The following is a 72,089-nucleotide window of genomic DNA, read 5'->3' as shown; positions in this document are numbered from 1 at the left end:
ACTAAATTTTTCTGCATTTCGTTTCTACGTAAGTAAAACAGGAGTTTATTACTGCTACTTCACAATCTATTATAAGGATGAAAATGACACATGTAAAATACCTATCATAACATCACCTTATAAATAGTGCTCAAAATTGTCACTTAATGGATTATTTTTACATTCTATAATGCTCACAAACTATTAAAAAAATCTAAGAAAACAAGTTAATTTTTAAAATTAGATATTTGACACAAGATAGCCCATACTAAGGTCTTCATAAGTATATCCCACTTTTAGAACATTAGAATGCTAAAATTTGGAGTAAAAAAACATAAGTAAGGATAATCATGCACATCATCAAAAGATGTTTTTATTTGTAGCAAGTGTAATTTTAGGATTAGTTTAAGTAGCATCCCTTCCCTCCATCAAAGTTTATTTAAAATACTATAAGTCCCACTAATGTTTGATTTAAACAAAAGTTTTAAAAGCATATCTCTTCAAATAAAAAGAGGTGGATCTTAAATTTAATGGGCATAGAGTTGCAAAACAGGAGCAGGATCATAGAAAGGAAAAGAGAAAGTTTTTGATGGAAACAGACCAAATTTTGAAAGTGGATTCTGATGCTTACTACCCCGTCATCATAGACAAGTTAACCACTCCCAACCTCAGTAAACTCATCTGTAAAGTGAAAATAATAATAGTCCCTATGACAGATGGTTGTTGCATGGATTCAAATTTGAGAGAAATAAAACATGAAATGTAGACACAGTGCTGGATACATATTACCGGTTCAATAAAAGATTAAATAACGGTTCATTCTTTGTTTATATTTTCTCCTCTGAATCCTAGAAGAGATTGAACCTAAAGGTATATCTGCTCGTAATTAGTGTTTTTTTTTTTTTTAAAGATGTTGCTGTTAGTGATTTTTCAGATGTCAGGTGCACAATAGTTTTATAATACTCTTCCATTTTTGGCTCTTTGTGGTTCTCAGTCCTTATTTGATTATTTCTTTTGCTTTTTGGGGGCAAGATGACTCCCTGTTTAAATTGCTTGGGGGTTGTTGGGGGGGCAAGCTAAAAGAGGCAATGCCCTGATGATATCTATCGTATCAGACTGTAAGTACTGCTTTTCTATACCAGAGAAAGAGACCAAAAACAAGGAGCATAGATTTCTCTGTGGTAGGTACACTTTACATCAGCTTTTGATAGGACTCTCAGTTCCATCAACATACCTAGCTAGGCTGCAGCATTAACAGAGTTGGATTTCTAGTAAAGAAGCCAAAACAGAAAAATTTTCACAATCTTATGGAGAATTGGTCATAATGGCTTGTTGAATAAATAGTCATTTGGATGCACAAATGGGTGACAGACAAATGGATGGATGTGACAGACTCTCTCTTTTGACCAAACTTGAGTCAGGCTCCTCTGAATCCCCTGCTCTACAGGCCTGACGTTGGCCTTCCCTCTCTGTTGAATCCAGTTTGAGCAAGAACCTTGCTAAGCCAGTTTAGTAAGAATCTCCAACCCTTGGTACCTGTTCTCATTCTCCACCCTCAGTATCTTATCACCTTGGGTTGCCTTCAGCAAGAATTCTGTTGAGTCAGTCTAGCAATAATCTCCCTCATATCTGACGTTTCCTCTTAAAAATTGTCTATCCATTGACCCCATCCTGCTGCTTGGCTACAAATCCAGCACACCAGGGAGACTATTATTATGGCTATCAGGAAGATATGACCAAGAGTTTGGAGTATGCTCCTTACCCAGGGTCCCCATAAACCAAACCATGTAAAATTAAATAGATTAAAGAATGAGCTAGATGAAGAGTCTACTTGCTTGACTAAGTGGTCTTTTCATGAATCCACTACAACTGAATTTTTATAATCTACATTTGATGCATTTCTCTATAGGCCACAAGTGTCAGCAGCTGCACAAGTACTTTCCTGTTTGGTCGATTATACTATTTAGCATAACTTTCACAAGAGAATTTCAAGTTTGTTGTGTAAGGATAGCCTTTAAAGTAGAATTTGCTGTAGAGCCTATTATGAGGGAGACATTTCTCATCATTGCCTGTTTTACTCTAAACTATTGAAAAAGGACCTAACAAATGATGTCCTTCTAGAAGAGTGAAGGCCTCCTGGCAATGTTCTCTTTAATCCATCATGTGGAATAAGAGAAATTTTCACTGACTATGGGGCAACGTATGTACCACTAAAATTTATTACCTATATTGGGCCTTCATCTTTTATCTATTAAAGTATAAGGTTATTCATGTATAAGGCTGGCTGCAAAATCCTTCACAAATAAAAGTATACCTTATAAATTGCTCACAGAGGCATAAACAAAGAAAAAAATATTCAAAGATAAGAGTCTCATGATAGTAGATGTTTTGATCTGTGATCTTGGGAAAAGCTGTTCACATCAAGGATGCTATCTTCTTCTGGTAAGAAACTTTCCTGGTTAGTTTTCCTTAAGTTCCAGGAATGTGGAGGGACCTTTCTCAGTTGTGAGATTATGAACCCAAGGTTCGAGTCTCCAAAGTTTTGCTGTAGTGTGGATGGCAAGAACAGTCTTTCTCTGATGTTCTCAGAAGACCCAATCTTTGAGTTTTAGATTGTGAAGCAATTGTCCTCAGTGAGACATAAAAAGATTTCTCTTTTTTGAGATGGAGTCTCACTCTGTCAAGTGGAGTGGCATGATCTTGGCTCACTGCAAGCTCCGCCTCCCAGGGTCACGCCATTCTCCTGCCTCAGCCTCCCGAGTAGCTGGGACTCCAGGCGCCGGCCACCACACCTGGCTAATTGTTTGTATTTTTAGTAGAGATGAGGTTTCACCATGTTAGCCAGGATGGTCTCAATCTCCTGACCTCATGATACGCCCGCCTTGGCTTCCCAAAGTGCTGGGATTACAGGTGTGAGCCACTGCAACTGGCCAAAAAGATTTCTTTAGCCTGGTGAAAACACACTGTAGCATAATAATCTACTGTTACAACATCAGCCCTCTTGCATGGGAAAGCTTTTATACAACTAGAAAACAAACCTGACAAAAACAAGAAATGGGGAAAGGATTCCCTATTTAATAAATGGTGCTGGGAAAATTGGCTAGCCATAAGTAGAAAGCTGAAACTGGACCCTTTCCTTACTCCTTATATGAAAATTAATTCAAGATGGATTAGAGACTTAAATGTTAGACCTAAAACCATAAAAACCCTAGAAGAAAATCTAGGTAAAACCATTCAGGACATAGGCATGAGGAAGGACCACATGTCTAAAACACCAAAAGCAATGGCAGCAAAAGCCAAAATTGACAAATGGGATCTAATTAAACTAAAGAGCTTCTGCACAGCAAAAGAAACTACCATCAGAGTGAACAGGCAACCTACAGAATGGGAGAAAATTTTTGCAATCTACTCATCTGACAAAGGGCTAATATCCAGAACCTACAAAGAACTCAATCAAATTTACAAGAAAAAAACAAACAACCCCATCAAAAAGTGGGCAAAGGATATGAACAGACACTTCTCAAAAGAAGACATTCATACAGCCAACAGACACATGAAAAAATGCTCATCATCACTCACCATCAGAGAAATGCAAATCAAAACCACAATGAGATACCATCTCACACCAATTAGAATGACAATCATTGAAAAATCAGGAAACAACAGGTGCTGGAGAGGATGTGGAGAAATAGGAACACTTTTACACTGTTGGTGGGACTGTAAACTAGTTCAACCATTGTGGAAAACAGTGTGGCGATTCCTGAAGGATCTAGAACTAGAAATACCATTTGACCCAGCCATCCCATTACTGGGTATATACCCACAGGATTATAAATCATGCTACTATAAAGACACATGCACACGTATGTTTACTGCGGCACTATTCACAATAGCAAAGACTTGGAATCAACCCAAATGTCCATCAGTGACAGACCGGATTAAGAAAATGTGGCACATATACACCATGGAATACTACGCAGCCATAAAAAAGGATGAGTTCATGTCCTTTGTAGGGACATGGATGCAGCTGGAAACCATCATTCTCAGCAAACTATCACAAGAACAGAAAACCAAACACCACATGTTCTCACTCATAGGTGGGAATTGAACAATGAGATCACTTGGACACAGGAAGGGGAACATCACACGCCGGGGCCTATTGTGGGGAGTGGGGAAGGGTGAGGGATAGCATTAGGAGATATACCTAATGTAAATGATGAGTTAATGGGAGCTGCACACCAACATGGCACACATATACATATGTAACAAGCCCGTATGTTGTGCACATGTACCCTAGAACTTAAAGTATAATAATTAAAAAAAAGAAGAAGAAAATGAAAATTGAATGAAATCCCTTTATAAATATTTAAATGGCCCATCAGGTAGCAAAATGTACCTGAAGCTTTGATTGTCTTTCCAGGAACATGGAACCAAATATTGGTTTCAAACTATTTCCACAATTTATAAGTCACCACATCAATATATTCATCTTAGATTATTTTATCTGTCCTATGATGAGTCATGGAATGCAGAACCTTTAGTAACAAAAGCTTTAAGGACTCAGGAAGGACAAGGCAGCTGCCCTCGTTCATGAGTCCATGCTTAACACTGGACTTATGTCCTCTTGAATACCCGTTGTTTCTCCAAGGTAGGTGCATAACACTAATAACTAATGGGTTATCATAGGTAATTTGAATCAGACCATGGAATGCATTCAAATTGTTCATTTAAACAATGTTAGTGTTGGCTAATTTAGCATAATAATCTAGAGCTTGATTTTGAAAGCTTTGTTAAATACCAAAGGTTTAAAACATTGTATATTACAGAATAGAATCTTAGGTTACCATAAGGCATTCATTTAGCCAAAATGATAACTTGAAAATTTTTAAAAGGAAAAAACATTATTTTGATAGAGGAGACTTAACTTTCCAAACAAGACCCAATGAAGATAGCATGAGGACAACTGACTCTGTCTCCTTTCTTTCTTTTCTTCCTCTTTTGCTTTTGTAGTTTGCTTAAAAGGTAAACAAAAATCTTTCATTATATTTTAATATTACATAAAAATCCTTTTTAAAAGGGAAAAACAAATTTTATGTTTCCATTAGTGTATTTTAACGTTAAAGCTAGTTTTAACATTTTATAAATCTATTCAGTTTTAATTAGTTTGACCATAAGGTAAGATTTTTATAAACCTTTTATTGCCCTTTACAATTTTTTTCTCAGAGCAAAACTCTGTTCTAAGAAAACTCTCTTGTGCTTTTATTCCAATGTCCAATTTATGGGGGAAAAAAGCTGAACAATGCCATTTTAACTTTTGCCAATATGTTCTCACACAGAATCTCTTACAGTTAATTTTTGTAAACCTCTCACAACTTGTTCAAATCTTTAGCTTTAGTTAATTTAAAACAATCCTTTAATCCTCTAACCTAGGCAAAATTTACTTTCCCTTACCTTCTTATCTTATAATCAAAACGCATTTTATTCTCCTTACATACCTTGTATGTAAACTTATTTTTTCAGTCGTCTCAATTACATATGACAATATTAACTCTTAGCAACTTTTCCTTTTGGTAAAAACCTTGGTAAGTAAGGGATTTTAATTGTATACTAGGTGTGGAGTCTAGCCTAGGACATACCAGGCAGAAGTGCAGATAAGAGCTGACTCTCCAGCATAGCTAGGGGGTATGGCTAACTCCACCTGTCCCCAGGCCTTACCTAGAATCTAATGTCTCCAACGTAGGTAAATGGAACAATTTTCAAAAGCCTAAGAAGCAGTTTATGACCTTAAAGCATTTAGTAAACATAATATCTGACCAGCATAATTTAGACCAAATGTCCTTATTTTGCCAATAATTTTTAAAACTATCTTGGTTTCCCAAAGATTACTTAAGTCACATGAACTGAAAGGCATTACACTCTTTATCTTGCTTTCAAAATATTTGATGTAAGTGCTTATTTTTGTTTAAGCCAATTAATTAGAGCTCTTTTATATCAACATCACAATACATACATAATTATATAGACAAGACAGAAGAAGATTACTTCAGTAGTTGTAAGATTTTTCATTTGTCAGTTTTTAAATTTCTTAATTGGTTATTTGCTTTACAGAGTCCTTGGAAGAACAGGGCCAAGAAAGGTGCCTCCTGTTTTTACCAAGGAGTCCAGGCTGTTAGAGCTTGAATATCTGCTTTTAATTAAGCTGACTCTTAACAATAGCACTCTTTAATGAAGTCCTTTTAAAATTTCTTATTACCTGATTTTAGCCAGGCCAAATGGCTGATATTTCTGGCTTTTAAACTTTACCAAAAGTAACCTCCCAGGTGCTCACAGAAAGGAAAATTTAAGATAGTCCATGGAAGAGAACAAACTAAAGAATGTCACGCTGATATAAAACCAGAAAGGACTTACTTCCTAAGCAGGGAATCAAACCCAAACCACCATTGTAAAAGGGCAAAACTTAGCTACTGACCCACAGTACATGGCAACCTCCAGTGTACATCTCAGAAGAAGTCTAGAGTAGCTAATTTTGAGCTTGTAAAGGCTTTTAACTACTCAAGGTAATTTTTAGTGCTAGCTATGACATAAACCCTAAAATTCCTGTTCCCCAGAAGGCGGAGACCAAAAGTACTGCCACACAAGGTCAAACTCCCAAGGACATAAGACAAGATGGAGATCTCATCCAGTTTTTTTTTTTGTTTCAGGGACCTGCAGGAAAATTTGTTATTGACCAGCTTGCAGGGCTGCCTTGAGCAGCGAGCTTATGGGGTCCTAAGCCCATGTTTTACCTTAAGGTACCCCTTGACACAGAAAAACTAATTCATAGCACAAATACATCAGTTTAAGACTAGCCTCAGAATTCTTTTTTGCATTAATCAAAACTTTACAGAAGAGATAAACAATGATTTTTACCATTCGACCATTTGCACAGAGAGACAGAAGCCAGAAATCTGACTGGTAAGAAATTCTTACCATTTTGCAGGCATGCCAGGTTTCTGGGTTCTCTTTCCCTGGGCCCTAGTGACTCAGCTTGCCACACCATCGCGCTGGGGGCCAATCCGTATCATAAAGGAAAATTATCTTTCTTTTCATTCTGGCCAGAGTAAAATACATGTGATAAAACATAGACATTAGCCACTCTGCTTAGCACCCAATATCAAACGGGCAAGGCTTAAATTTGCCCTCACATGGGCCCCATCATCTTTATTCCAACCTCCAACTAGAAGTTTCAACATGTGGTCTCTGGGCAAGATGGTTGCCCTAGGTAATAGAAAAGATGAGAAAGGGAAAGGAGAGAGAGAGAAAGCATTGCCTATGGCCGGGTGGGGAAGGCGAAATGACCAGGGAGGCCACAGAAAGACCCACCCATTGCAGCGACACTGAAAAGTTCAAGTGGCTGCTTCTCGGTAGCAAAGGGATCTTTTCCAGCAGTCTCATCAGCTCTCATTTACCTTTTAGGGAGGAAAAAGCTCCCCATGTCCCGTGATCCTATACATGCCTAATCCTGTCACCCATAGCCCTTAGCAAAGGGTGCAAGGCACATTATTCCAAAGAGCATAAGCAGTTGACATCCTGTAGTGCCAAACCTGTTCTTAGCTGAAAGGGACTTTACAGAGAGCCCTCATTTTTAAATGTACTTCAGTGCATTGTTGTTCATTCAGAACATTCCACTGTAAGTTATCTTTAGTAAGATTTTATAAGATTCTATAAGACTTCCCTGTCTCCCAGGTCTATAGGCCAGAAGAAACTCAGTTTCACAGAAATTAAGGATCCCATTTTTTACCTAAAATATTGGCTTTACTCTCAGGTTCTCTTGATTAACTTAGCCAGTGATTTTTTTCCTACTTAATAGGGCAAGAAAAATGAAACAAAAGAGTAGAACACAAAAATTCCTGTGCATTTTATAACCCCTGCCATATTGCTGCTTACTACCAGTTCCTTTCTGGCCCAGTCAGATGTAAGAGGCCTCTAACTGGATCCAAGCCAGCTAATTCCTGGATCAAATCCCTTCCTGGACCCAGTGCAGTTTCTGCTGTGACTCCAAACTCAGTTTGGGTCAGAAATTTGCTCAAAGAAACTCGGAGAGCTCAAAACACAAATCCATGGAGCTCCAAAACCCGAGGAGGAGCTTACCCACGAGTCCCAGCTGCTCTGAGAGATCAAAGGACACAAGTGAGTCCTGCAGGTACCTTGCAAGTTCACTCAGCACTCCTGGGGACGCTAGAAGCTCCACTTCGGATCCTGCTTCTGACACCATCTGGTAAAAGAAAAACTTCAGCTGAATTAAATTTAAAGGAGTTTAATTGAGTAATGAATGATTCGTGATTCGGGCAGCCCCCAGAATCAGAGCAGATTCATAGCGACTCCAGGGGTGCCTCGTGGTCAGAACATATTTATAGACAAAAAGGAGGTAAAGTGACATACAAGAATCAGAAGTGAGGTAGAGAAACAGCAAAATTGGTTGCAGCTCATCATTTGCCTTATTTGAATGTACTTTGAGTGGTTGAAGTATGGCTGCTGGGATTGGCCAACGCTCAGCTATTGTTACAGGTGCATACTACTGAGTTAGGTTTTCAATTTTATCTGACTATTAAGCTAGGTTACAGTTCATCCACAAGGCCTCAAATATAGAAGCATGGAGTCCTTCTTGGGCCATAGTTAGTTTGCTTTAACAACTTACACCAGTGATTTGTCAGGGGCTCTCGGGTCTTTGGCCACAGACTAAAGGCTGCACTATCGGCTTCTCTACTTTTGAGGTTTTGAGGTCTGGGGACTCGGATTGGCTTCTTTGCTCCTCAGCTTGCAGACAGTCTATTGTGAGACTTCACCTTGTGATCGTGTGAGTCAATACTCCTTAATAAACTCCACTTCATATATACATCTATCCTGTTAGTCCTGTCCCTCTGGAGAACCCTAATACAATACTCAAAAATACATGAAATTTATCTTCTAAATACTTTAACGTTCATGGAAAGAACTGAGAGTAAGCTGATAGTTAAAAAAAAAAATGCAAAATTTAGGAAAGTTTAAACATTTAGTAGCTACTTGGCAAAATAGACATATAATAAGAATAGGTACTGAAAAACCAATGTTGATATCTTATCGTAATATTTGACTTGTTCTTCATAAATATTTAACTTGTTTAGTCACATTTAATAACCATAAAATGTAATTACACAGTAGTTACTAATGTCATTTTGAGTTTATTTCAAACCACCCAGATTTACTCTACTCTACATAGATCCTAAATCACAACAGAGTTCTTAGAATAATCAATATTTAATTACGCTATAATTACTCATAGTAACTGCCTTTTAAATGTAAATTAAATGCCACTGTGTGACATTTTAAGAGGTTATCACTTTTCTTATTAGGTCACTATATAATAGATTTATTGCCATAATTTATTCTTATTTCTGGTGAGAGTATTTGTATTCTCAGAAGATGTATAAATTTGTAGAACATTAGGAAAAACAAGACACTAACAACTGTGTTGTATCATCTTCTAAACCCATAATTTAGAAGACAGATAATTTTTTTTAAACTTAGCAATTCTGATCTTGCTCACAGGGATATGTGACTGGTTACTTGCTGCTCAAACTTCCCACAGGCTCAAAGGAATCCCCCCTCCACCCCATTTACAACAAACACCCTGGGATGCTGCAACCAACAGAATAGTCCAAGTGTGAATAGACTACACTGATCCAGTTCAGATGCTGCTCTCCACTTGCAGCTTCCACCCCTTTCAGAGCTGTAGAAACTTTTTCAGGCCTCAAGGTGCCATTGGGGAGATAGTTGCTTCAGTAAACTAGATGGTACTCTGCTGATTAGAAAGCATTTATCAAGAGTGTAGAGGTGCAAGACTGACAAGTAAGAGGTAGCTTCAGCTAGTAGATTGGAAATGCCTTCTAATTAGATTGTGAATTTCTGTGAGGGATGGTGATATAGTTTGGATATTTGTCCCCTCCAAATCTCATGTTGAAATGTGATCCTCAGTGTTGGAGATGGGGCCTACTGGGAGGTGTTTGGGTGATAGGGGTAGATCCCTCATGAATGGTTTGTTGACCTCCCTGCAGTAATGAGTGAGTTCTGGTTCTATTACATTATAGGAGATGTGGTTGTTAAAAAGAGCCTGGGACCTCCCTCCCACCTCTTCTCTCTCTTGCTCGCTGTCTCGCTATGTGACATGCTGGCTCCCCCTTCGCCTTCCACTATGATTGAAAACTTCCAGATGCTGGCACCATGCCTCTTGTACAGCCTACTGAACTGTGAGCTAAATAAACCTCTTTTTAAAATAAAGTATCCAATCTCAGGTACTCCTTTATGGCAGGGCAAACAGGACTAATACAGATGGTAGTTTGTCTCATATCTCTGGTATCCCCCATGGTGCCTAGATCTGCAGATGGCCTGCTATAAGCACCCATCTATTGCTTAATTTGCTACACAATGGGAAATGCAATACTTTTTTGCAAGAAGGTCCCTTACATCCAACACCAAACCACTTCAACATCAGATTTAAGCCATACTTAAGGAAGCAAAACTCACAGATACATTGAAAATCAAGAGATCCCAAAGAAATGCTATAGCTTTCAGTAGTGAGAACCATCATCCCCAATTCATTAGAAAGTGAATTTTCCAGTAAGGACAGCAACTGATTATAGGTTCAGGAGAGACTCCATTTGTGGAGATGCCCTCTGGTGACATAAATGTGCAATGGTATATGACTACTGACACTTTGCTCCAGTGTTACAGACACAAGAAGGAGAGCTGAGGACTGTAGTAACCAGGAAAATGCACACTACATCTATAGGGAACAACTGTTACTAACGCCAGCAAACTGTTTGCATGCCATCTTCTAATTTTGCAAAAAATTATGGAAATCCAGAATTTTATGAAAAATCTGATCATATGGCAACAATTTGAATTTTTAAAAACATATGAGCTAACACCGTACAAGCAATGCAAAATGCAACTCTGGATACTATCTGGCTTAGCAACCTCTGTTCTGTCTTGTCTGACACATTCCCTTTACTACATCTCAAGAGTTTCTCAACAGATCTCCAAACCCCTTACTGCTCCACATCCATTATTTCTTTCTACCACTTCTGGGTCTAATCACATCATTAATTGGTTTAAATTCTTTCAGTATTTCCCTGCTGTTCAAAATAAAGTCACGTTATTTGATGAACCCCATTAGTTTCCATCTACAGCCTTAACTCTTACAAACCCAAGGACCCTGACCTCCAAACGATTCACAGCTATTCTGTCAGTGAAATATCCCCAGCTTTTGTTTTCTTCACCTGGCAAAATTCTACTCAGTTTCTTGCTCCCACCATGAAGATTTCCCTACTTCTTCCCATGGTTTATCCTTTTTCTGTGTTCTATAGCTTCTTTATCATTTACTACAACAAATTGTAAATACGTATTGCATTTATATGTCTCTCCCTATGACACTGAATTCTTTGAGATTAAACAATTTTCATCATCTTTGTATTCTCAGTGTCCAACAGAGTATTGTTTACTACTTTATGAATAAACAGAGAAATCTAACATTGACACCTTGATATTTCATTGGCAAAGCACAGATCTTGTAAAATATGAATTGTATTTTGGGGTTATGCATTAGAGATGTATGTGTTCATAGGGAAATATTTTACCCATGTTCTCAGCATGGATATGCTGTTCACATGCCAATCTCATCAATAAGTCACTCTGTGTGTGTGTGTGTGTGTGTGTCTGCACTCTCCTGAGAATCAAGGTCAATCTTCCCTTCTGTACTAACTTTTGGCAAAAGTACTTTGCCATATTTTGAAAGGAATTATGTAGTGGGTGGTTATTTGTGTTACACAACTACAACATGAGTTGAGTATAGCCACGTGTCACTTGAGTTCCATTCTGTCCTAGGTCCATCGCCAAGAGTCTAAGACTAACCCAGGCATTCTAGCTTCCATTTCTAGAGCCAATAATAGTCCAATAGATGATAGCACATTTTCCACTAGCAAGGAGGGTCTGAACAATTCTTATTCAGAGTTTTCAAACTGTGCTCTTCACAGCCTTTGAATTCTGTGAAGTTTTACAGAGGGATGAGTGAGCAGGGTTTTGGGTATCCCCATCTCCTGTATCAAGTGGAGAAGAACCATGTTTGTTTATTTCACATGTTGAATTTCCCATGAAAGTTTGAATTTTAAGAAAGAGCTGTTTTTAAAATGTTTGAAAACCAAAAGTCTAGGTTCCACTTAAAATGCCCAAGTGCCTACAAGTGAATAATAGTAATAGCCAACACTAATAGATAGTTACTATGTGCTAGGCTCTGTTTTAAGAACTTTACATTCATTTCATTCTCATAATAACCCCATGACATAGGTACAACTATTATTCTCACTTTTCTGATGTGAAAATTGGGGCATAAAGAGGTTAGAAAACTTATTTAAATGTACACACAGTTAGTAATGGGCAAAACTGAGATTCAAAGTTGGGCATACTAGTTCCAGAATTCATGCTTTAAACCACTCTACTGCACTACCTAGAGAGCATCAAAGGTAACCCCCTGCCAGCTTCAGAATAGGTTTGGCTTCTGGAAATCTCTCCAGTAATGTGGCATTACTCTCCTTGATGGACAAGACTTTCAACTAAAAATAAAAACCATATCTTCCCAGAAATTTTAAAAATGCATCATGAGCCATTTCCCTCAGATCAAATATCTTGGAATTAACAAGTATGCATAGAACTTGAATTTATCCCCACATCATTTAGACTTAAAGGTTTACCCTAAGATGGGGATAGCATGGCACCTCTGCTATACAACAAACTGGCTCTGGCCCTTTAAAGGAACCCAAATACTCAAGTACCACACACTAATCAATGAATAGTGACAAGCTGGAGATACCCTAAGTCACTCATGGCAAGCCCCCTAGATCTTCCTTGCTTGTATCTCACCTGCTGCCTCTCAAACCCTATCTCTACTCTACTGCGAACTCTTGGCTCTAAAATCTCTATTACATTTTGCAACAGGACCTGTGGTTTGGTATTGCTTATTGGCTTGCCAGAAGCTGATGGGCTCAGATTTGGCTTGCTTCTCTGGCTCTTTTCAGCAAAGGACTGTCTCATGTTGGAATCCAGCTTTAGTCTCTGTCCTTTGGAATACAATTATTAACATCAGCCAGCATGCTGATCTAGGATGCCCAGGCCCCTCTCCTCTAGGGCTGCATTCAGATGTTGTTCTCCTTATCTTAGGTCAAATGGTAGCTTACTCCAGCTCACATGCTGGAGCTCTCAGCATTTGCCATAGTCAGAGCTGGGCCATGCATAACAGGATGGAGCATCTGAGTAAGGACAAAGGGAAACTGAACGAGTCTTTTAGAAATTCCAAACAAATGAATAAGAATGTTACAAAGAAAACTGAGGAAAGGTTATTGGTTTGCCCCATGCCCAACCTAAAACCACCATACAAAGGTTTTGAACAGGGGTTTCAAAACCAAAGAACAGAGAGAATTAAAAACCCAAGATATGTGGTATGTGGTGGGAAAGCCCCTTAATGTTGCAGAGTGAAGCACTGGAGAGACTCATCCCTCAGATATTAATACAGTTAGATCATACCTCATTGGTATTATGCTATCTCGGGAATTATGTGCACTCAACTGAGAAAACATTACTCCTAAGTTGCCAAGCTTTTAACATTTTTAGTATAGTAGTAACTGGTATCCTTGATGAATGTATATAAAGAATAATATGAGTCTTATTTGTATATCATTTTTCCCACTAGTCAATGAGTTAGAACATGCTGTCTACAAGGCCGGGCGTGGTGGCTCACGCTTGTAATCCCAGCACTTTGGGAGGCTGAGGCAGGCAGATCACCTGAGGTTGGGAGTTCAAGATCATCCTGACCAACATGGAGAAACTTTGTCTCTACTAAAAATACAAAATTAGCTGGGTGTGGTGGTGCATGTCTGTAATCCCAGTCACTCAGGAGGTTGAGGCAGGAGAATAGCTTGAACCCAGAAGGTGGAGGTTGCAGTGAGCCGAGATCATACCATTGAACTCCAGCCCGGGCAACAATAGTGAAAGTCCATCTCAAAAAAAAAAAAAAATGCTGTCTACAATGTTCTTTTCAATAATAGTAATTCATATTTTTCTCCTTCCTTTAGTACTTTAGGTAACTTCAGAAATTTTATTTGAATTACATTTTTAAAAATTCAAATATCTGTGATTCACCTGGCTACTACTAATCCTCAACTCTCCAGCCAGAGGAAAGGAAGAATGAGAGAAAATGGTCTGGCTGGATCTTGTTGAGTATGCAGTTCCAAGAATTTGTAACTCTATTTCCTAGCCCTAAAAGTTACTGGACTTGATGAACCACTATTTACTCCAGAGTCATTGAAAGATAAATTGGGGTTAAGGTGTGTAAAAATTACACTCCATTACAATAAGAGAGAGCTGGAGTGGCTTATGCTTTGAGCTAACCTATGCTGATTTTAGTCCAAGTGTAATATTGACAAAATCAGTATGCTTGGCAGTTATGCATTAAAGGCAACACCTGAGTGGCATTTGCAATAAATGATGAGCTGAATAGCTTGCTCCTTGCTGGGCTAGTAGAGTTTATTTTGCTTTATTGGTCTGTAATATTTAGAACATGTGACTGCTGAAAGAGACCCAGGTTGCACTCGTAATTAGAACAAAGAATAGAAGGAGTGTACAAGGTTTTTGAGGATGTTTATTTTGCTTTCAAAAGAATAGGTTAGGTGGAAATGACATTAGCCTTTATCAAAGCCCTACTAACTCTAGACACTGCCCTAGGCATTTGTCATGGTCATGAAAATGTGTCTATCAGATCTCTGACTGTGAGGAGCATGATTGATAGAGGCCTCAACTGCTGTGCTCTAAAATCCATCATTGCCTTCTCACAGAGGCCAAACTTCCCACAGGCTGCTTCTAACCAATCACTGAGCGTGATATTAAGGTGTGTCCATTCTTCGAAGATAGGGGATTCCTCATGCAGATGACTTTGGTTCAGAGTCTCTCTTAGAATTGTGCCTCAGTTTAAGGCTCTTCTCCACAACCTCCTTTCCTTCCCTTTCTCCTTCACAAGTATTAATAGTATTGTGCATGTCTTCACTGCAGTACAGGTCTGATAGCTCTCCCATCTTCCCTTGACTTCATATGCATTTTCCAAAACAGTCATTTCCTTTGGTAAATCTCTTGCACATCTAATTCTAGCTTATTGTCTGTTTCTCAAATGGCCCAGATTGATAGTATTTTTGTATACAATGATTCATCTTACTACTTAGAAAAATCTCGTGAGATAGTTTACTAATAAGGTCTCATTTTAAATAATAGAAAACTGACATTTAAAATAAGAAAACTTGTTCTAGAGGAGGAAGAGGTATAATTTTTTTCTTATCTATAAAGTCCAGGGGGAGACATTCAGGCATGGCTAGGTCTAAGGATTCAATCAATGTCATTAGGACTTGGTTTTTATCCATCTTTGACTCTAAAGTTTTCTGTCTGACTCCCTTCTGAGAACCTCTGTTCTTATGTTAACTCTAAGTTTATGTACTCCTATTAGCAATTTCAATGGTGAAGAGCTTTCAGCTTCTCAACAATACCAGTGAAATTCCTGGACTTGGCTTTCATTGACCTAAATCTGATCAAAGGTCCATGCTTGAAGTAATTGTTGTGGTCTGATGGATGGGATACACTAATTGGCTTAGCCCTGAAACCCACTCCAAAGCTGGGAGTAGATAGGATAGGCCCCACCCAACAACATGGACTGAGAATAGGGAAGAGGTGATTTCCATAATGGAAAATTAAGGTGCTCTCTCCAAAAAAAGAGGAGCAGATTCTGAGCCTCATATGTTGATCACAGCAATGTACTACATGTTGGAAAAAATGAGAACCCAGAAATATTAAACCATTTACATAAGACTGTTTCTTAAACTTTAGAGGATTAGAATTACTTGGAGGACTCGTTAAAATACAGCTTGCTGGGCTCTACCCCGACAGTTTCTTGATTTAGTAGATCTGGATTGAGTCACCAGAATTTGCGCTTCTAACAAGTTCCTAGGTGGTGTTGATGCTAGTCTAGTGACCATACTTTGAGAATCACTGCTCTTAATAAAATGTGTTAACTCTTTTGAACAATTACTAGATTCCAGGTACTGTTATAAGATTTATATGCATTATCTCATTTAATCTTCACAATAATGCTAGGAAGTAATTATGGTTATTATCTCCATGTTAAAGTTTTAAGAAACTAAGTTTCAAAAAGACTAAGTGACTTTACCAAAGACACATTAGAAAGTGTCAAAGCTGAAATTGAAACTCAAATGGCTCCTAAAATAAACTTTCCTAAGGAAAACAGCCAGAAAGATGACATCTGCCTAGGAAAAAATAGAAATCAACTAGTTCCTCACTATTAGGTTATACATGGCCTATATGACTTAAAGTTTAAAAAAAATCAATTAACTATCTTTTCCCCAAAATCATCCATGTTAATTATATTCTAAGCACATATAGGCATATAAAGTGGTTATAAAAATGATAATGGTTTCACATCAATTTATAGCCCAGACCAGAATCCAGAACATAGAAATATCTAGAAAGGATATGTTTCTCTCAGATACTTCTTCTCCTTGAGCTCCTGCTGCAGTATGAAATTTTAATATCTTATTAAGTATACAGCCATCATAAACTGCTGTCCTTTTTTATCAAGTTTCTAATGCAAGAAGAAGCACATTCTAAATAATGACCTAAATCTATCTCATGAAATAAAGCTCAAGAACGATGAACTCTAAATTATGAGTGATTATTTTTAAATTCATGGGAACTTTTCTGAACATTTTTTCTTATCTGCTTAATTTTTCCAGAAAACCACTGTCATTGTTACCTGTAATATAAGCAATTTATTTAGAGAAGGAATTCCTAATTTATTTAAAGATTTATTGTATTCTAAAGAAGAAATTATCATATCAGATCATGGCATATCCTTGCTGCCAAAACAACCTTATGATAACAACACCTGAATCGTAAAACATTAATTCTAGCCTCTAGACAGCCTGTAGTTGAAGAAGGGAAACTACAAAAGCCAGATAGGAAAGGGAAAGAAAAGAATATGTAACAACTGAGACTTCAAACTCCAAATATTATGAACTGTGATTTACTTCTATTAACTATATTTATTCAATAAAGAATTGTTACAAGTTTGCCACAAAGAAAGCATAGTCTGATAAGGAAATTGCATGTACACAATATATATGGTTTTTTTTAACATCTATAACTAGCTGGATCTCATACTAAACACCTATTTAGGGTAAAGGTTATAGTCCTTTAACAAGGATATTCAAAAACACAATAGCTCAAACAAGGCCTGGCTCAGTGGCTCATGCCTTTAATCCCAGCAATTTGGGAGGCCAAGGCAAATGCATCACTTGAGGTCAAGAGTTTGAGACCAATCTGGCCAGAATGGTGAAACCCCCGTCTCTACTAAAAATACAAAAATTAGCTGGGTGTGGTGGCACATGCCTGTAATCCTAGCTACTTGGGAGGCTGAGGCAGGAGAATGACTTGAACCTGGGAGGTGGAGGTTTCTGTGAGTGGAGATGGCATCACTGCACTCTAGCCTGGGTGACAGAGTGAGTAAGACTGTCTCAAAAAACAAAAACAAAAACAAAAAAACCTCAAAGTGAAGTTTATGTCAAATGTAAATGTTCAAGGTGGGCTCTGCTTCAAGAAATCAACAAGGGACCCAAGGGTAAAGAGCCACATCTGCCACCTTCCTGGCCTCTAGAGTCTAAAACATTGCCATCTGCATGTTCAAAACACAAAGGTCCACTAGATCCTGGTTCCACCTGGAAGGAAGAAGATGGAACATGGAGGCAGCAGGGGTACTGCTTTAAGACTTAGGCCCTGGCAGGGCGCGGTGGCTCAAGCCTGTAATCCCAGCACTTTGGGAGGCCGAGACGGGCGGATCATGAGGTCAGGAGATCGAGACCCTCCTGGCTAACACGGTGAAACCCCGTCTCTACTAAAAATACAAAAACTAGCCGGGCGAGGTGGCGGGCGCCTGTAGTCCCAGCTACTCGGGAGGCTGAGGCAGGAGAATGGCGTAAACCCGGGAGGCGGAGCTTGCAGTGAGCTGAGATCCGGCCACTGCACTCCAGCCTGGGCGACAGAGCGAGACTCCGCCTCAAAAAAAAAAAAAAAAAAAAAAAAGACTTAGGCCCTGAAGTGGCACCCATTACTTCTGTTCACATACCTTTGGAGATAATCTATTCACTTGGTCCCACCTAGCCACAAGGGAAGATAGAAAATGAGGTCTGGCATTGTCCAGTGGAACAGAAAAGAGACCTCAGAAATAACACCACATGTCTACAACCATCTGATCTTTGACAAACACAAGCAATGGGGAAAGGATTCCCTATTCAATAAATGGTGCTGGGAAAACTGGCCGGCCATATGCAGAAAACTGGAACTGGATCCCTTCCTTACACCTTATTCAAAAATTAACTCAAGTTGGATTAAAGATTTACATGTAAAACCTCAAACTATAAAAACCCTAGAAGAAAATCTAGGTGATACCATTCAGGACATAGGGGTGAGCAAAGACTTCATGACTAAAACACCAAAACAATAGCAACAAAAGCCAAAATTGCCAAGTGGGATCTAATTAAACTAAAGAGCTTCTGCACAACAAAAGAAACTAGCATGAGAGTGAACAGGCAACCTAGAGAATGGGAGACAATTTTTGCAATCTACACATCTGACAAAGGTCTAATATCCAGAATTTACAAGGAACTTAAACAAATTTACAAGAAAAAACCCCATCAAAAAGTATATATAATATAATATAAATTAGTTCAACCATTGTGGAAGACAATATGGCGATTCCTCAAGGATCTAGAACCAGAAATATGCACTCAAAGAAATGTAAATCATTCTACTATAAAGACACATTCACATGTATGTTTATTGCAGCACTTATTTACAATAGCAAAGTCATGGAACCAACCGAAATGCCCATCAATAATAGACTGGATAAAAAAAAGGTGGCACATATACACCAGGGAATACTATGCAGCCATAAAAAGGCATGAGATTATGTCCTTTGCAGGGACATTGATGAAGCTGGAAGCCATCATCCTCAGCAAACTAACACAGGAACAGAAAACCAAACATTGCATGTTCTCACTCATGAGTAGGAGTTGAACAATGAGAACACATGGACACAGGGAGGGGAACAACACACACCAGGGCCTGTTTGGGGTGTGGAGCGAGGGGAGAGAACTTACAAGACAAGTTAATAGGTGCAGCAAACCACCATGGCACACATCTACCTATGAAACAAACCTGCACGTTCTGCACATGTATCCTGGAACTTAAAGTAAAATTTAAAAAAAGAAAAATCTTTAAAAAACCACATCGACATGTGTTTTAATATGCACATTAATGGAATGTAAATGTGAAAGAGTCCTTACCTATTGAACATTTTTAGCAGAGTATACCTATTCTCTATAGGACTCTCACAGGGAAAAAAATCTATAATCTATAGATTTATATGTTGTTTTTGGAAAATGTAATTAATGCAAATATCAGTGTATAAAATACTAGAAATTTTTTTAATTAAATATTTCTCTTTTCTTCTAGATTTGTTGAGGTATAATTAACAAATAAAAATTATATTTATTAAAAAATTGAGGTCTAGTGTTGAACCAAAGAGAAAGGGGAGAATGGATTTTGGTGAACAACTAGCAGTCTCTTATCTAGTACTGTACATTATTTATTTCACTTAATCTTCACAACTACCCAGTGATATAGATATATTTATTTCTATTTTGTATATGATGTAACTGAGGCTTAGAGAGCTTAAGCAATGGATCCAAGGTCATATGAAGCTGTTGAATAGCAAAGCTGGAATTCAAACCACAACAGACCTAACTTCAGACGTGTGCATGTAGCCACCATGACAGGGAACTGTAAGGACACACTGCTTTCTCAACACTCTAAACACAAGAATGATTATAATATTAGGTAGAGTATGAAAAGAAGTTGTTTTTTAATCTCAGAGTAGTTAATAGTAATGACGTATATATAAGCCCCTAAAAGTGAATGTTGCAGGAGGACAAAAAAAGCATAGTTCGTGATCATCCCCCAGGGACAGAAAGCCATTTGTTTCACTACAGCTTGTCTCCTGTGTATCTTCTCATTTGCTTTTATATTTTATGGGGGCTGATGTGGGTAATTTTATTATAACTAAGTAGTTTCTAAATAGAAAGTGTTATTTGGCCAGTGCCAAGAGGAATGGCAATCAAGGCAGAACTGGCTGTGAACACTAAGTTGAAAACTATAGCTGAGCTGCATGACATTTAAAAGATTAGGGAGTTGTTTTTATTGTTGTTTTGTTTCACAAGTGCAGTTTGATTTCTACAGCCTTTTTTATTCACCATATTTCAAATGTCTGCCACCATGTACCAAAGCAGACAGATATGTACTGACTGCAAAGGGAAGCTTGGGCTCCCTGCCACTTGGAATGTGAAGACAAAGTGGCTCTTTATTCCAAAAGGGTATCAGCCACTTTCTGAAGGTAACTCATGAACATCTGTAGGATTGGGTATACAAGGAGGAAAAGAAAAGGAAAGATTGGGAGGGAGGTGTGTGCTAGAGCACAAAAGGTAGAAAAGCCTAGCAAATCGCGGTGTTTTAAAATATGCCAAAGTAGATGTTAAAGAACTGAAGACCATATCAGATTTCTCAGGGTTTTTGTTGTTGTTTTTCTTTAAGATGAGAGAGAATTCCGAGTTAGCAATTTTTACTGGGCAGCTCATCGCTTTCTGCTTGGAACTAACATCTGCTAGGCAGCTAGCATTCAGGACTGGAAGGTGCAATTAGCTTGGGCTCACAACAGCATCATATAACCTGCCCATGGCTGGCAAAACACCTATCAGTGGGACAACAGCAGGAGCAGCAACAGCAGTCATGTCAACTCACTGAGGAAGGAGGGATGGTGTTGGCCGATAAGTGACAGAAAGCTTGACATCTGGCCACTTACCATTTGAAAAACTCCAACAAACGAAAGGAAGGGCAGCAGATGTGCAACCCTAGGACAACTCAGGTAAGATAAACCATTAAACCTCCCCCTCCATAATTCGTAGGTGAATCCAGAGCAACAGCCAGATACTACACTGCACTATGGACTCTCCACATGGCCATGACTCTTTCACTATGTCCTGGCAGGTAAGTGCATAGTCTTGTTTCTTTCCTTTCTCAATATCTTCTCTAAGGCTGTGGCTTTATTGAGGAGGCAGGAGAAGTATCATTTAGGCAGTCGCTTTCCTCAGAAAAGTCATACGTTATCAGTGCATGGGATGCAGTCACACACTTGGTAGATGGTATTTATACCTCCCCAGACTTCTCCATCACCCAGAGTATAAAGGTGTTTCCTTATTACTTACCTTGTGCACAATTATTTCCCAGCTACAGCAGCAACTTTTGTTTCTGTATGTTCTATCCAGTTCCCCACCACCCTCCACCTAGGAAGTTCTGTGTGACACAACTGCATACTCTGTAAATTCCAAGATCGAAGACCCTTCCTTCCTTCCTTGCCTGCATCTGTGTATAATTAATTCATTCATTCAGAGTGCTACATGTTCTTCTAAGTACCAGGGAAATGGCATTGAAATAAATACACACACATACATGCACAAACACTCTCTCATAGAGCTTACATTCTAGTGGAGGAATATGACAATACATAAAATGTGTTAAGTAAAATGTACAGTCAAATGGCAGAAAATACTATGACAAAAATGAAGCAGGCAAGGGAGTGTGGAGTGCTGTGAAGTGGGCAGTTGGTCGTATTTTAAATAAGGTGACTGTCAAAGGCTTCACTGAGAAGATTGACAACTGAACAAAGATGTAAAGGAGATGGAGAAGAGAAAATAGATGTCTTGGGAGGAACATATCAGAGAGAAGAAACAGTGGTTGAGGTGAACATGTGCCAGACATCTCAGGAACAGCAAGAAGGCCAGTGTGGGCAGGCCAAAATGAATGAAGGGAAGAAAAGTAGGAGATGATGCCAAAGAGGTGAAGAGTGTGGGACAACACTGGCAAGTCTTTGGCTTTGAATGGTCTGAGATGGAAAGCTGTCTCTTCAGCCCTTCACCATCCAAATGAAAGCCCAGCAGATGACTGGGTATTGGAAAGAGTAAGTGCCTCACTTGGGCATTCCGCTAGGACCTTTATTTTGGCTAACCACAAAGTTGTCTGTTGAATAGGGCCCAAACAAACAGGCTGCTTTGGAAGCTGTCCAGCAACTTGTGGCAGTATTTCATGTTGAAGACTCTGCCACCCTAAGGATCCCTTTGAGCTCAAGTTTCTAATCATTTTGCCATGGAAGCTTCCCAGAAAGGGCAGCAGCCTCTACCCAGAGATGCTGCTTGGCCTTGTTGCCTACCTGGCATGGCTAATTTTAAGAATCAGCTATCGGTTTGCTGCTGGGCTCATGCTGAATCTGAAAGCCAGACCCTGGAAGTCTTCTGACTCCCCTGCTTAATATTCATATAATATTTTGGGATCAGTTGATTCTGACTCAATAACTAACGAAGTAGGAATGGCCTAGTAAGCTTCACTTATCAAAAGGAAAAGATATATTCAATAATACGCTCCTTTAATTCAAGAGCTGGCTTCAGTGGCATCTTGACTTCATGTGGAAAAGTATCAGCTATTCCTTTGGAGTTAACTTTACTTCCCACTCCACCAACTGAAGCAAAGCCATTGGCTTGTGAGGCGTTGATTCACAGAGATTCCTCCTACATGCTTGTGATGGATGTACTGATGGTTTGGTCAAGCTGGAACTAAGCGGTTTTCACCAGGCAGCTGTTCAGTATCAGTGTCAGCTATGCAGAACTGAAAATGGTCATAGTTGCTGTACTCAGTTGGCAGACTCCTGGTTCACTTTATATCTTTGGCCAATATTCCCTTTGATAAACCCTATTATATTTTTGTTGACTTGTGGCTGTTGCCAATGGCTTAAATATGTGATCTGCCACTTGGAAAATTACAGACTGGCAGATTAAAGACATCCCTCTTTGGGGGCCATGAAATGTGAGAATGAATCATGGCTGCTGAATAAGCCATCTGGGTATCTCATGTAGATGCCCATGATGAGTGCCTGTTCTCTGATGATACCAATGGGAATTAAGCTGCTAAACAAGGCTGCACTGCCCACATTGCCACCACTCTTACTGGGATAAATCATTCAGTTGAACATAACATTATAGACTGGGCACAATGTAAAGGATTCCATATTTGTGATGAAGAAGCTACTACTGCATGCCAGATTTGTGACTGCTGCCAATAGTTGACATGGTTTTCTCACAGTGAAAGAAGCCACATTGCACTGGGCATTGACCCACCTGCTTCTGGAAAATTGACTACATTGGATCTTTAACCCTCTTTCCAGCAATCATTGGTACCGCATCACTGTTGATACTTTATCAGGTTACAGAGTTGTTCCAGTCGAATCAGATGATTCCAGTAACACCACTGTGGCCCTTAAAATTAATCTGTGTCATGTTTTTAGATTACGTGATCATCTACAGTCTAGCAATGGTGCACCATTTATTGTAGAAGCTACTCAATAATGGGTTGATAGTCACGGACTTTCCACACTCCCTGCCATCCGCAGGCATCTGATAGTCCAGCATTGGAGGAACCTCAAAGAGGGACTCCAAAGTATTTCTGATATTATTTCTCTTACCTTCTCCTGATGCTACCTTTCTCACTTCCTCCTGGTCTACACACCAGGCAGCTTGGTCACTGAATGTGGCCAGTCTTAGAAACGGATCATGATTCTTGACCACTTATTGGGTAATAATTAGGAAGAAATGGATGGTGGTTACATAGGCCTATTGTGAAAATCTTGGATTCTGTATTGACCATTCCTAGGTGTAATGTATCTTTCTTTATCCTGGCATCATCAACTCAAGGCCAGATAAGTTGGTATACCTCCTGGTGGCAACACAATGAAAAGGGGGCTGTATTAGTTCGCTCTTGTGGCTCTAACAAATTATCACAAAATTAGTGGCTTAGAACAACACAACACAAGTTTATTATCTTATACTTCTGGAGGTAGGAAATTGTGTTATACAGGGCTAAAATTGAGGTGTTACTTGAATTTATTCCTTTTGGAGGCTCTAGGCAAGAATCATTTTCTGGAATTTTCCAGCTTCTAGAGGCCACATGCACTCTTTGGCTAGTGGCCCTTTCCTTCATCTTCAAAGCCAGTAAAGTAATACCTGCTGATATGGTTTGGCTGTGTCTCCACCCAAATCTGATCTTGAATTCCCACATGTTGTGGGAGGGACCTGGTGGGAGGTAATTGAATTATGGAAGCAGGTCCTTCCTGTGCTGTTCTCATGATAGTGAGTAAGTCTCAAGAGATCTGATGGTTATTATAAGGTGGAGGTTTCCTGCACAAGCTCTCTTTGCTTGCTGTCATCCATGTAAGACGTGACTTGCTCCTCCTTGCCTTCTGTCGTGATTGTGAAGCTTCCCCAGCCACATGGAACTATAAGTCCAATTAAACCTCTTTCTTTTGTAAATTTCCCAGTCTTGAGTATGTCTTTATCAGCAGTCTGAAAACTGGCTAATACACCTGCAAATCTCTCTACTTCTGGCATCAGATTGAATACCCTCTGATTTTGATCCTCCTACTTCCTCTTATAAAGATCCTGTGGTCACATTGTGGCTGCCCAGGTAACTGAGTATAATCTTCCTGTCTCAGGATCCTTAACTTAATCTTATCTGCAAAATCTCTTTTGCTATGTAAGTTATCATATTTGCAGGTTCTGGAGATTTCTAAGGATTAGCATTTTTGGGAGGACATCATTCTGTCTACCAAAGGGGCCTAGGGGAATAAAACTTAGTTCTTGTTAGTTTTTTGAAAATACCCTTATCGTTCCTGTATCTGACCCTTCTGGATGAAAGTTCTGTGTACAGTGGGGAATAACTGAAAAAAAAAAAAAAAAAAAAAAAAGGTGAACTTATGCCTACTGAAATGGGATACACAGATTTTGTGGCAATGGAAGAAGAGAAACAACTCAGTAGTACCTGGGGAAGAAATGCCTGTACCCCAGAGTGCTTGAGGGACAGATAGGCATTAATGATCTTTGTCTTTAAGAATTCCCTTTGCATGCTTCCTTATGAAGGCAAATACCATGGTGCTGCTCTCCCAAACTCCAACAAGTGCCTTGAATTTAAGTGAATGCTGAGCCTTCCTTCTCCTGATAAAGAGTTCTGACAATAATGTGATCCTAGTTCTTCTTTATCCTTCTGTGAAGTCCGTAAGAAAAGTAGAGTTGGCCCAGCTCATGCACCTCCCACAAAAAGTGCCTGTCACACCTCCAGATGTCTACCGCACCCCTATTCCCACAGCTGCTCCTCAGTCTTTCCTTGAAAGTAGATCACTGTCACTTTCACTGACTTTATAGATGAAACTAATGGCCCTGTGGTAGTCCCTCCTACACAAGGACTAGACACAATTAATCAAACTGAAGTGTGATACCTAAGGCCCATCAGCCATTCAGGAAACCATATTGGAGGCTTTGTCAACCCGTGTCCCTATCTGAGGTAGGTCTTATTGGGGGAGAAGGGGTAGACCACAATGATAAATAGCACTTCTTTTCCAGAGCAGCACGGGTGCCCTTGAGACTGTACTTTTTACATGGAAGTAAGACATTAACTTGCCTCTTTTCTAAAAATACGTGACTTGCACCTTAGGTGTGGTCATAAGAGACTTTCAAAGGTTTAAGGTAACACTGTTTCAGCCTTGGAAGGCATTCAGGTCAGCCTCAACTTGCTGGCCAAAAATATGACAGATGATAGACTTGCTCTCAACTTCTTCATTTGGGGACAAGATAGAGAGTCTGTGCAATTACTTATATGTCTTCTTGTACCTGGATTAATGCCTTGGGCCAAGTAGAAAGATCAATACAGAAGTTTGTGGAGAAAGCTATCTGAATTTCTAAGGCAGATGCTGATGGTTTATGGGATTTGATTAACTGATTGTTTCTGGCACATTCTAGATCCAGGTCAAGGACCATATTGAAGGCTATCCTTCAACCACTTGGAGTCTAATAGTTTTAGTTAAGTGCTGTATGAGACAAATTAAAGACATTTTATCTCATCCTCTGTAGGTCAGATTAATCAGAGTGGCTATACATGTTGGAAAATACATCAAAAGCTAACATGGTGTAGAAAAAAGGAGTGGATATTGTTGGAAGACAGTTTTCCATGGGTCTCACATTTCTGCACATCTAGCAAACAGAAGCACTGGAAGCTTTTGTTCCAGACTATCTTTTTAAAAATACCTATCTAGCAAACAGCCTTAGAAGAGAGAACTTTTTTTCTTCTGGAGCAGAGGGCAGGTTTATTTGTTGTCCAATATAATACAGATAGTATCTCCCTGGGGCAGAGTTTATATATATCTGTGTGTGGCCCATTGTAAAAGAATCGAAGTCCCTAAGCTTGGGGTTCCTCGGCTGTGATGCAAATCCACTGCATGCCTAGTGTTCTCTTGGCCCCTCTGTGTTATCCTTGTAGGGCTTGAGCAAAAAGAGGAACCAATGCCAACAGGAAGCTCATGTTGCTTGTGGTGCCATGAGTAATAAAGCTCTTCATCTCTGTCCCAGGAATCTTGTGTTTTTTTCTTGCATCCACGAAACTGTAGAAGGCTAACTTGTTAGGTTGCCAGTAGGATAAAATTGCAAATCATTCAGTTTTGACAACTGCCTCTTTGTAGTTGTATTTACTAGTTTAATTCCAACTCCACTCAAAGAAGATTTTATTTATCTCTTATTTATGTACCTCTGGTGTTTGTACAAACCCTATTATAATACTTATTAAAAATTGTTTTCCAAGTAAATGTCTTTCTCTCACTTGGCTTTGTGCTCTTGTGGCAACGGTTTATGTCTTATTCATTTTTGAAGCCTCAACTACTAGTATAAATTGTATGCTTAATAAATAAACTGAATTAAGGCATTTAAAGCAGCCTAATTGAGTCATTCAGATATCAATTGTCTCTTTGGCATGGTAAACTCTCCATCAGTTTCTTGTTTATGGATGAAGTGGTAGGCTATTTTTGTCAAATCATAGATTTAGCCATCATGACAACCTGTAGCACAACCACTCAACTACACACAGTTTCCTCTGGTGGCTGCAGCACTTCTAAGATGAACTACAGCTGAGAATCAGAAAAAGGCCATTGCAGGGATCCTGATTGTTAGAAACCCTCAGCAAAAAGTCCTGCTACAGTTAGGTTTTTCTCTAAATATCTTTGCCTATATTCTAGAGAAAACACAGTCTTGAAATAAACTGTTCTTACCAGGAAGATGGCATCTTTTCCTAGACTGAAATGTCCCTACCATAGAGAAAATGAGTGTCTTGGTTGCCTAGACTAATTAACTATGGGAAGATGAAGAAATGAGATTGTCTCTCCTTAAAGTTGTGGAGGATCCTTGTTCCTCCATGAGAGACAATTATCTCTCATGGTAAAGTTGTGGAGGAAAGTTGATCCTCCACGAGAGACAATCTCATTTCTTCATCTTCCCATAGTTCATGATTCTCTTCAGCACCCTCTTTTTTCCCGCTACCAATGGGTAGATTTGAAAGACAGACACTCAAGGAGGCAATGGTGCTTCCCACTGTTCCCACCAATAAAATGTGTCATTTTCTAAAGGGGGACATTAAGTGAGAACAGATCTCTGTGGGAGGAGATTTACAGTTAGAATGAAATAGGAATCTTTTTCTTTCTCAAGGTTTTTTTTTTTTTTTTTTTTTTAAAAAAAAAGGAAATAAAAATTCCCTCTATGCAAGCATAGTTGGGTCATAACTATTACATTTGGCACACTTAAAAAACTCATTTTCCATGAAAGTGGAGAAATATATTTGAAACAGCTTTCCCACTTCTCTCACTCTCAAGAAAAAGCAAGGGGTATAAAATTTTGTAGATCCTACAATGTTCTTTCTTTAAAAGAAGCTAGGAACATGTATAAAACAGGTTTTTAGAGATGTACAAAAAATTGTATTAAAATGAAACCAATGACTCCTCATCTTCTATAAAGATATGGTAAATACTGATGAAAGTGTCTTTATTTCTACTTTTGAACAGAGATTATACCTTATATTTGATTATATTTTAATTAAACAGCTCCACCCAGATTATTATCTCTCAACAATAAATAATTGACCTTCATTGTTGCTTCTGTTCCTTACATCTCACTGCTAACACTCTGGTTAAAATAACTTGGGACACTACTGCTTTCTGATATGAAAAAAGGAAGGAACCAACATACAAGAACATTGCAATAACTTAAGAGCCAGGGCTTAGCTCTCAACTCGGCCACTTACTGTTTGGGTCAAGTTTAACTTTACTAAGTCTCAGTTTCCTCATCTGTAAAATGTCAAGAATAATGCCAATTTTGATGGCTTTTTAAAGGTTAAATGAAATAATATTAAAGTGCTTCTATAGTGCCTGACACATGGTAAGTGTTCAGAGATTACTACCTACTACAAGTCACCACTTTTTGAATACTTACTACATGCCTGGCACAATTTAATTCTCACAGCAACCCTCTGAAATAGGTATTATTAAAAGTCCTATTTTATTCATGAAGACACTGGGGGTCAGTGAAATTATATAATTTATTTGAGGCCAGAGGATTAGCAATTAACAGCACAAGGGTCCAAGCCCAGCAAGGCTTTCTGATTCTAAATCCAGTGCTCTTTCCAGTAAATATGAATAACTGGGAATAGATAGAAACTGACTCCAGACATTGTATTCTACAGCCTACTCACACACACACAAACTTCCACTTTTTTTTTTAACACAAACATACCTCACAGTGTCATATCTCTATACATTTCATAAACAAGTTTGATTTGGGATACTTTCTGATTCAGGGGCTGGAATTTACTGTCTCTGCAGCCACGTTTGCGTCCCAAAAGTTGAGATCAAAGACATGTTTAGTAAAAAGAGGTAATAAGTATGCTAGATCTGAGTTCAATAAAGCACTGAAACCTCCAAGGGAAGCTTGTATCCTCAGCTCTCTGCCCCTTTGTCTTAGGAATAGTCCAATGTGGACCTATTTCTCCCAATCCCAACCTCATCATGTTGAATCCTTTTCTGTATGCCATCATACGCCTCTCTTGCTTCTTAAATGTAATTGCCCTCCTCATGGCAGTCTTACAGACAGTGCAGATGCTGTCCTAGTACCCTACCCCTTACTCTGGGTTCTATAAACATCTATCTTTTTAAAAATTTCTTTTGCTCAGCATAATGTTTTTATTTCTATTTTTAATGGACATCTATATTTTTATTAATTGTTCAGGGCCCCAAAATCTAGCCTGATCTCCCCTATGACGAAGTGCATGGTTTTCTCTTCATATTTTTTGTGCATATTAAAAATCTGTCTAAAGAATTGTTCGTAGTAAAAATAGCATATAGTTGTTAGGAATTTTTTAAACAGTGCAGATACAGACATGGAAGTTTGCCCTCCTAACCCTATCCTACTTCTTGAAGGTGAATATTATTAAACAACTTACTATGTAACCTTTTAGACTTTTCTATATTATAAACATGTACCCAATTATATATAAATATGTATGTATATTATACATAATTATATATTATACAGGTATATATATAATTACTTTTGAGAAATTGAATCATTATTATTTAATAATGATTCAATATTATTATTCAATAATTATTATTATTTTTTGAGATGGAGTTTCTCTCTTGTTGCACAGGCTGGAGTGCAATGGCACTGTCTCAGCTCACCGCAACCTCCGCCTCCCTGCAACTTCTGCCTCCGGGATTCAAGCAATTCTCCTGCCTCAGACTCCCAAGTAGCTGGGATTACAGGCATGTGCCACAACAACTGGCTAATTTTGTATTTTTTGTAGAGACGAGGTTTCTCCATGTTGATCAGGCTGGTCTTGAACTCCCGACCTCAGGTGACCTGCTCGCCTTGGCCTCCCAAAGTGCTGGGATTACAGGCATGAGTCACCATGCCCGGCCTCCATTATTTCTATAACTTGCTTTTTTTCAATAAACAATATATCATAGATACCTGTCTATGTCAATATATAGAGAGCTATCTGATTCTTTTTAACAACGGTGTGATATCCTGCTTATTAGTGAATTCTGCTTATGAAACAAATTTTTCACTTATGAGCATTCAGGTTGTTTCCAGTTTGGGAACTATTATAACAACATTGCAATGAGAATCATTATGAAAAAATATTTGGGTTGTGATTAGAGTATTTTTATAGGATGAACTCCTAGAAGTGAAATTGCTGAGTGAAAGGGTATATGCAGCTAAAATTTTCATAGAAATTACCAAATTGTCCTCTTACCCAATGTATTTGAGGGTGTGTTTCCCAACACATTCTCCAACATTTGATATTATCCACTTTGTCCTTTTTGACAATCTGATAGGTACAGAAATTTTTATTTTAATTTATATTTCATCAAATATTAATGAAACTCAATGTCATAGCTTTGATTCTACCTCGCCACAAAGCTCTACTAGTGTTGCGTGTTAATTCTAGTGTCCTACTGATGTCCCTGCCGGCTTGACCCATCACTATCACATTAAAGACAGATGCTTTGAGATCATCTACCATGCCCATCATTGTATAGAGGAAACCAAAGCCCAGGGAAGTCAAGCGATATGCCCGAGCTCAAGCTGATGCTTGGTGAAATTGAGGAAGGTCAATGCATTATACTCTTGCTAGTTACTAGTTACTGTCCTCAGCAGATACTCTTGTTCATTTTTATGTCCTCTACTATGTCTGCCATAGTGTAGTGAGTACTAAATAATTGCTTCTTCAATAAATGGATTGAAAGAAAATAAGCTCTTCTACTCTCTACTGGTAAGAGATGTGCTAGTAAATGTCCCTAGTGATTATAATATTGAAACCAAAAAGATAATACTAAGTTTTTATTTATTTCCTATAATATAATATCCAAATCATATCTGTGTGGATGCAGAAAAAAACAGATACATATAAAATGTTAAACGGATGAAAATTATTCAACAGAGCTAGTAAACGAAAATTACTTAATAGTGCCACGTTTTATTTAAGAGCAAAACCCTCAGAGCTACTTTCTTCCTGAATGAGAGCCACAGTCCAGCACCACAGGGAGAATAAATGGAGCCAAAGACCCTGCTTAAATTATTTAAAGTAAGAAATCTTCATTCTCAGATAGATATTTTCCTGAAAAACAATCAAGGGAATAAAGTGGAAAGAATCTAGCTACAAGCGAAGGCAGGAAGATGGGCTCCAGTGAAACAGCTGGGAATTGGGCCTAAGAACCTCCTTCCTTTTCTCGTCCCCTTCCCTGACTTAATCCACCAACCCACCACACCATTCCTGCCATGCGTGTCCTATCATATTCCACCAACTACGACACTCCCCTCATTCTAAGAGGACAACAATTGTATTCATTTTTACTGTTGTATAACAAATACCACAAACTTAAAACAATGTGCATCTATTACCTCACAGTTTTGTAGGTCAGAAGTCAGCATAGTGTTTTCTGCTGGGTTTCTTGCTCAGGGTCTCCCTAGGCTGAAATCACCATGTCAGCAGGGGCTGTGTTCTCAGGTGGATCTTAGTCTTCTTGCAAACTCATTCAGGTTGTAAGAAGAATAGGGTTCCTTGGCCAAGGGTCACTCTTAGCTCCTAGGGACTGCCCTCAGGTTATAGCCATGTGCCTCAATCACAACATGGCAGCTTGGTTCTTCAAGGCCAGCAGGAGCATCTCTCTCCAACTTACAATGACAGCAATATCTGTAAAAGAAGACAATCACAGAGTGACTATCCCATCATTTTTGTCATATTGTGCAACCTAATCAAGGAAATAACTATCCCATCATATTCACAGTTTCTACCCACACCGAAGGGAGGGGATCATGAATCTTGAAGGCCATCTTAGGCCATTCTGCCTGCCACAAGAATATAGTAGATAAAGCCCAAAATGAGCCTGATAAAACACACCCACATAAAACACATGACTATTAGACATAAAAACGAATACTCAGACTCATTAGCAACCTCAGAAATGAGAGTCATAACAGTAATACTACACCAAGGGAGAATGTGGTCAGAAAATGTCTGAGTATATTTTGTTGGTTTGAAAATGATAATTTTCAGGGTATCTTAAGAAAATAAAATTGAGATTTCAGATTTTAAACAAAATAATAATATTATATCAACATAAATATCAGAATCTAGTTACTTAAAATTAAGTATGTCAAAAAGCCAAAATACTAGCAATCAACATTACAAAAACTAGTTCCTGGACTTGGGAAAATAAATCAACATAAATCTTTATAAATGATTCTCCTATGAAAAGGGCTACTTAAAAATTATAAATGATTCTCCTATGAAAAGGGCTACTTAAACATATATTAAACATTAAGTAAGCTTATTCATTCTCTAAATATGTAGGCTTTTTTTATTCCCATGAAAACTCTGACCTATTCTTCAGTCAGCTCACATTCTTGTAAAATTGGTAATGGACCATTTCTTCTTCTTTTTTTGTAGTCTTCCACATTTCATTAAATCTCTTCTCTCATTCTCCTCCCTTTGGTTTTTAATGAAGTCAGTCCTTCCCCTCTTTCAGTTAATTTTTCTAAATAGAATTTCACTGATGTTGAAACACCCACTGCCTGCTGTTACCTACAGGCAAAATCCTTGCCATCCATAGAAAATGAATGAATTTAATATTTCAAACAAATAAACATAAATAGTTTAACTTGTGACACATTCTGACTTTGGATTACTAATTCATTGACTCCGATGTATCCTTGATAGGCTGAGTTTAGTGACTTAATCCCGTTGCCCAGTGTAAAATCAAGGCTCTAAAGGGGAGGCGTAAGACCTGCCAAAGATGGTTCCTTTATTTCCTTTCCTTCAGATTATGTCTACCGATCATGAGGCCCCAAAACATGCACTATTCTTCTTACGTTTTATTTCACTTAAAATTTTTATTAAGTTTTCAAACATGAAAACAGTTGTGGCAATAATATTATGAACCCAATGTATACATTGCATCACCCAACTTCAACAACTATTAATACGTGACAAGTTTATTTTATTTATACTTTTATTTACTACTACCTCAATTATGTTAAAGCAAATAATATAATATCATTTCATACCATAGAGATATTTCAGCATATATCTTTAAAAACGAGATTCTTTTTAGAAGACATAAAAATATAATCACACTTAGGCTGGGAATCATGGCTCATGCCTGTAATCTCAACACTTTGGGAGGTTGAGGCGGGTGGTTCACCTGAGGTCAGGAGTTCGTGACCAGCCTGGTCAACATGATGAAGCCCCATCTCCACTAGAAATACAAAAATTTAGCCGGACGTTATGGCACGCCTGTAATCTCAGCTACTCGGGAGTCTGAGGCAGGAGAATCGTTTGAACCCAGTAGGCAGAGGTCGCAGTGAGCTGAGATTGCACCATTGTGCTCTAGCTTTGGCAACAAGAGCCAAAGTCCGTCTCAAAACAAAAAAAAAAAAAAAAAAAAATGAAAGAAAAATGTAATCACAATTAATAAATTAATAATTCCTTAATATAATCAACTATCCATACAATGTTAAGACATCCCTGGTTGTCTTGTAATATATGTACATTTTATATACATTAACCGTTTTATTATACAGGATACAACTCAGAAACACCTAAATTGAAGGAAATGTATAGGACAAAGTGTGGGGGTGTGGGGGTGGCACAGAGTTTCCACACCCACTCTAGAGACTCCACCTTCCTCATTTCCCTATTTGTCTATTTGTGTAGACAAACAGACCATCTTTCTTCATCATATTTATTTTGCGTATAATGAAAAGAATAGAACCTTCAGGAAAAAGTGTTCACCAATGTGGAAGCTCTTATATATTTTTAAACCAGATTATTCATTTACATCAGGACCCAGATAAGGTGTTCACATTAAGATAGTTTAGATATGCCTTTTAAGGCATGCTCCCTCTGTTCTTGTTTCTTGACTTTCTTATTGTTGTCATTGTTGATGAAACTAGATAATTTATCCTGTAGAGTTTTTTTTTAAGTTATTTTGCTAAGTACATTCCTATAATGTCATTTACTGAGTTCTTTGTCACCTGTGTTCCCTATTAATTGATAGGTAAATCTAGATGCCTGATCAGATTCAGATTAATTTTTTTCTTTTCTGAGAAAATTTCCTTCACAGTTAATATTGCATACTTCCATCAGGATACACATAGTTGTCCCTCTTGCTTGATATTATCAGCTATTAATGATTATAACTTGGGCCCATTAATTTATTAGAGGGTTGCAAAATAGTAATATTTGTCATTCCTTCTTCATTTATTAGCTAGAATACTTCTATACAGAGAAATTTCCCCTCATCAATGATTTGGTTACTTGGAGGTAATATCATGTAAAAATGAAGAACAAATGCTTGATTTTTTTCTCTTTAGAAGTTTTAAAAATAAATAAATAAAATGAATCACCAGAGTCATTAATGAGTTGGTTTTGGTACATTATAAACCCATGGATTTAAACATATTTTATGCAATCCAATCCATTTCAGTTTTTGTCTTAAGTGATGCTCAAATTATTTTATCTTTGACAAGTGGGAGCTTATTTAAACGGTCTACTGAGTTCTTTTGACATGACTCAAGAGGACTTTGATAGCTACCTTTCTTTTCAATATTAGAGGATTTTCCAGACATGTTCCTTTTTGCCTCCTTTCTAGAATCAGTCATTTCTCCAAGAAACACAGGTTCCTTTTAATGAGAATGATAGAAACCACAGTCTGGGTACTAAGAGTAGACTTTACTATTAGGTTGGTCATTGATTTTAGGCATTTTCAGTGTGGAGATAATAAAAGGTTTTAATGATAAAATACATCATTGGTTCACATTGTTAATTACTGTTAAGATTCGGGGCCACAGATTTTTTTTTATATAATGGCATTATTGAGTTATAACGCACATGCCATAAAATTAACTCTTTTAAGTATACAATTTAATAGTTGCTAGTGTATTCTTAGAATTGTGCAACCATCGCCACAACCAATTTTAGAACATTTTCATCACCACCAAAAGAAACCCTGTACCTTTTAGCTATTACCTCTTCCCAATTCTCCACTTTCCCCATTCTTCACCAGTCCTATGCAACACTATTCTACTTTCTGTGTTTATAGATTTGCCTAATCTGGACATTTCGTATAGATGGAGTCCTAGAATGTGTGATATTTTGTGTCTGACTTCTTTCACCTAGCATCATGTCTTCAAGGTTCATCTATGTTGCAGCATGTATTAGCATTTCATTCCTTTTTATAACTGAATAATATTTCGTTGTATATATATAGATATACTATCTTTTGTTTGTCCACTCACCAGTTTATGAATACTTGGGTTGTACTGATGTCACTATGAATAATACTGTTATAGACTTTCATGTACAAGCTTTTGTGTGGACACATGTTTTCATTTCTTTTGTGTTCATACCTAGAAGTAGAATTGTTGGGTCAAATGGCATCTCTATGCTTATCCTTTTGAGGCACTACCACAGAGTTTTTGAAAGCAACTGCGCCAATTTATATTTCTGCTAGCAGTAGATGAGGTTCTGATTTCTCCACATTTACATCAACATTTGTTAAATCCTGATGGATGTGAAATTATATGTAATTCTCATTTTCATTTCCCTGATGACTAATGATGTTGGGCATCTTTTCATATGCTTGCTTATTGGCCATCTTCGTTGGATAAATGTCTACTTATTTTCTTTGACCATTTTAAAAATTGGGTTATTTACTTTTAAAAACTGAATTGTAAAAGTTCTTCACATACTTTAGACATAAGTTCTTCATACATGAGTTCCTCCAAATAATATTTTCTCTCATTCTGTGGATACAGTTCCAGCTTTACCCCCTGCCTATTACCATTATAAACTCAACAGTCTAGCCACAACTTACTTCCTGGCCCTCTATTTAAAAATCCCTAAAATCTAGCTAAAATTTTTTTTTAGCTCTCATAAATTCCAACTAAACTTTCAGGACAAAGAAATTGTCCCCAGCTGATCTCATGAAGATGACAAGTTTGTTATCTTTTCATATGTGTATCTCCTGTAATATCTAACTTGGTCTTTGCACATTGCTGTCATAAGTAGAACTTAATTAATTACAGAACAGCCTGCACGCTACTGACTCTAAAAGGAATAGAAGTTCAGAAAAATGTGAACAAATTTGTCCTATAGAAGTCAGAGAAAATATCTTCCTGGAGAATGTAGAAATTCAGCTCATCTATACCCTCTCTCTATATATGAAACTCTTATGAAATTATTTACAGTCAACATTTTTATCCCAGGGTAGGTTCAGCTTATTTTTCCAATTCTTCCTCATGTTCTTAAAAGACCCTACTAGGATCTTCCTCAGTCTGATCTCACAACTCTTATCCTAGGAATATTGGATTTTTATTACACATATTTGAGAACTAAAAATGGCCATCTAACTGAACCCTGAACCGAACCCATTTATAAGGGAGACACAGCATAGCACGACAGTCCTTGAAGTGTGTTATCAGGTATGTGAGATTTTCCAGAATCTTTTTATTTTCTCTTTTTTCAATAACTGCTGTTCATTAAGACTTACCCAAGATTGTAATTCTGTATTTACATCTGCAAGATCCTTTAGGATCCTAATATGCAATTTTTGTAACTGAAGAAATTTGCTAATTTACAGCACCCAGGTGCTCTCCCATATCTAATCTTACTGGAACATCAGATCCCCCTTAGCCATGTTTGCTCTGTGTCTTCCAGTTTGAAGTTAACTTCCGCAGAGTCAAAAAACTAAAAGTAGCTGCAGTTGGTGGAAAGAACTGTGGAAAGAGTGGACACTTAAGAGCTGAGAAAGTGGATTTTCTTTATTTCTTACTTCAGTAGTACACATAGTGTGTGTTACTTCAGACAAAATTCGCCATCAATGTTGACCCCATTTTCTCATTCATATGAAGAAGCAAGTACATGCAGCTCTTGTTTCATGTTTGTTCTTGATAAATGTACTTCCCACTGTCATTCATAGGAATACTTCTATGTATATATCATATATATGTATATATATTCTCTATATACATAGCATATATAGCCACCATATATGTATTATGAATTATGAATATATATGTTTATATATCAAAAGATATATATATATACAAAATCTCATATAGCTATCCAATTGAGTCATATCTTTTTCAATATTTTAGTAGCAACAAGCCACCATCTTCTATTGGTAAAATCAATTCTCCTAACCTAAGGTTCTTCTTCCCGAAAAATACTCATAAATCCTACGAATCAGTCATTTTATCCATATTTGACCATATTTACGTAGTCATCTACCTGGAAATCTCATAGGCTCTTTTGTAAGAAGCTCTCTAGGATTGCTGACCTCTGAATAATTTAGTTTCCTTCACCATTATTGCACATGACTATCATCAAAACCCAAGCAAGTTCCCACCTGCAATGAGAGGGGCTTAGAAATTGCCACTCTGTCCTAACAGGTTAAAATACTGAACAGCTGAAAAATCAATAGCTCCTGTTAGATCTATAAGAGACATGGGGTCACAGGGTAAACTTCTGGCCCCCAAATTGGAAAGACAGGCAGATCACAACTTATCCAAGCAGAAATCTACCAGCAGAGGCCAGGCGCGGTGGCTCACGCCTGTAATCCCAGCACTTTGGGAGGCCGAGGCGGGCGGATCACAAGGTCAGGAGATCGAGACCATGGTGAAACCCCGTCTCTACTAAAAATACAAAAAAATTAGCCGGGCGCGGTTGCGGGCGCCTGTAGTCCCAGCTACTCAGGAGGCTGAGGCAGGAGAATGGCGTGAACCCGGGAGGCGGAGCTTGCAGTGAGCCGAGATCCGGCCACAGCACTCCAGCCTGGGCGGCAGAGCGAGACTCCGCCTCAAAAAAAAAAAAAAAAAAAAAAAGAAATCTACCAGCAGAAGCTTCCATGGAAACCAGTGCCAGGGCAGGAAAACCTAAATGCTGGAGGCTTAGTGTGGACAAGTCTGAGAGTTAAAAATTTCAGGGAAACCCAGTCATTAGTAGGGGGTGGGTCTACACCTTTGTGAGTTTACTTTCTGAAGTCCCACCAGGTTCTCACCATGAAGATCAAAGAAAAATTCCCTCAGACTTCCAGCAGGGGGAGGGAAAAAGGAACTATTTTGAAATAGCCAGAACATTCTGTTCTTCTTAACAAGATCCACTGTGAAGAGAAACTCTTTAACCAGAGCCTAGCTTGCTGAGATTTAATCAGAACTTCACTAACCTAGGGGAAGGGAAATGACCAATTCCAGCTTCCTCCAGCCCTCCTGCCCCACCTAAGGAGTTGGGTAGAAAGACTGTGAGACCTAACCATAGGACTATAGAAACTTCTTCCACCTGCCCCAACATCTTATCCCCACCTTACTAAAGGCCTGTTTACAGCAGTTCCTTTTACCCAGTACACGCCCAGCTATTAACGTAGTCTTTAAAAAACTGCCAATTTGTGCAACGCTACAATGGTGGATGCCTATTATTATACATTTATCTAAACCCACAGAATGTACAACTCCAAGAATGAACTCTGCTGTAAGCAATGGACATTTGGTGATGAAGATATATCAATCTAGGTTCAGTGGTAACCAATGTACCGCTCTGGTGGAGGATGATGATAACTGGGAAGGTATACATGGGTGGAAAATCTCTGTACCCTCCCACTCAATTTTGCTGTGAACTGCTCTAAATATATATATATATCTTCTATTGGTAAAATCAATTCTCCTAACCTAAGGTTCTTCTTCCTAAAAAATACTCATAAATCCTACAAATCATTTTATCCATATTTGACCATATTTACGTAGTTGTCTACCTAGAAATCTCATAGGCTCTTTTGCAAGAAGTTCTCTAGGATTGAAGCTCTCTAAATTGAATATATGTATATTCAATTTAAAAAATGGGAAACAAACTAACAACTTGGTTGACGTGAAAGAGACTGTAGTTTCGGTGTGATGCCACAGTCACTGGAGGGACCCACATGCCCGAGGTAAGACTTTGTATTCGTCACAGCTGTAGACTCACAGTTAATGGCCTATCGAGGGGCAGGAATGCTAGTCTTCTCTTTTGGTCATATAAATACACAAAAATCAAAACTGCGTGAGACTGCTTCTGCTCCCTGTTAATGCCCTCACATCTCACACACACACACACACACACACCTCACAATGTGGCTGGGTGAGAGGGGCTCCTAATATGAGACACAAGAACCTCTAAGCCTAGGTGCCTTAGAAAGCAGAGGAACCCCCTCCTGCCCTTTGCCCATGTTCACTTCATTTTTTAAAACAGCTTTATTGAAGTATTACTGATATACAACAAACTGAACATAATTAAAATGTACAATTTGATATTTTGACATGTACGCACCTGTGGAGCTGTTTCCCCAGATAAGGTAAAATACAAATTTATCATCCCCAAAAGCTTTTTTCCAGGGCTTTTAATCTCTCCCCTTTCTCATGACCCCCTTATCTCTTTCCCCAGATAACCACTGACCTGTTTTCCATCTCTATAGTTTCCATTTTCCAGAATTTTGTGAAAATGGAATTTCATAACATGTAGTCTTTTCTGACTTATTTCACTGAGCATAATTATTAAAGGTTAACTCATGTTGTTGCTCTTATCAATAGTTTACTCCTTTTCATTAGAGAGTAATACTCTAATATGAATATACCGTTCCTTGTTGATCCTGTTTATACCTGCAGACACACATTTGGGTTGCTTACAGTTTTTGACTGCCACAAATAACACTGTCTTTGTATGGACCTATACATTCATTTCTCTTAGGTAAATACCTAGGAGTGGAATAGCTGGGTTACATAGTTGGTGTATGTTCTACTTTTTAAGAAACTACCAAACTATTTTCCGAAATGGTGGTACCATTTTATGTTCTGACAAGCAGAGCATGAGAATTCCATTTCCTCTAAATCATTGTCAACACCTTGGTATGGTCAGCTATCTAGGCCCTCTACTAGACTTCCTAGAGAATCTTTAGGAATGGGGTTCAGAAATCCTATTTTTAACTGGCCCCTCGAGTGACTCCCCCTATGCACCAAGTGCTGTGGTTTGAATGTGTACCCCAAAAAGCATGTGCTGGAAATTTAATCCCCAGGGCAACAATATTGGGAGGTGGGTCTGACGAGAGGTGTTTAGGTCATGAAGACTCCACCCTCATGAATTGATTAATGCCAGTTATAAAGGGCTTGAGGCTGTGAGTTCAATCTCTTGCTCTTTCTCGCCCATATGATGCTTTCCACCATGAGGTGACGTAGCACAAATACCTTCACCAGATGCTGGACCCTTGATTTTGGATTTCTTAGTCTTCAGAATCACAAGAAATAAAATTGTTGGCCAGGCGCGGTGGCTCACACCTGTAATCTCAGCACTTTGGGAGGCCGAGGCGGGTGAATCACTAGGTCAGGAGTTTGGGAACAGGCTGGTCAACATGGTGATACCCCATCTCTACGAAAAGTACAAAAAATTAGCTGGGTTTGTGGTGGGCACCTGTAATCCCAGCTATGCGAGAGGCTGAGGCAGGAGAATCACTTGAACCTGGAAGGTGGAGGTTGCAGTGAGCCAAGATCGCACCATTACACTCCAGCCCTGGTGACAGAGTGGGACTCCGTCTCAAAAAAATAATAAATAAATAAAATAAAGAAATACAATTGTTTTCTTTATCAGTTACCCAGTTGGTGGTATTCTGTTACAGCCACACAAAACAGACCAAGGCATCAAGGTTTAAAAATCACTCTCTTGGGAAAGAAACTTCATATTCCCTTTGAAACATATTCCATTGTGGGACTTCCAGTCATGAAAGCATATCATTTTTTTTTAAACTCTAAACGTCCTTTAATATCATTTATTATATATGCCAACTATTCTTATTCTCTTCTTTTATTTTTTGGAATTCCAAATAAAAGTAATCATTTAGTCATAATCATTATAAAAATATAGATCCATGATGTGTAGTTATAAGAGCACATGGGGATAATATGACTCTAAACTTTACAAAGTTCTGATAAGTTTTGTTAAAGGCTCATATTTTATCATATAAAATAAAATTTTCAAGCATTTCTTTATACACATTTCCAAAAATGCACCATGTACAGGTTCAAGAAACAAGATTCACCTCACAGTGTTAATTAATTCAGAAAGTTTTTTTTTACTGTTCAAGATTTTATGCATCAAAATTTTACATGTTTTGAACATTACTGAAGATATGCAGACATCTAGCACAAATGAGGAATCTTCCAAATGTGAGAATATATGAGACATCAAATGTTACCACCAAAAATATTAAATAATTTATATTAGTAATATTAACATTGTTGATATTTTTCTTTATGCTATTCTTTTAAAATGTTTCCAAAAGAAATCCAAAAGAAGTACAATATTTGGAAAGCCCACTGAATGTGTTTATTACTTATCGGTGTAATAAAAGCAAACTGAAGTCCTAGCTCCATAATTTTTTTTTTGTTTTTTTGTTTTTTTGTTTTTTTTGAGACGGAGTCTTGCTCTGTCGCCCAGGCTGGAGTGCAGTGGCGGGATCGCAGCTCACTGCAAGCTCCGCCTCCCTGGTTCACGCCATTCTCCTGCCTCAGCCTCCTGAGTAGCTGGGACTACAGGCGCCCACCACCTTGCCCGGCTAGTTTTTTTTGTATTTTTTTAGTAGAGACGGGGTTTCACCATGTTAGCCAGGATGGTCTCGATCTCCTGACCTCGTGATCCGCCCGTCTCGGCCTCCCAAAGCATAATTAATGTTTTAAATCTGTATTTATTCTTTTGATAATTACACTAGTATGAAATTTAGTAAACATTTTAAAAACCTTTAAATATTGGATAGAAGCATTACTATTTTACTCTTGAGTAAAGGAAAGCACTATGAGTCATTGACCATCAAATGAAAAAGTGTCTTACGGTAAATAATGCTTCCTTTTATTGTTGGTATAAAAGTCCTAGCTCTTATACTACTGGGGTAACCTAGGAGGTATTGTGAGTGGTTTCCTGTGGAATAAAACAAGAAACTGAATGATCAATGCAGAGACTAAAGTGTAACCCAGACTCAAAATTGAATGGGAATCCTCATATCATAGTTTTTACGGCCAGACTGCCAAAAGATGTTAAAATTAAGTGGGATATATTAAGAATGAGGACATAAGGGAATACTTTTGGCTTGGTGATTTCCCTTTCAAAGAAGTGATGCAACCTCATAGAGATGTTTGTATTACTTTGTGATTATACAATCCACATGCATCTTCAAATTACACAGGATTATCAGATCTCTATATCAGAGTAGAGCATTCTTTAAAATACTTATATGATTTCCTTGTTTTAGAAGGGTCAAATTAAACATGGAAAGATCCTTGATCAGGTGTTTTGACATTTCTAATATGATTCTAAGTAATACCAAGATATCTCAACATTTCACATTTAAAGGCTAATACATTTAAAATTTCATTGCAAAGATTCAATCAGCCATTAATTCAATAAAAGTAGTTTGAATGTCTACTATGCCCACTACAGGTTGCTAGGAGGTTTAAATATCTTGCCTCTTACTTTCATTAGACTAATTTATCTATGCTATCTTTAAAAAGGCAGCAAAAATCATTACTTATCTTTCATTCAAAAAGTGTCTCTTCCATGAAGCTTTCCTGGATTATCTCAACTAGAAATAATGCTTCTCTTCTCTATACCATATGATCATGTATCAATCTTCTATTTTATTTAACTTAGTTTCATGTCTTTAATTTTAATCCATAAACTCCTGAAGCACTAGGGCTCTGAATTCACACCCCAATTCATTCATTCAACAGGTAAGATCCTGGGCCATGCATTATGCGAAATGTAAAGATAATTAAGACACAGCTGCCATCACCAACTTGATTTTAGTTTAATTAGCAAAATAAGACATATAATCACCTTGACATGATTCCTACAAATTTTCTTACATCTGAAAATATGCGAACTTGAACTGAAGGCTTTTCTCAGCATTCCTGGCCCTTGCTTCTTTATATAACTCACATAACACAATGCATGCCATGGACAAGGTAGGGACTAAATAAATATATGTTGGATGAATATTTGTGGAAAGAAGTTTTTAAGATTTTGATATTAGACCGATCAGATTTTTCTTTTTGCTTATTCATTTCAAAAAGCTACCCACTGTGATATTTTATTGCATTTGCATTTTCAGATTTAATTCAAAACTAATATAAGGAGATGAAAATCTTAATTAAAAAAAATACCACACAACAATGTACAGTGAAAAAATAATTGTTGTGCTTAGAGTCAGGGAATCTGCTCTTGACTTTGGCTCCTTCATTGCTTAGTTGCATGAATTATGTCATTAGTTAACCTCTGACTTTGTATTTCAGTTTTCTTTTCTGCAAAACAGGGATAATAGTAGCCATTTAACAAGGTTATTGTGAGACACAAATAAATGAACGCATTTAAAAGCACTTGGTAAACTGCAAAGCATTTAAAAATGATATTGTGAGCTCACAGACTGCTTTTGGTCAGTAAGGGGTACCATGCAGTCAAGCATAATAAGAACTTTCCTTACTGCCTTGCCAGCCTGACCAGCCACTGACACCTTATCGATTTTGAAAAGTTACATATTGCCACTGAATCTCACTCTTTCTAAATAAAATATGCAGAATCCAGTATTCTATGACTCCAACAATAGGTGTTGAATGTTTAGAAATCTTTGTAATAAAGGTAACAGGCAAATACACCATTGCTATTTGTACATTAATAGTCGCTTACAATTATAAAATGCATTCTTTGTGCCAGCCAGTGTGTAAAGCATTTTATAGGTGCATCTTAGCACAGTGTATGGATGGAAATCTCAAACTGCAGTCAGATGCCACAATGAGTTGGACTACACCACCATATAAAGGTTGAGAATACATTCTGCAAGCCTGAAGCTCTGGATTCAAATCTAGGCTTCATCCCTTAAACAAAGTCATCACTAACAGCTGGTTCCTAACTTGTTTATTTTAAAACTGGGGCTAATAGGCATTCCTGGCTTATAAGGTTGTTGTAAAGATTAAATTTACTAACATATGTGGAATATATGCAGTTTCCAACTCAATGTTAGATGTTCTTTCTTTCCACCAGCTTCTCCATCCACTAGCAAATTATTTTGGGCAAGCTACTTAACCTTCTAGACCTCAGTTTCCTTACTTGTGAGATGGGAATAACAGTACTCATATCATTGTACTATTGTGAGTATTAAATTAGAGATATAGAAACAAGAAAATACTATAGATATTTTAATTCATATTATCACCTCATTCTATCCCTCTCCCACTCTATTCTTTATGCTAACTTCAGTAAAAATACAAGAATATGCTCTGGAAAGAAATTCTGGGATAAATCGAAATTCCAAGAAAACCGTGCATTTTGTTATCAAGAGCAATTATATTCCTTGGACCATCTATGCTTCACATCAGTGGCAGATCCAGGGCCTTCTAACTTGATAGCTGGATGTGGTGTGGATTAATGTCAGCATACCTTCAGATGCAGTGGGCTGCAAGACACCTAGGGCCCATCTCCTCTTCTACTGACTCACTGGATAGCTAAAAACAACATTCCTAGATGTTCACCTATGAAATACCCATAAGGCCTAAAAAACGATTACAACAGGGATCAATATGAGTGCCTTCCTCATGACAGTAATAAGGAACAATGGAGTAGAGAGGCATTTTGTTGAAGTGAATAAGTGTTATTGTAAAAACTGAAATAATTAAAGTATTTTTGGCTTATAGTTCTTAAGGCCTGGGCTCACTGACATATACTTGAACAGCTTATCCTCCCCCTTAACTGTGTGTATACATTAGACTTTTCTAAGTTAAGAAGATATAAGACATTATGAAGTACCATTTCTTGAAGAGAAGCCAAGGTATTTATTCATTTAATCAATACAAGCACTCAAACCAAAAGAAATATACTGCTTAATAGCCCATGTACAACTTCTTGAAATCAACAAATATAAACATTAGTACTAAGTCATAAGACTGGTTGATTTTATGAGAACAGAATTTACTTAAGCAATATTTCAAATGATGTTTTTATCTTTAGTTGAGGTTGGAATGAGATCCTGCAAGGAATCAATGTCAGTAGACTGAAGCAATATGGCCATCCGGAGAGCATACTAGCTGTCATTCTACATGACATAAATGTCCTAGAAATGCATATATATGCAATAATAAGCTGATAAATCAGTGAGAAATTATTGTAAAATTTTTAGTATATCCCAATTTTTAAAGTCTTTAACAGTCACTATTTTTTCAGGTTCTAGTTACATAAAGCATCCATTAATAGTAATGCAGCCATATGAATAATGTATGTAACCATACCATTTACCTGTGGAGTATTTTATCAGTGTTATTAATTACACCTCTTAACCCTGCTGCAGGACAAGGGAGTCAGTGGTAGTTGTGTGTTATCCGGTGTTCTACATGTTAGCCATCTTTTAAGGTTCAACTTGCAGCATTACTCCTTCTAGATTCAACTCATTTGCTTCCATCCAATTAGAAAGGATATTTTTCCTTCATTCTCAGTAAATTTTCTTACTACTTCTGTCATAACAGTTGTCAGGGTCTATAGATATTATGTTTATTTAGATATGAACACAGTTTGCAGATAAGATTCCAAAAGCTGAGAAGGCAGGCTCCGTCCTGCTCATCTTTGTGTGAGACTCACTGCTACCCACTCCTGCACTAGGAATTTGCACCTAGTTGGTATCTAATATTTTTTCTAGAGATTTTTGAAAAAGGTTGTTGGTCATCTCGCTTAGATTTTAACTATGGTACTATTTATTTTCTGACCCTTAAGGTAAGATAATTATGTTTCCCACCCTCACCTCTTATAAAATGTGGCTATCTATTACCAGCCAGATTTATTTTGTGCCTCCTTCTCAGCTACACAGGACATTCCCTCCTGCAGCTCTGAGGGTGATACTTTCTCTCCATGCTGTCTGTGGTAAGTGGTAAGCAGTGCTTTTCCCTAGTGAGAAGGAAGTCAATAGGCTGTATTTTACTGTGACAGCTGGGCCATTTGACTTGAGTCTTATTACACTTGATGTTTACCTTTAGGGAATGTCTTTTTCAATTGTTTATTTTTCAAATCTCTTGTCAGTTCAAACTACAGAAAACAAAAGGTGGACCCCAAATTTACTAATGTGTACCCAGATTATGGAAAACAGGTTTTCAGACATGGGCCCAAGAAGACACTTCATCCTAATGAAATTCACAGATATTTACTGAGTACCACTTAGATGTAAGGTACCATGCTAAACAGTTTGAGAATGCAAGAATGAATAAACTCTAACAGTTCACTCATTGATACGATATTTAGAACATAATAAATCATATACAAACATTTAAAATTACCTGAACTACTTAAAACAGAAGACAATAAAAGATGTCAAAAATATCCAATTTGGGCAAGGGTTTAACAATGGGCACTCATATCAGACAGGTGATTTGGCTGTTCTTGTCAAGCCATTTACTTGAGTGTTGCGTGAGGGGTACTACTGGCATTTCAGGCAGAGAAATCTTATTGAGTAGAACTGCTGTAAGCATTACCAGAGACTTAGTATCCCTGGCTGCTGGATGCTCTGTTGTGACAACCAAAAATGCTTCCTTCTATTTCCAAATGCCCTCATGGGTAGTAACTTCAGTTGTGAACCAACTGTATCAGTCAAAGTAAGCTAGGTTATGCTAGAGTAACAAAAAAACTTTAAATCCTAGGAACTTAATACAACAAAAGTTTGTTTCTCTCTCACCCTACATATCAAAGCAGGTAATGAGGAGTACCTGCTCATTCTAATTACCAGGGACCAAGGCTGAGGAGGCTGCATTGCAATCTGAACACCTGCAATCAATATGGCAGTGGTGATCACATGAGGGTGTGTTGGAGAGAAGAGACAGCAGAGCAAGGGCATTGCAGCTGCAAATATCAGAAAGAGTCAGCAAAGCATAATTCTTAAAAGTGAAGGGCACACTTTGAGATGCAAAACATTAAGTCCTTAGTTTCATAGACACAGTTTTGTTCCATGAAGAAAAGAAGGTAGAATTCCACAAGGAAACCCACCAGTCAGAAAGAAGGCATGTACCCATGAAGCACATGGTTTCTGCGGCAGTGTAGAAGAAAAAGGGCTGAGTTATAAAATCCCAAAGCTTCCTATTATCACTCACTGAGGAGAAAAGAGGGGTATATGAACTCACACACCACTCCCTGAACTACAGGGAAAATCTCAACCTGCTTGAAACTTGGTTCATCTGTTTCCTGATATAAATCTTCTTTTACAGCTGGAAAATCTCAACCTTTAAAAGACGCTTAATTTAAAAGGAACCAACATAGGATATTCAAAGCTATACTAAGAAAAAAAAGGGAAAGAATGAAAGAAATAAGAAACACAAATGGTAGATTCAAAATAACATCCAGAAAAATATTGTCATGGAGCATATAAACATCATGACCAAACATTTCTACCTGAATTTTAAAAACGCAAGGAAGCAATCAGGTTTGTGAAGCAAGAACTCAAAGCACAAACAAAAGAACTCAGAATGAGATGATTAGACAGCAGGAGATGATAAAATATGAGTTGTCACAGCTCAATAAACGCTGTGGAAGAAAAAAATTAAGCCATCTCAGTTATAAGGGCAAAAATGGAGAAATATGAAGGAAAACAGACATTTGTACAAGCATATTAAGAAGCAAAAAGAAAGTAAATGAAATGAATTAGTGAGAAAATGAAAGAAGATATAACAGTGTACATAATTGGAATCCTTGAAGAAAAAAGCATATAACAAATGTTTAAAGTGCATGCCCAGGTTGGTGACAGTACAGGAAGAAGAAGTGATGTAGCTGTTATGCCCCTGAGCCCACGCCTGGCTCTGAGTGCAGGGGACAGGGGTTATGGCATACCACACTCCCCTGTTACTCCCTTTTCCTGTGCCAATGCTACAGTCTACCACTCTCAGGCCACCGCTTACCTCAAAGTCTATGGAAGTAATGAGGATTCCCAAGGGAGACATACTTTTCTGAACCTATGAGCTGACATGTTCTGGACAGACATGTTCATCACTGGAATTACAAAGACACTATCACATAAAACAGCTACTGCTTATTCTGGAAAGAGAAAAGACAAAATCATGTAACGTATGAAAATCCAGCAGAATATGGACAAAAACGTAGCTCCTCATCTGCAATCTCTTTCTTCTTTAGAAATGAAGGCCCACAACAGAGACACCTGCAGAAATTGAGGGAGGTCTTTTAGAGTAACCTATTTTTTTGCATCAGCAACTGAATTAAGCCCGGGGAACCATGTATTAGAAGCAAAGCTCCAAACGGTGACCAAACACTTCTAAGTGCACACACAATACAGTGTTTATCTAAGGAGGCATATGGAGCTCCTTGAGGCTAAGAATGAAAGATCATGGAAAAAAAATAAACAACCAAAGATTTAAAAGGCCAGTCTTCAAAAAAGATCCAATAAAAAAGGAGCCATAGGTAGATACTGATTTTGAAGAGAAACATCAGAGTTATGGATCTCGTCACCACATTTAGAAACTTCAACAACCTCATTGATCTGGCAGAGGTTTGCAACAACTATAGGCAAAGCTAAGGAACTCTAATACCCAGTTTTCTCTTTAATTTTCCATCTCAAAACTTCTCTGCTTAGAGATATTCTTAGAGGAATATTTTTCTTGAGAATATTTGGAAAGGACCTATAATTAAAATGGAAGGGCATGCAAGAGGAAGGGAGGAGAGATAATACAGTTCATACAAAACAACAACATGTGGAAAACCACCACAACAGGGATACTCCAAGAAGTGCATCACCTGTCAGTATTTCAGGAGAAATGGCAGATTCGTGACTTTAGGAAACTGTCACTGTGAAATATGAGGCATAACCAATTCATTGACTCAAGCTAAGGTGTTCAGATTTGGTAGACATTAAACTCAGAAATTCAGCTTATCCTATTATAAAACAAATGACTACTGGAATACCTTTTCAAGAAGCAATTATTTTTCTTTACTCAGGGTTATAAATTTATAAAATATGTTTTATGTAATAATTAACCTATAATGTGATAAAAGATAGCTCAACACCAAAGTTTAATATGCAAGCCCAAGGCTCTCTGTATTCATTTTATTATGCAAATTTTCTTAATTTATATGAGATGTATAAGTTACATACCTTTCCAGATGAAACTATATGTACCACACTTTGCACTAGTTTAATATAAAGATGATATTAAGACTAACAGAACCCTTTCAACTTCTATTTTATATGGAAAGAAACAAATGATTAATTCTGCTCCTTTTTTAATGATCAGTCTACATAATTAACCAGGATGCTTTGTAAATTTAACTTTATTGTTTGTCCTATAGTGCATTGTTTAAAATTATTCAATAAATTATCCTTTGTAATGATGAATGAATAGAAGTAATGCTAGTTAGCTGTATTTGGTTATAAGAAAGTAACAAAAGAATTGTGTTTTTAAGAAGATATAATTCAGATAAACATTCCTGAAATAAATGATAAGAATCTATTTATATAGAAAGGGTATTGCTTATGCCTGGGAAAACTGAACTAGAATAGTCAGCAATGATTTTACTGGACAATTTAAGGAAGGAAGGAAGGAAGGAAGGAAGGAAGAAGGAAGGAAGGAAGGAAGGAAGGAAGGAAGAAGGAAGGAAGGAAGGAAAAAGGAAAGTGAGGGAAGGAAAAGAAAATCATTTGGGCATTCAGGCAAAAAGATCTAGTCACTTACATCAGAATATCAGCTGGCCTGGCCTCAGAATTCTCCACAGCAATGTTCAATGTCAGAAAATAGAGTAACACAAAATCCATAAAGAAAGAAAATGCTGTCCCAAGCAGTTAGATATACTTTGCTGTCTGAGCCTAGGTTTCTGAGTGCAGTCTTGAGACAATAGTTTAATCAAGTGCATTTATTATTAGTTTCCTGAAGCCACTGTAACAAATTGCCACAAACTTGGTGGCATGAAACAACAAAGTATGTTCTCTCACCATTCTGGAGGCCAGAGTTCAAAATCAGAATTGCTGAGCTGAAATCAAGGTGGCAACAGGGTCAGATTCCCTCTAGTGGGTCTTGGGAAATGTTCCTTGGCTCTTCCAACTTCTGGTGACTGCCAGCATTCCTTGATTTGTGGCTGCCTCAGTCCAATCTCTGCCTCTGTGGTCACACTGTATTCTGTGTATAATTGTTCTCTGTGTGTCTCTTATAAGGACACCTGTGACTGCATTTAGGCCTGACCAGACAACCCATCACAACCAACCCATCTCCAGATCCTTTATCACATTTGCAATGATACATTTCCATATAAGCTCACATTTACAGATTCCACACTGATTAAATAAATTAATAAATTAAAAGAATTGTTGGGTACTGTCTTTTCTACTTAATACAAACAAACTTATTTTATGGGGGTGGGCAGAGTGTTGCTCTGCCACTCAGGCTGAAGTACAGTGGCACAATCATAGCTCACTGCAGCCTCAAACTGCTGGGCTCAAGCAATCCTCCGACCTCAACCTCCCGCGTAGCTAGCACTACAGGCATGCATCACAATGCCCGGCTAATTTTTTCATTTTTTCATAGAGATGGGGTCCCGTTATGTTTCTCAGCCTGGTCTTGAACTCCTGGCCTCAAGGGATACTCCCTCCTTAGTCCCCAAAAGTGCTGAGATGACAGGTGTGAACCACCATATCTGACCAATAAAAACAGACTTGCAAACTAGTATGAAATTGATAATATTCCAGAGATGTATAATTTGTAAAAAAAAAAAAATTGCTAACAGAAAATTTAAACAGCTTTCCAAAATAGAAAGGAACCTCTTCAAATAACCTGCTTGCCCCCCACCAAGAATAAAGTGACTGAACTAAACAATTTCACAGGGAAATTCTACCAAACCTGTTAAAAAGCAGATAATGTTTAAACTGTTCCAGAACACAGAAAAAAAGGAGTACCTCCAAATTCTTTTTATGAAGTAGACATAATAGGGATCACCTAAATCAATAGATTGCACACACACACACACACACACACACACAACTATCAGTCATATTTCAGAGGTTCATCAGAATGCATGTATAATTCAATATTAGGATTTCTGGAAATCATGAGCCTTTTTATAGTTAAACAATAATCAGTCAGAAGATACAAAGGGAGGAAAAATCCCTTACTTTCAGCAACAACACAAAAGATAAAATGTCTGAAATAAAATGTGTGAGATCATTATGGAAAGACTTTAAAATGCTACAGAGGAATACAAAAGATATGAATGAAAGAAAAAGCATTCTATGTCCTTGGATAAGATTACTCCACATCATAAAGATGTCACTTCTTCCTAAATTAGCCTACAATTTTAATGTAAGCCTAACAAAGATGTCATCATCTTTTGTTATAATAATCAAGCTGAGTCAAAAGTGCATGTGGAAAAATAAACAAGCAAAAATAGTGAAGAAAAGTCTGGAAGAGAAGATAATCGGGCAAACCAGTCTCCAAGTATTAACATGTTATAGAGATTTAGCAATTGAAATAATGTAATATTGTCATGTGAATTAATAGGCAGATCATGGAATAGAATATGAAGTCTGGGAATAAAAATAAATATATATATATGGATGATATATAGATAAATATATATAATATAGACATATATACATAAATATATATAAATATATATTTACATATATGGTATTAGAGAAAAATGACATTTAATTTTTAAAATTTTATTGATTGATTGATTTTCAATTACTTTTTAAAATAGAGACAGCATCTCACTATGTTGCCCAGGCTGGAGTGCAGTGGCTATTCCCAGGCATGATCATAGTGCACTACGGTCTTACATTCCAGGACTCAGGTGATCCTCCCACCTCAGCTTCTCGGATAGCTGCAAGTATGGGCTAAAAGTGGCATTTTAAATAGGTAGTAAAATGGTGGATTATTTAATAAATAATATTGAGACAACTGGGTAGCCTCTGAGGGGAAAAGTCTGATTCTATTATTGACACATAGGATAAATTTCAAACTTATTAAATTTTTAAGCATTAAAAAAAGGCTGAAATACTAGAGAAACCATAGATGGTGGAGGGCCTTTCTAAGCATGACATGAAACTTAGAAGCTATAAAAGGAAAGATTGACTCAAGTATATGCTTAATAAAATGTGCATAATAAAAAGTAAAACAAAGTCAAAAGACAAATGTCAAATTGTGAGGAAAATATGCCTACTTATATCACAGACTAAAGGTTAACTCATCTAATGTGTAGAGTCCTGAGAAGTCAATGAGAAAAAGGCAATCTAATGGAAAATGGATACAATATGTTGACAGTTCACAGAAAAATAAATATGAATTGCTCCTAAATATACTTAAGAAGCTCACTCATAATAAAAAAAAAAGGAAAATGAAACCATTTTTCATACATTCAATTGGCAGAGATCAAAGATCAATGCTTCAATTTTAAAGAACGGTGTGAAGAAACAGGTCTTCTTGTACTTGCTGGTGAGAGTGTAAAGTGACACGACTTCTATGGAGGGCAATTTGGTACTATCCATCAAGCTTATAATTACCATACATATGTAATGTAATACATTTAGAATATGCCCTATTCTAAGATATACTCATATGTTTTTGATATGATGTATATACAAACTTATTCATTGTGACACTATCTGTAGTAGCAAGAGAGTGGAAGCAGTCTAAATGTCCATTAGTGCCCACTGATATGAGGGCACTCATATAGTAGGCTCATAAAATGGAATACTATAGACCCATACAAAAGCATGAAAAAGTTCTTTACATACTGACTGATACGCACTGAACTCTAAAATCATTGGAGAAAAAAAAATACACATAAGCAAACATCTCTGAAAAGACACACAAGAAACTGGTAACACACGCTGTCAGGGAAGGAGAACTGGGTGGCTGAGGGACAGGAAGCGTGTGAAGCACACTTTCAGTATATACACTTTTACATCTTTTGCACTTTTATATTTATAAATAAATCACGAGATCTTGTGACTCAAAAGTGCCAAAATGAACTATAGACATAACAAATAGTAAACGAAATAAACACAATGAAGAAGAAAATGAGGTAAAGTTAGTTTTCAACCTTCTCCTACTTGTTTCCTTCCCTTAAAAGACTCCTTCCAATTACAATGCTTGCTTTCATCAGCATCTTCCCTTATTCTCAGACCCTTGTGTTTCATTAATCTCAAGAGGTGTGTTAATGCTTCCAGTAGTTTTCCAATCAAAATTATGTTAGTCCAGCTCAATTGTAACATGTGCTATGTAGGATACATAGCCTCTGCAGAAGCCATTGTTGAATTTTGGAGGGATATCACAATCAAAGAGCAACAAAGCCTGAAGTAGTTCGTTAGAGATAATCATAAGAGAACAAACCCATCTTTTGGAAGATACTTGAAAGAAACACAAATTAAAATAAAATCTTGCCTGTTGTTTGGATGTAGTGTTATGGGGCTACTTTAACAGTATTTATTTGGAGAATTAATGATGCTCTCTCCTGATGGAAGATAAGCTTTTAGATAAAACATGAATTAATAAAATCACATGTCAAATAACCATAGTATCCATGGAGATGCACAAGTCCATATATTGTGATGTGAGAAAATATTGAAATTTCTTATTTATATTATTTTAACATATCTTTATAATATATAAGGTAGTATATTAATATATAATTTATAAATAAGAAACATGCATAAATGATAGTGTGTGCTCAATCTTTTTTATCTATAGGGTGTTCAGTCAAAATGTCTGGCAACAATTGCCAAACGATGAGTTTGTTCCTATATAAGCATGAAGAAATTACACAACTATAAAATGTTGTATCAGGCAGTAAGAAGTATAAGCCATAAATTGTGAATTTCTAAGTGAAATACTATTGAATTCATTTGGTACGGCACTTAGTGCAATGCCATCTGAAGAGAGATTCCTAATAAGTAGTTGGATTTTCAAGTCAGGAAAAACTGTTAGAGACCAACTAGTCCAAATCTTATTCTACACATGATTTAACTGAGATCCAGAGAAGATAAATAATACTTTCTGTGTCACATGGGTGGCTCATAGTGATGAAGCAAGGCAAGGAACCCAAATCTCCCAAATCCCTTGGTCTTCCTACTGCACGCACACATGCACATACATACATACATACACACACACACCTTTCTATAGATATAAATATACATAGATACAGAAATATGTATATCTATATGTATCTGTCTCTCATATATGTGTGTGTGCATATATAAAGACTCTATGTGCCATATAACATATATATAAATAGGGAGCATCTTTGAAGTTAAGCAGTAGGCCAGTCCAGTATTCTCACTACTTTATTTTATCCTTATATATCCATATCTTTATTTTTTCCCTTTTTTAACCTTCCTAAAATCACATCGCATTTCAGAACATGGAATAGAACGCTTTTATCTTGTTAATTTTTAAACTCACTCCAAAGGAAAAAAGTTTAAATCCAAAGTTATTCCTATATTCACCCATCTCCTCTAAGAGAAACAAACTCAAAACTCTAAATGTCATGATTTCTTGCTAGTAATTCTCTGAGAACAACCCAACATAAGAAATATGTATTCAAAACTCAAAGAAAATGAAAGGTAATATGAGTTGGGAGTTGATGATACAGAAGTTTAATTGCAAAGACAGTATCAGAATTAAAAGACCATTCTTAAGAGATAAGAAAGTAAACTGGCAAAAACAGATTCTGTATCAATTTCTCCTATCTATTAGCCTGATTTTGGGGTTGAATTTTTCCAAGGCTCTCAAAAAAAACAATGCCATGACTATGACATAATTCAGACCATGTCTTTAAGAAAGAAGCTAAAGAGAAATAAAAAGTATTCATCCAGGTAATTCAAACCAATTTTTAACGTATGGATCACATTTGTGTAGTCTCCTCACAATATGTATAGGTAGTGTTTAAGATATTTGACTGTATCCACAGACACTGGTTTCAACTATGGCTATGGCACTTAGCCAGTTTTATCACATACTGGGAAAACTTCATCTGCCATGTTGAGTCAGGAATATTAAATGGCATCATGCAGTTGATTGCTTGGCAAAGTACAGGCATATCTTATTTCATTATGCTTCACTTTACTGTAAATGGCAGATATTGTATATTTTACAAATAGAAAGTTTGGTGGCAACCCTGTGTACAGCAAGCCTATTAGCACAATTTTCCAAACAGTATGCGCTCACTCATATCTGTGTCACATTTTGGTAATTCTTGTAATATTTCAAACTTTTCTATTACTATTGTATCTGTTATGGTGATCTGTGATCAGTGATATTTGATATTACTATTGGAATAATTTTAGGGCAGCATGAACTACACCCATAGAAGATGGTGAACTTAATAAAAATGTGTGTTTTGACTGCTCCACCCACCAACCATTAACCTCTCTACTTCTCCTCTGTATTTGCTGAGATGCAAAAATATTCAAATTAGGCCAACTAATAACCTGACAATGGCCTCTAACTGTTCAAGTGAGAAGAATAGTCAACCTTATCGCAATTTAAATAGAAATGTAGAAATGATTATTACTGAGGAAGGCATGTCGAAAGCTGGGATAGGCTGGAATGTAGGCCAAACAGCCAAGTTGTAAATGCAAAGGAAAAGGAAGTTAAAAGTGCTACTCTAGTGAACACACCAATGATTAGAAAGTAAAACAGCCATATTGCTGATATGGAAAAAGTTTCAGTCATCTGGATAGAAGATCAAATCAGCCACAACATTCCCTTAAGTCAAAGCCTAATCCAGAGCAAGACCCCAACTCTCCTTACTTCTACGAAGGCTAAGGGAGGTGAGAAAGCTGCAGAAGAAAAGTTGGAAGTTAGCAGAGGTTGGTTCATGTTGTTTTAAAAAAAAATAAACTGCCTTCATAACATAAAAGTGCAAGGTGAAGCAGCAAGTGCTGATGTAAAAGCTGCAGCAAGTTATCAAAGAAACTTAACTTAGATCATTGATAACAGATAATCAGTATAGATAAAGCTGCATTCTATTAATAAAAGATGCCATTTCATAACTAGAGAGGACAAGTCAATGCTTGGCTTCACCCTTCAAATCTGACTTTCTTGTTAGAATCTAATATAGCTGATGACTTTAAATTGAAGCCAATCCTCATTTACCTTTCTGGATATCCTAGCACTCTTAAGAATTATGCTGCTTTCTTTTCCGAGAAGACACCAAATGGCGGATGACGCTGGTGCGGGGGGGGGCGGTGCGGAGGCCCTGGTGGCCCTGGGATGGGGAACCGCGGTGGTTTCGGCAGTGGCATCCGGGGCCGGGGTCGCGGCCGTGGACGGTGTCGGGGCCGAGGCAGCGGAGCTCGCCGAGGCAAGGCCTAGGATAAGGAGTGGATGCCCGTCACCAAGCTGGGCCGCTTGGTCAAGGACATGAAGATCAAGTCCCTGGAGGAGATCTACCTCTTCTCTCTGCCTGTTAAGGAATCTGAGATCATTGACTTTTTCTTGGGGGCCTCTCTCAAAGATGACGTTTTGAAGATTATGCCGGTGCAGAAGCAGACCCGTGCTGGCCAGTGCACCAGGTTCAAGGCGTTTGTTGCTATCGGGGACTACAACGGCCACGTTGGCCTGGGTGTTAAGTGCTGTAAAGGAGGTGGCCACCGCCATCCGTGGGGCCATCATCCTGGCCAAACTCTCCATTGTCCCGGTGCGCAGAGGCTACTGGGGGAACAAGATTGGCAAGCCCCACACCGTCCCTTGCAAGGTGGCAGGCCGCTGCGGCTCTGTGCTGGTGCGCCTCATCCCTGCACCCAGGGCACTGGCATCGTCTCAGCGCCTGTGCCCAAGAAGCTGCTCATGATGGCTGGTATTGATGACTGCTACACCTCAGCCCGGGGCTGCACTGCCACCCTGGGCAACTTCGCCAAGGCCACCTTTGATACCATCTCTAAGACCTACAGCTACCTAACCCCTGACCTCTGGAAGGAGACTGTGTTTACCAAGTCTCCCTATCAGGAATTCACTGACCACCTTGTCAAGACCCACACCAGAGTCGCCGTGCAGCAGACCCAGGCTCCAGCTGTGGCTACAACATAGGGTTTTTATACAAGAAAAATAAAGTGAATTAAGCCTGAAAAAAAAAAAAAAGAATTATGCTAAGTATACTCTGCCTGTGCTTTGTAATTTGAATAACAAAGCCTGATAACAGCACATCCATATACAGCATGATTTACTGAATATTTTAAGTTCATTGTTGAGACTTCTTGCTCAGAAAAAAGATTCCTTTCAAAATATTACTGCTCATCGACAATGTGCCTAGTTACTCAAGAACTGTAATGGAAAAGTACATAGAGATCAACATTTTCATAACTGCTAACACAACATCCATTCTGCAGCCTATAGATCAAGAAGTAATGTTGACTTTCAAGTTTTATTATTTAAGAAATACATTTTGTAAGGCTATAGCAGCCGTAGATAATGATTTCTCTGACGAATCTGGTTAAAGTACATTGAAAACCTTCTGGGAAAGATTCAACATTCTGATGCCATTAAGAATATTTGTGACTCATGGGAGGAGGACAAAATGTCTCTAACTGGATATTGGAAGAAATGCCAATCTTTATAACAACTAAGAAGGGTTCAAGATTTTAGATGAGGGAAGTAATTGCATATGTGGTGGAAACAGTTAGAGAACTAGAATTCGAAGTGGAGCCTGATGATGTGGCTGAATTGCCACAATCTCGTGATAAAACTTGAACAGATGAGGGGTTACTTCCTCTGGATGAACAAAGTGGTTTCTGAGATGGAATCTACTCCTGGTGAAGATGCTATGAACATTGTCAAAATGTTGGATAAAGGGCTCCAATTTTAAAGACGTTATATGCTGGTTATTAAAATGCTATAAAACGTCATTGAATGTTGCAAAAAAACTTTCATAAAAGGAAGAGTCAATTCTTGTAGAAGAATCAGGTGCAGTAGCTCATGTCTGTAATCGCAGCACTTTGGGAGGCCGAAGCCGGTGGATCACGAGGTCAGGAGATCCAGACCATCCTGGCTAACATGGTGAAACCCTGTCTCTACTAAATATACAAAAAATCAGCTGGGCGTGGTGGCGGGAACCTGTAGTCCCAGCTACTTGGGAGTCTGAGGCAGGAGAATGGCATGAACCCGGGAGGCAGAGATTGCAGTGAGCCGAGATCCCACCACTGCACTCCAGCCTGGGCAACAGAGCGAGACTCTGTCTCAAAAAAAAAATATATATATATATATACACACACACACATATATATTCTTGCAGAAAATGTCATTATTGTCTTATTTTAAGAAATTGGCACAGTTACCCCCACCTTCAGCAACCACTACCTTGATCAATCAGCAGCCATCAACATCGAGGCCAGACCCTCCACCAGCAAAAAGATTAGAAGTGGCCAGGCGTGGTGGTTCATGCCTGTAATCCCAGCACTTTGAGAGGCCAAGGCAAGTGGATCACCTGAAGTCAGGAGTTTGAGAACAGCCTGGCCAACATGGTGAAAACCCATATCTACTAAAAATACAAAAAATTAGCCAGGTGTGGTGGCAGGCATCTGTAATCCAAGCTACTTGGGAGGCTGAGGCAGGAGAATCACTTCAACCCGGGAGGCAGAAGTTGCAGTGAGCCAAGATCACACCATTGCACTCCAGGCTGGGCAACAAGAGCAAAACTCCACCTCAAAAAATAAAAATAAAAATAAAAAAATTAGTACTTACTGAAGGCTAAGGTAATCGTTAGCATTTTTTGGCAAAATTTTTTTTTAATTAAGATATATATACAGTTTTTTAGACACAATGCTATTGCACATTTAATAGACTACAGTATAAAAAACTTTCATATGCACCGAGAAACCAAAAAACTTGCACGGCTTGCTTTATTATTTGCTGTATTGTGGTGGTCTAGAACCAAACCTGCAATATCTCTATGGTATGTCTGTATCTAGCACATGATTGTGTACATATAAAACCCAACTCCTTGATTCACAGGCCTCTGGATAGGAGATACGACATGCCCAAGGTCTGGCAGTTCATGTAAGGCAAGAAACTTAGCGACCCAGACTTCTCTAAGGCGATTGAAAGGTGATGCATTTAGTGAGAAGCGATTACAGAATGTCTAAAAGAGTTGGGGGGCGGTGGGGAGGCGGCGGGGAGGAGGGTTGGAATTGGCCTCCAACGCATCCGGAGTTGTTGCTGCCAGAGAAATCCAGCAAAAAAGGGCAGCATTCTTTCACCTTTTCCCCGAGGCGGAGGAGAACTTCATTTCCCAGCAGCCCTCAGGCTTCCTCCTCGCACGGCGCAAGCGTCCCGGCGTTCTGCTTTCCGGCGTTCTGCTTTGCGGCGCTCTGCTTTCCGGTGCATCATTTACGTCAATTTTAACCAAAGATTCCCAAGATTGAGGCCGAGTTCCAGAACATGGGGTCTCAGGTGTCCAAGCCTTTGGAGTTCTCCAAGATCGCTGCGCCTCCCGATACCGCCGCCGCGCCCGCCAAGCCTGCGCCCCCAGCTACACCCGGAGCGCCGACCTCCCCAGCAGAACACCACTTGTTGAAGACTTGCTGGAGCTGTCGCGTGCTTTCTGGGTTGGGGCTGATGGGGGCGGGCGGGTACGTGTACTGGGAGGCACGGAAACCCATGAAGATGGGATATCCCCCGAGTCCATGGACCATTACGAAGATGGTCATCGGCATCAGTGAGAATCAGGGCACAGCACTTGGGCGGGTTGGGTATTTGTGGGGTAGAGGGAGGAAAGGGAGCAGCCATGTGGGTGGGGAGGTGGGGTGCTGGCGCTGGTCAGGTGGTGGGGGCACCTCAAACAAGGTGGGAGAGGAAGTTGTTGGAACGCCTTTTTTTTTTTTTTTTTTTTTTAAATCAGTATTTCTGGAGAACCCTTATTAGGCTCAGTCCTTTTAATTCTCAGAATAGCTGTTAGAGGTAGGTATGATTGTAGTATTCTCATTTTACTATGGAGCAAACCGAGGCAACGAGGAGTATTGTGTTCATGGTCGGGAAATGACAGTCACTTGATCCCAGGTATATCAGATCTCAAAGCCCATACTTCTCCAGGTCCTGGAGAAAGCCTGAGCGAGGGCACTTGACCTTAATTTAAGAAAATTGCCTTGAATCCCAGATCTTTAGACGTGGGTTCTAAGCTCACCTACTTGGTACACCTGGGTAATGTCGCCCATAACCCAGTTCTGTGATCGTCAAGATGTCATCAGTAAAACGTCATGATCTTTTTAGCTTTCAAACCGATTGTCAGTGAATAGAATTTTAGGTTTCTAACTGTGTTACCTTCTTGATTCTGTATAGGTAAATTCTCCTACAGGATGTTCTTTTTTTTTTCCTGATATTTTTTTCTTTTTCTGTGCTTCACTTGCCTGTAAGAAAGATACAATGGTAGTATTTCCTCCAGAAGTGTTGTGAGTGTTAAATAAGATGGCGTATATGTGAAACACTTGGTAAATTAAAATGCAGCATAAAGGTAAGGTATTGTTGTTTTTTTCTAGGCATTGCCACCTGGGGTATGGTTGTCATGGCAGACCCCAAAGGGAAGGCCTACCGCGTTGCTTGAAAGTACCACCAGTGAATCTGTCTTCTGTCCCTGTCCCCATGACACACAGAGCAGGCATGGAGTTTAATGGATGTTCTGGACAGACACTTGTCCATGGACAGACATCACTACTGTGGATACTACAAGACTGAAAAGACAATCATATGTTGTCATTCTCTGGCTATAGAGTGTTAGTGACCTTCACGGGTTTCACAGGAACCAATAAATCCTCAGAGAAGTAAACAGGTTCATTGTCTTATCTGGGGAAGGAAAGTATAATTTATATTTAAATATAATTGTTTAAGCATTATATAATAGTATGTCTTATATAATTGCATATCATATATAATAAAGATAAATATGTTTAGTTATATAGTTGATATAATTTTTAAAACTTTTGAATAGAGCAAATGATAAACCCATGGGAAAATTAGCTATTTTACTTCCCTATTTTAAAGAGTTCTTTTTCTTTCTTTCATAATTGGATCAACAACTGTTATCACCCTAACCATGGGTAGGCATCATGCAATGTATAGAAGTACATGAAACTTTCTGTGTATGAACTGCTCATACTTTGCAAGGCATTTTCAAATCCATCACCTTATGAGAGCTTCACAGCCAGTCTGAGGTAGTTACTTCATTGGAGGTAAACCTTAAAACACAAGAAAGAGCCTACATGATTTGCCTAGGGTCATTCAGTAAGTCGGTGGTGGAGCTAGAACTTGGTCTTGTCAGTTTTTTGTTCTAGTCTTCCCTTTCATGGAGGTAAGAATAACCATTATGAAACAGATAATCATAAAAATCAGCATACAATAAAAGACTTAAATGTCACAAGAAAAATTCAAAACCTTTAGCTAAAAGAAAAAAAAAAAAAATCTTTTGATTCCTTTTCCACAAGCACTAGATAGTTTCTGCAATGATTTTGAGATAAGTACTCAAAATTACATAGTTCATTTCTAAGAAAAGACCATGTTTTCTACCTATTGGGTTTTTCTACCCTGAGATACTGTGGCTTCTTTGTAAAGGTATATAAAGTGTTTTTCAAAGCAGAAAGATACTGTTAAATTCAGCTGCTAATCATAGTCTATGTGTTTGGAATGACATGTTAAGCAAGTAGTATCTTTAAGGCTGTTGATTTTTGCAATATTATATGAAAGTGCCTAAGTCTGTTTAGCCTCACAGATGACTTTAGAATCTTGTGTTTTCTACATCAGAGTTCATGGTGGGGATGGTGCTATATATATATCTATGCAATTGAGAAGGAAAACATTTCAAACCTAAAGTAGGCAACAAGATATTATTTATATGAAATCCACAATTCAGTTATGCAGTGTTCATGAATATAGAAGTTTTAAGTTGGAAGGGACCATAGATGACCCAAAACAGATCACATATGGTCATTCATATACCTAAAATACCTACAAAGACAAGTTGTTCCCTGGTTTAAAAGGCAGTCTGTTCTATTGATGGACTGCTTTAATCTGAACATTTTCTTAGGTTAAGCCAAAAACACATAAACCTAACTTGGTCTTGGCTTGATCTACTGGGTAAACAGTAACTCTTAAACATATGTACAGTTGACCCTTGAACAACACAGGAGTTAAGAGGGCTGAACATTTGCTTAGTGGAAAATCTGCATATAACTTGACTCCCCAAAAACTTAATTAGTAGTTAGTCTGCCATTGACTGGAAGCCTTACCGATAACATAAAGCAGTTGATTAACACATATTTTTTGTGCTGTATGTATTATATACTGTATTCTTATAAGAAGCTAGAGAAAAGGAAACATTAAGGAATTAATATATTAACTATTCATTAAGTAGAAGTGAATCATCCTAAAGGTCTCCATCTTCATCTTCACGCTGAGTTGTCTGAGGAGGAGGAGCTGTTCTTTCTGTCTCAGTGGTAGAGGTGGAAGAAAATCCACAGATAAGTGGACCTGCACAGTTCAAACCTGTGTTATTTGGGTCAACTGTGTTGTAATAGCATTTTAATCTTTTTTTCAGACTTTTACAAGTATGAATCTGAGCTTTTTCTGAATAAACCTGCCTGCTCACCATTAATAATGCCAAAGTGTCTGTGTTTGGTTCTTTCCAACTTGGAACAATTTAACTAAGTATGGGCAAAATATTGTTCTACCATGTCTATAATGTGGGAAGAAGCAAAAGGAAAATCTGCATTTGTAGTTAAAAGTTTTTTTTTGTTTTTTTCTTTTGAAATATACTTCAAAATTTGATTTCTGCCAGTGCCAACCCAGACGTCCTAGTTTATTTTAGGGATGAGTCTGATCTTCTCAGACAGGTTTCAGAGACTGAGACATCGCCTTAATCCTTCAATACAGAGAGTTCACTTAGTGTCCCCAATATCTTTCCTTTTGTTGAAGATGAGGTGGAGTAAGCAGGATAAATGGGCTTAAGAATCAATGGATTATAACTCAGTCATGTAAGAACACCAGCTTAACTATGATTTATAGAGTTTAGAATCCCTTTACAGCATGGAAAAGAGAGTTTATAAAGTCTCATCATTACCTATAGTAAAGAAGGAGACAAGAGAAAAAGTACAAAAAGTAATTTAAAATGCACTTACACATTTCTTTGGGATCCAGAGACCAAAATGTGAACATACATGTGAACACTGGCTTTTATCAGTGTCCCAAGATATCATTAGCTCAACCTATATATAGTGAGTATAAACTTTGGTATCTCGAAATATTTAAGACATCATCACACCATCATTTGTTCCTATTGTGTATTGCATTGACTAGTCTGGAATAGTGAGATCAGCGAGCAAAATGAACATATTAAAGGACCCATGTATAGATTGACCCTCAAGGATCTGGGTAAGATAGGGGAAGGGGATGGGAGATCTCTTTTTTTTTCTAGGCCAGTTGCGGAGACAGCTGTTGTTGGCAGCCCTGGAGTGTCCCAAATGCAGAGCAGTTTCTGAAGTTTCTGGAGTTTTACCTGGCTGAGACCAGTGCGGAGACAGCTGTTTCTGGTGGCCCTGGAAGTTAAGCATCTCAACCATGATTTGTACTTCAACTCCACCCTCAGCTTAGCATTTGCTCCTTGCTCCTTTTGATTAATGGTTTCTCAGCCTCGCTGTGTCTAAGCTAGGAGGCTCCTGAAAGAAACCAGTTGATTTGACAACCTAAAATACATGCTCTTTAATTAAATATGTTCAGGGCAAATATATGTTCACATAACCCTCAAACCAGGCTTGGCCTCAACTGATTTATTGCCAGGACTATACTGATCAAACTGACATTTCTTAAACAATAGTAAACAATTTTAGTTGAAAAACTGCTATTTTTTTTCGAGACGGAGTCTCGTTCTGTCGCCCAGGCTGGAGTGCAGTGGTGCGATCTCGCTCACTGCAAGCTCCGCCTCCCGAGTTCATGGCATTCTCCTGCCTCAACCTCCCGAGTAGCTGGGACTACAGGCGCCCGCCACCACACCTGGCTAATTTTGTTTTTTGTATTTTTTAGTAGAGACAGGGTTTCACAGTGTTAGCCAGGATGGCCTCGATCTCCTGACCTCGTGATCCGCCCACCTTGGCCTCCCAAAGTGCTGGGATTACAGGTGTGAGCCACCGTACCCGGCCTTTTTTTCTTTTTTTCTAAGTGACAAGTTCTTGGCTTGACCCAATGATTATGTAGGTGTTAGGGGCACAGACTTAAAGATGAAAGACCCATAATTACACATCATTCTAAAATGCATATCTCTTGGACTTTGAGGTATTTGCAACTTGTCATTCAAATATAAATGGAGTGTAGAGAAATAGCCAAAGGGTAAAATGTTAAATCTAGCAATGCCACTAAAAATCACTGCTCAGTCCTGTGACTGAACTTGCAGGTGTTTCAGGAATGTGGTAGAAGGGTCTTGAGATGGTCCTTGTCTCCAGCCCCTTGGGGTACACACACCTCCCAGTTATTCAAACACCATTCTAGGTGCTGTTGTGAAGGGATTTTACAGGTATAATTAAGGTACCGGATCAGTTGACCATAAAATGGATTATCCAGAAGGGCTAATCATATGAACCCAATAAATCTCTGTCTGGAAGTCAGAGACAGAAGTCAGATTAGAAGCATGAAAAGGATTTAGTGCTCCAGAAGTTCCTTGCTGACCTGTAGAGAAAAAGTTCACATCTATGTTGTGAACTGCCTCTGGGGGCCATGTGGCAAAGAACTGCAGGCAGCTGAGAGCAGCCCCCAGCTGACAGCCAGAAGGAAAATGAGGACCTCAATTTTACAACTGCAAGGAAATGGATTGCTGCCTGTGACCTATGAACTTGCAAGAGGACCCTGTAAGAACCAAGAACCACCGCACCAACCAGCGGCTTGGCTTCAGCCTGGTAAGATCCTAAGCAGAGTATCAGTCGTGAACTGAGATAAATTTGTGTTAAGTTGCTGAGTTTGTGATATTTTGTTTCACAGCAATAGAAAACTAATACAAGGAATTAGAGGTGCTTTGTGGTGTAGTCATAGTAGGTGGCATGTCAGACTAAATACCATTCTTTGTATTCAGGAAGTAGCAAGAAAAAGCCATTTATTTGTATAGCATTTGTCTTCCCAGTAACTAATTTCACTTGTTCTTTTACTGGTGGTTTTCTTGGATAGTTTTAATAATGTGTTTTTAGTTGTTTTCTGCTTTCTAGCACAGTTGTTCCACTAATAAGTAAATATTTTTAAAATTACAGCACACTTTCTATATGCCAAATATGCTAAATGTTTTATCTGAATTGTTTTATTTAATCCTCAGCAACCCTGTTTTACAGATTAGATGACTGAGGCCTGAAGGAGTTAAGAATTTGCCCAAAGAAGGTTTCAAGCCAATGAACCAGTAGTGGCTCAACTAAGAACACTAATTAGAATCGTATATTGCTAATGGATGCTAAGTTGTTTTCTTAGCATCCATTCTCAAAATATTCAAGTTTGAAAATTTGAAATTTTGCATTTTGATTTTCACTTTTTTCTCGTTATCCCTTAGTGTCATTAATCTCTTGGTTTCCTCTTTTTTATAATTGATTATATCACTTATCACTGTGACAGCAATGTAAATATTAATCCAGGACAAGGTATTCATCTCATCTCCCTAAGCTTATTCCCTTCGAAGCCATTATCCCAGTCTCTATCCTGACATTGTACCATTCTCCTGAACCTCGAATGGTATTTCCCAGTCACAGCAGGACATCTCTTCTTGTCTGTCCTTAGACATCAGAGTCCCAACGTCCCAAATGAACCTTTAGTATCTCCCTCCAGCCTATTTCTGCTTTATTTGTTATCTCTATTAATAGTCTTTTCACTTCATCAGCTGGCCAAGCTAGAAACCATGGAATTATCTGTGACTCCCTCCTTACTCTCGTTCTTTACTTTGACCTGTTAACAAGCCCTGGTTATTTTAACTTTCTAATGCTCACTTCTATCCATTCCCATTGCTATTGTTTTGGGCCAGTTATCATCATTTCTCATATAGATTGCAATAGTAGATTCTTAATTCCTCCTTGCTTCCAGGAAACCCTCTCATCTACTCTCCACTGTAGCCCAGACTACTTGAAAACATATTCCTACTTAAAACCCTTCAGTATCTTTGCTGCATACAAGATGAATCCCAAACACTTTGGCAGATCATGAAATGGCTTTCATTTCTTCAGCTCCATAACTTTCTGTCTTAATCATCTTCCACTCCTTGACATCTGTTCCATACAGCCTGTGTTTCTGCCACTTACGCCAGTTCTCCCTAAAATGTCATTCTTTATGTCTTTACACATGCTATTCCTTTAAGCTGGAATATCTTTTTGTCCCTGCATTATATGGAGAAATCCCACTTGTCCTTCAAGGCCCAGACAGATTGAGTGTTGCCTTTCTGGTGAAGCCTTCCATGAAATATTTCCACTTCCGTTACTTTGATTCTGGTGCAACCATTAACTTTGTGCTGACTTCTATCACTGCACTTAAATGTTTGCCCATTATGCATCTGTCCCTCCTCAGTGATTGTGAACTCCTCAAGAAGAGGATTGTGCTTTTGTCATCTTCATGTTTCCCATCCCCAGCACCAACATGTGACACTTTCAGTTGATGATGTTCAATAAATATTTGATGAATGAGTGAGTAAACAACTGAACAAATGAATGAGAAGAGAAAGAAATGTTTGTTCCATTTGGTAACTTTAGGGTATCTCAGTGGTTATCAAGGTTTGGTGCCTGGACTAACAGCATCATCATTACCTGATAACTTATCAGACTTCCACATTCTCAGCCCATTGACATTTACTATTGAATCAGAAGCCCTGGGGGTAGAGCCCACCAATTTGTATTTTAACAAGCCCTCCAGGCTTAAGAAAGTTTGATGAACGTAAGGCATAGCTGAACCCGACTGACCTTTGCACAGTGGATCTTAATTATAAAGTAATGGAAAGAAGATCTGTTTGAAGCCATGAAATCCAGCTTCTAGTCCTAGTTCTGCCACCAGCTCCTAGTATGCTCTTGGGCAAGTCGCTTAGCATTTAACAACATAAATTTTACCCTCTATGAAGCCAGAAGATCAGACTAGATAATTTCTAAGTTCTCTTTCAGCACTAAAGTCCTCTCTTCCCATAATCTCTGTTTAAAGGAGATATACTTTCTTAGATTCCAAAAGACAAAGATAGCAAAGAGGAATTGATAGAAAATTGAATAGCACCCGGCAGTAATCCTGCAAAGCTGCAGCAGATTAGACTATTACCCAGCCAAGTCCTAACATCTTGCAGCTGCAATGCCTGATGCTTCACAGGAATTTAGCAGTCTTCACCTCAATTAGTGCACCTGGCCAACCAAACAATCTTACTGGGTGGGAAGAGGTCTTTCCTGACCCCTTCCTGATTAGATCGTGCCTGCAGCATGACGTATGATTACTCTCTTAGAAGGAACATGGCTGTGCTTTGGTCAAGGATAGGCAGAGATGAACATCCAGACTCAGTGAGTTTAGAGTATAGGTGTATAACTCCACTCATTATCATAGCCATGTAGACATAACATAGAGAAGCTCACCACCATAGCCATAACATAGGGAAGGCTCGTCACTTGGCTCTAAGCCACTATTGTCTGTAAAATTTCCCTGTCGACACTGTACAGGTGCAGTCTCGCCCAGAGAAAGAGAGAGAGCACCAGAGCTGTCCAGCTTTGCAGATGGACAGGAGGGAGCCAGAACACAGCTCGGCTTGTTCGTGCCCAGAGAGAAAGAGTTAAGCTGCTGACCCTAAAGGGAGAGCCGGCCATGCAGCTGTGTGTGGAAGCTGCGGGACTAAACAGCTGAGAAAAGGTGGACAGTGTGAGAGAGCTAGTGTAAGGTACTGATGAGAGAAATGCTGAATAAACTACATTTCACCTGCTTATGGCCCCGAGTGTTTTTTCACGGTCAGGTTCCAGCCCATGCTGAGTGTTCTCAGCTATCTGACCATCCACCCACTCCCCTCGAACATCAGCATGACCTGGAACCTGACCCCAAGCAGCAAATTTGGCATAGTCATGACCTGACAATTGGCAACGTTGGCAGGATGAAGTGAGTGTGTCTTCAGCCCTTGAGGGCTCCTGGGTTGGCTGCTGGGACCCCTTCTTACCTCATGGGGTGGTTACCTGCAGAGTGAGCACCTTCCCCTTCTTTATGGCATAAGTTTCCCAGTCCCACCAATGGCCTTCTGCCTCCCAGAGGGCTGTCATAGCAGTAGTCGCTTCATGTATGTGGCACCCCACATTCGGGGTGAGAACAGCAGCTAGAGAGCCACTCCCTAACATCTTGCAGCATGGGCTATGGTACCCAGTGGCAGAGGTGCTGCTTGGATGTGCCCCATTGGAAATGTGGGAGGCAGTGGGTAGGTCTCCAATGAGTGTGGAGAAAGCACTGAAGCAGCTGGAAGCACACAGCACAGAGAAAGAACGCACCTTCGCCAGCAGAGTTGGAAGGGCGTTTCTGACTGCACTGAGGGAAGTGCATGCTCAGTCCCACGGGTAAGTGACCTTCCAGTGCAAGCTGCCCGCCTAGGGGCCCAAGTGCACAGCGTGGAGCAGGACCTGAGGATGGGGGACCTCCAGGCACAAGCAGGGCACTTGGAGGCCCAGATAAACAGCCTGGAACAGGACTTAGCAACAGCTGTTGGCGTGACCTTAAGCCCGTCCTCCTGGCTGGACACTCGTTTGGTCTGATGCCAAAGAGAAGGAGGCTCCCCGACTGTGGGCTCACTCTGTGATCCATCAAAAGGTAGAATATAAGCAGCTGACAGGACCCCAGGGGAGGGCCCAGGGACGCCCTATAGTGGTAGAACACACCTCTTACAGTGCTTATACCTGCACTGAGTTGCAGCAGTTAAGTAAACAGTGCAGGCCGCACCCAGGGGAACCCTTCCCTACCCGAATGCTCCATCTCCAGGACAAAGGAGCTGATAACATTTCTTGCTCTGCCTCTGAGATGGAGAAGCTGGCTGCTATCACAACTCATCCCTCCTTTCATCAGCGACTGCAGCCATGCTGATGGTTGGCACAAGGACAAGGTGACCACACATTAATTGAGTGGCTAATGACAGCCATACGGACTGTTTGGAATGATGCCAAAAAGATACCAGAAACAGCAAGTAAATGGCAATCATATACTGATTTGGTGCAGATACTCCAGAAGATGGGCATGTGGCAAGCTATGTTTTATCTGAATACCCGGAGGCCAGATGATGAAAGCTTTACCTCCCACATGAGGGATCTTGTGCTGGGCTCAGTGCCCCAGAGTGCTTTTGGCTCTCTAGCTGCTGTTCTCACCCTGTATGTGGGCCGCCGCATACATGAAGTGACTAATGCTATGGCAGCCCTCAGGGAGACAGAAAGCCATTGGCGGGACTTGGGAACCTGTGCCATAAAGAAGGGAACGGTGCCCCTCTGCGAGTAACCACCCCACAGGATGAGAAGGGACCCCAGCAGGTGAACTGCCTGCAGATGTGGATTGATTTAATTGCAGCTAGGTTGCTCGGGAGAAAACTGACAGGTAACCCAATGGAATGCTGTTGGTTCTATGAAGGCAATTGTCCCCAGAGCCAGCAATTCCAGAGAATGCCTAAAGAGGGACAGTGAAGCAATGTTGTTCAACCTACTCCCACCCGGATGCTGCAACTCAAGGACTATTTGCAGACAGGTTTGATTAGAGAACTGGCTGAGGTGCCTGGCTCAGCGGAGGGTACCAGACAACTGCAGGCTCTATGTGGAGCTGGCAATCCACTGGTCCCCCACTAATGTACAGCGGGTCCTAGCACTGGTAGATACTGGTGCAGACTGCAGTATAGTTTATGGAAACCCAGATAAGTTTCTGGGCAAAGCTGCATTTATTGATGGTTATGGGGGCTAGTCAGTGAAGGTGAAACCTGTGTCTCTGCATCTTGGCATTGGCCGCTTGGCTCTCTGCCTGTGCACTGTGTATGTTTCTCCCATACCTGAATATATTCTGGGAGTGGACCTTTTTTATGGTCTGGATTTACACACTGCGGCTGGAGAATTCAGACTAAGAGTTCATGTCGTAAAGCTGGTACTGTGTGGACATATGTATCACCAAGCCCAAGTTCTGCCACAACCCTGATGGGTTACCTCCACTCGTCAATACCATTTGCCAGAGATAACTGAGACTATTAAGAGGTTAGAGGAGGTGCAAATAGTGTGTGGCACCCGTATCCCCTACAATTCCCTAGTATGGCCAGTCAGAAAGCCTGATGGGACTTGCAGATGGCAGTGGATTATTGGGAACTGAAATAAGTAACACCCCTTCTCATGCAGCTGGACCTTCCATCAAGGACTTGATGGACTTGACAATGGAACTGGGACAGTAGCACTTTGTGATGGAACTTGGCTAATGCATTCTTCTCCACTGACATCGATCCAGAGATCCAGGAGGAGTTTGCCTTCACGGGAGGGCAACAATGGACTTTTACAATCTTGCTGCAGGGCTATATGCATAGCTCCACCATGTGTCATGATCTGATTGATGATGTTATGCTAACCTCTGATTCTGTTGCAGGTTTAGAAGCAGCAATGACCCTCTTGCCTGGGATTGGGATGATGAAGCTGAGATAGCATGTCTGGTAGCCAAGCAGGCTATTTAGCAGGCACAAACCCTAAGGGTAGTTGACCAGGGGTGCACATTTAAGGTGAATGTGCACGTGACCAAGGATAGTTTCAGTTAGGGCCCATAGCAGTGCACGGAGCACCTGAGTATGCCAATAGGCTTCTGGTCCCAACTATGGACAGGAGCTGAGCTCTGCTTTTCCTTAATAGAGAAGCGATCAGTAATAGCGGGATGGGTGTGTTCATAGATAACCACTCCAGACTGGGAAAGCAGTTGGTAACTGCATATGCTGCCCTTCAGGCTCATAAGAGCACTGCAGGATGGGCTACAGTCATGTAGAGGACTTACCCAATAATGAGGTGGATATGCTCATGGGTAACAACCCCTGAGACTGGGACAGCACAGACATCCACTTTAGCAAAGTGGGGTGCCTACTTAGAACAGCAGAGTACTATAAGTACAAGTCCCTTAGCAGCAAAGTTACAAGAGTTTTTAGGGCCTGTAATCCTAATGTAAGATAAGGCTATGGGGCGTATGGCATCCCTAGACCCTGAGCCATCACTGTTTAAGGAAGGGCACACTCCCATTCCTAATGACACATGTTATACAGATAGGTCTAGCCAGAGTACTGCTGCTGCCTAGATTGCTGCTGCAGTCCAGCCTAGTACTGTCACTATATGGTTTGATACCAAGTGTGGGCAAAGCAGCTAATAAGTTAAACTCAGGGCAGTGTAGATAATGATCACCAAGGAGGCAACACCTATGGTAATCTGCAGCAATAGCTGGGCAGTTTATTGAGGCTTAACCTTGTGGTTAACTCCTGAAAGTTACAGAATTAGCTAGTTAGTCACTGACCCATGTAGGGCCAGGCCATGTGGCCAGATCTATGAAAGGAAAGATGACCTCTTCCAACCAGGTATGGGGACAAATCTTAATGTTATTGCCTGCCCCAACACCCCTAAAGGTAGGGAAACAGATAACCCTGGGGTTGGCCATGGACCCTCCAAGCCCCTCAATGCAGATGGTTGGCTATTGTAGCCCCCTGTGGGGAGGGTCTGCAGTGTAATTTACATGTTACTCCTTGGGTGTTTAATGTCTGGCCTCCACAATTAACCGTTCATAGGGAAACAGCCGGGGAAGGGATCCTTCTCCGGGGGACATACATACTATCTGTGTGGTCTATCATAAATTCCGCTATGACTTTGGCACGGGTACAGGACCCAAAAGAACCATGGAGAGCTGATAAGGTGTGGTAACATTGCCCAGGGCAAAAGC

At 38.9% G+C, this 72,089-nt stretch overlaps 2 protein-coding genes across 3 annotated transcripts; both read left to right on the top strand.

The window, feature by feature from the left end:
- Nucleotides 1-56,526: 56,526 nt before the first annotated feature.
- Nucleotides 56,527-57,292, top strand: LOC117098570 (40S ribosomal protein S2-like). The gene has a single exon (XM_033237316.1). It carries the CDS (start codon nt 56,556-56,558, stop codon nt 57,255-57,257), a length of 702 nt encoding a protein of 233 aa, XP_033093207.1. The 5' UTR covers nt 56,527-56,555; the 3' UTR covers nt 57,258-57,292.
- Nucleotides 57,293-59,532: 2,240 nt separating this feature from the next.
- Nucleotides 59,533-62,805, top strand: DMAC1 (distal membrane arm assembly complex 1). 2 transcript variants are annotated; one of them, XM_033237314.1, is made up of 2 exons: nt 59,533-59,794; nt 60,698-62,805. In XM_033237314.1, the coding sequence occupies exons 1-2, from the start codon at nt 59,604-59,606 to the stop codon at nt 60,891-60,893; spliced, it is 387 nt and encodes a 128-aa protein (XP_033093205.1). In that variant the 5' UTR covers nt 59,533-59,603; the 3' UTR covers nt 60,894-62,805. The 2 variants fall into 2 exon arrangements, with proteins under 2 accessions (XP_033093205.1, XP_033093206.1); XM_033237315.1 differs by having other exon boundaries at nt 59,533-59,880; nt 60,698-62,801.
- Nucleotides 62,806-72,089: the final 9,284 nt, after the last annotated feature.

This window comes from Trachypithecus francoisi, unplaced genomic scaffold, assembly GCF_009764315.1.
Source record: "Trachypithecus francoisi isolate TF-2019V2 unplaced genomic scaffold, Tfra_2.0 Lachesis_group16, whole genome shotgun sequence".
Lineage (NCBI taxonomy): Eukaryota > Metazoa > Chordata > Mammalia > Primates > Cercopithecidae > Trachypithecus > Trachypithecus francoisi.
This window is presented reverse-complemented; position numbering and strand designations above follow the sequence as displayed.

What these genes read in the sequence shown, in the direction of transcription:
- LOC117098570 (XM_033237316.1), top strand. Translation starts at nt 56,556, where the DNA reads ATGCCCGTCACCAAGCTGGGCCGCTTGGTCAAGGACATGAAGATCAAG.
- DMAC1 (XM_033237314.1), top strand. Translation starts at nt 59,604, where the DNA reads ATGGGGTCTCAGGTGTCCAAGCCTTTGGAGTTCTCCAAGATCGCTGCG. An exon ending in GGGCTGATGGGGGCGGGCGG is followed by an intron (nt 59,795 to 60,697) that starts GTACGTGTACTG and finishes GTTTTTTTCTAG; the next exon opens with GCATTGCCACCTGGGGTATG.